A 72,089-nucleotide genomic window follows, 5' to 3' on the forward strand; every position below is an offset into this window, starting at 1 on the left:
AAACTTTCAGATCTGATAGATATTGCTCTGAACCTTATTGCAAATTTTTTTTAATGGTGACGTCACTTCTGGTTTTGAGATATTAACAATTCAACGATTTTTGGAGGGTCGCCTTGTCCACGAAGGTTCTCATAAACTTAAAAAGATATTGAGTTCAAAATTTCAGGAATGATAGATGAAAGATTGTAGATATGTAATAGGGCATTTATAATTTTTCAGCGCAAAAAGCGCCGAAGCTCGGTAGCGCTAAAAAAATAAGATAAAAAAGCGTTGTGTTTTTGCATGGTTTTCTTAGTTTATCTTTTATCCCGGAAATAATTTGTTTAGACATGTAGAACAGAAAAGATTTATGTTTAAAAGAGCTTTTACATGACATCAAGAAAAAGGAGATGGCCCCTCAAGTTAGGGACCTAGAGATCTTGAAAGTTATCGCTTTATAACTCAAACGTGGTTAAGATTTCGATATTGTTGTCGCTGCAAAAGTTGTTCATTATGATCTTATTAATGTCGTGACAATAATATTTTGTTCGGGTATTGCGTAATATGAGTGTAAAACGCTAGACTTGTTACCATGTATTAGTGTTTTATTTGGCAAATAAACGGGGTGTTTGTGCGTGTAACTGACATAAAGGGTACCAGTTTTCATACGGAGAGTGTTTAAACATTTAAATTATTTTCTAGTGAAACACATTATTGATAACAGAACTCATTCTTTGCAATGCCTTTGAGTCGCTTTTAAAATCTAGCTGGATTTGGAGCTGCGTATGTGAACACCCTTGCCCGCGGCCGAGGAAATAGGTCGCGGCTGGACTAGCGAGCGGTCTGCCGTTATCTAATACACAAGATTTGCGTCTTGCTGTAATGCACACACGTGTTTATTTATGTAGCTTCAAACACAAAAACTCCGATTTTAATAGTAAATAAAAAAGATTACACTTTTACCAACTACCATATAAAGTGAGTAAATAAAAAAGATTACACTTTTACCAACTACCATATAAAGTGAGTAAATAAAAAAGATTACACTTTTACCTACTACCATATAAAGTGTACCAGGTTACATGCGGAAAGTGTTTACACAGTTTAATTCTATTCTAGGGAAACACATTATGGATAAAAGAATTGCTTCTATGCAATCCATTTGAGTCGCATTTAAGATCTAGCTGGATTTCGAGCTGCATGTAATGTATGTAAACAATTATAATTATCCGATCCCTTGCCCCGGTCGAGGAAATAGGTCGCGGCTGGACTTAAAAGCGAGCGGTTTACCGTTATCCAATACACTAGATTTGCGCCTTGTTGTAATGCACACATGGCTTTATTCATGTAGATGCAAAAACACAAAGAATTCCGATTTTAACGATATTAAAGAGTTAAAGAAAAACGATTAAACCATTACATACGAAGTAATGCTGTTTTTGTATCGTAATTGAAAAAAAATAAATAGTATGACTGTCATTGAAATAAGGCGTTCTTTGTGATTTTGTCTTTGTCATGAAATAGTATTATTGTTGGAAAATGAAATTCAGTTATCAGACTGCAAACATGTCAAACCCACCACATTGGGTGTACATTTACATAGCACGGGCCGAGGAGATGCCGCGCTAGTGGACAACCGATTTGCTGTAGTCTCGGACACATGCTTCTCGTGTATATACGTTATCACACAATTGAATGTTCATTCATTCTTTGTTAAATTATTTTTATTTTCAATTATATTGGTTAACGATGCATCAAACCATTGATTTAAATCAAAGTGCGTAAAGTAAAAACAAATGCGATCAATGAATATAACACAATGTTTTACAGTCGTACTAGTTGAAATGTAAATACATTCACCTGTGTCTATTTCTGACATTTTGCTGCTGAGAATTTAATGCATTACATTACCTACTTCAACAAAATATAGGCGATATTCACAAAATGGTTATTCCAACACACACATCGTAAGTATCTGTAATATGTGAAAATTCATTTGGCTAACAAAATATAAGAATTTTTTTATGAGAGAGAGAGAGAGAGAGAGAGAGAGAGAGAGAGAGAGAGAGAGAGAGAGAGCAAAAGTTGAAATATATTTAAAAGCGTTCGAGATAAGGCAATGTTACATGCTTGCGGTAGGTGCGGGCACGATAAAACTAACCATTTTTAAATAAGTTTTTTTTTTGTATTCAGGCCGTAAAAGACTAAGGGTCACACTATTCGTTTAACCTTTTTTCAATGGTAGTCTGATTCATAAAAAAGAATATTCATTGCTGATTTTATTCTTTTATTAATTAGATTTTATTGTTTGTTATTGAAATTTTATTCTGAAAGAATATACGGGGTTTTAAAAAGTTTATGTACATTCGATGGGTAAAAGTTTTGATTGGATTCGGACAGTTTAAGATCGAGTAGAGGACAATCACATGATTAAAAATACTTCTTAGTAGATAAGGGAAATTTTCAAATCAAATGGGCTTTACATATTCATGCACACTCTAATATTTAATACATAAATTATATATACTTTAATAAAACGTCTGTATGCTTTATTATGTATTTTCTGTCTGATTAGGACTGTTCTTTCCTAAAAGAAGCGCTCGGCGATCGCGTAAAGAACGTTCTGTAAAATACAACACCTGATTGGAGTACATGATTATATGTATTTTACAAAAGCGAAATTGTAGAGGTTATGGAGTCAATAAGCAAATCAAATTTGCCAATTAAGCAATAGCAGTTATCTAATGCCTATGATTGATCATTTTACAAGGTAAGTTAAATACATGTAAATAGGAATTTTAAAGCACTGCTCGTTCCCTTATTAAGAGCTTCCGTTTCCGACATTCTTTTCTTTTATTAACGATTTTTGTGCACGCATTTTCTCGGAAATGGCTCAAATTTTGTTACACGGCCCCGATAAGTAGACCCCTAAAATTTCTTTCTCATATATATCTATCAAGAGCGGTCAAAAATTTCAAACACTGGTTGCATTAATAACATTTAAGTTATTTTGTGCAAATTATATGCGCATGAAATGACAATTTTCCTGTAACGTAACAAAAATTACACATTATGAAATCTAAAACTTTCTTAATTTATCATTGAAATTAATATTTTTAGACGACCCATGCAGTAAGTTTCTCTAGCCGAGTATTTCGTTTAACAGCGCATCGATTGAACATGTCAGCTTGGTTTGCAACAAAAGTGTGAAACGCCCATGATCTTTGACAGATTTGGCTAAAAGGAGTTTGAAAGTTATGGCTACAAAATACAAGTGCGATTATATTTTGCAGGAGAAAAAAATAATAAATCTACGTTGCCATAAATACAAAATTTTATCATGAGAATATTTTAACATTTAGATCCGCCGAATATTTCCATTTCTCCTCATTGTTTGGTGCCTGATTTGAAATTATAACGTTTTGAGTTATAATGAGGGGATGACAAACGATATCGGCAGTCTTACTCCCGCAGTTTTCTGAATCACGGCCTGAAAAAAAAATGGGGTGATCTTATAATCTAATTATGGGGGAAAATGCGTATTTATTTATAACAAGACTTAACGGTATAAACTGAAATAAGTTGCTACTTTGCATCTATATTCACAGTTGTTTAAATCAATAGCAACGACAGAAAAATTGGTCGATAATTAAGAATTAAGTATTTCGCAGTAGGCTGATCGATCGATAAGTGGCCGGACTACGGGAGATAACTCTTACTAATTATAAGCAGTCGGGGTTTTTTCATCGCGGCGGTGTACAGAATAGACAGGATCCGGATTGCACGGAAAATGTCAAGGGGCTGAATAATGTCGCCGGATTGGACAGCATGCCGGAATACACAATATCCTGATCCAACGAGTTTCAACATGTACATTATTTTTCATTGAAATATGGCTTAATTGACCGGGAAGACTACTGCAACGTATATTAAATTGCACACATACTTAGCATAGCGTACAATTGTTTTAATGAAAATTGGACCAAGCAGCTTTAACATTTAGATTTACATGTGTAGGACACTTTATTAGTCATATGCATAATCCTGTGCATGAATTATTTTCAATACCTTTTAACTCTCCAAAATGATCTCCAATTCCATTCACAACTGTTGTCATTCAAAATCACGTTAAACAAAATTTTAAAAAACTCAAACTCTCTCTCGATCTCAACTGCTATATATCCACGGAATCTATTGATTTTATCATGTGTTACGTAATTAGGTTTCTAGGGCTCTAACGTCCAAAATTTGATCACCCATATATCATTTGATATTTGATCTTTCATTCGATATCAAAAAAGAGGGCTTGCCTCTCACAGTAGGGGACCAGAGGGCTCTTAAGTCTTTACTGAGAGATATTTTTTTAAAGATCATAAAAGCAGATATGTTATCGTATAGTTATGTATCCAAGCAATGTAATGATTTTACCATGCAGTACATAATTAGAGGTTTTCAGAGGTCAAATGTCCGAAAAAATTAATTACCCATATATCAGAAAGAAAAAATCGTTGGAAATGCAGTATAGAAGCAAAGATGCTCAAAATGATGCACAAAACAATATTCAACCTTAAATAATGTCGTTAAACAGCCCTTATAAGGAGATAATGGATCGGTCCCAAAAACTTTCTTTCACATATATCTCAGGAACGGTAATGAATTTCTAAACACTTGTTGAACAAAATGTGTTTAAAATTAGACGACCTTTCATTTGATATTAAGAAAAAGGGACTGTCTCTCTAAATTTGGGATCAAGATGGGCATATAGTCTCTTATCTATATAGTCATTTACTGAGTCATGTTTTGTAAAAGGTCATTAAAGCAAAATTAGGTATACGTTTATATATCCTAACAATATAATGATTTTCTCTTGCGCTGCCTAGCGAGGGATTTTAGGGGCCAGAGGTAAAAAAGTTTAATCTTTTCTATCTCAATTGGAAGAAATGCTAGTATTTAATAAAGCAACTTAAGGGAACTTATAAAAACTTTACAGGAAAGCATTAGTGCCCAACTCCTGTTTCCAGATCATGTTTTGTCATCGAAAATTGGAGTCGATGACGTCATATCACCTTCTAAAAATCGGACGGAAGACCTCCTCGTTGCTCGCAACGAGATCGTGTCTAGTTAGGGTCTTCCGTTTCCAACGGAAGACCCTCTTGTTATTCTTCGGTTTCTTTTTATTTATTATTAGGGTCTTCCGTTTTCCAACGGAAGACCCTTTTGTTTTTCTTCGGTTTCTTTTTAGGGTCTTCCGTTTCCAACGGAAGACCCTCTTGTTATTCTATTGTTTCTTTTTATTATTATTAGGGTTTTCCGTTTTTCAACGGAAAACCCTTCTGTTATTCTACTGTTTCTTATTATTATTTTTTTTTTTCCCGCAAATTTTGTGCACGAGATTTCTCGAACATTTTTTGTCTGATTGCTATGAAACTTTCAGGGTATGTAGATGATATTAATATCTCTAGACGTTTTTTTCAAATTTTTAAAATTCACTTCCGGTTATGAGTTATTGCCCTTTAATTGAAAATTGGGGGGTCTTTTGTCCAGAGTTGATCTCGGGAACTACAGATGATAGATGCATGAAATTTGGCGAAATTGTCGGTAACATTTTATAGTTTTGCTGGCATGAAAATTTTGGTAATTTCTTTGTTAGTTTTTGAGCTATTTGTCGCCACAGTTTAAGATTTTTTCGGGGCTGAAATTTTGTTGCTTTTTGTATTATAACCTTTAAACTAAAAAATATTTTGTTAATACATATAGAACAAAAGTTGTTTAGAATAACGAGAGCTTTCATTTAAAATTAAGAAAAAAGGGCTGGCCCCTATAATTAGGGGTCAGCAGCTCATACACGTATTTTTCTGATAGCAAAAATCGTTATCATTTTATGAAAAAAAATTAATTCAGTTATTGTTAATATATTAAATAATGTCATTTGGTATCAAATTAAACAAGTTCTGTGCTATATTTTTTTTCAAATTTCATAAAACAAATATGTGAGAATCGTACATGAACGAGTTAATATGTCTACATTGACACACAAGCGAACAAATGCCACATTAAGGCCCAGGCATTTACTGTATGACGTTGTGTTGCGTCTTAGATAAATTGTTGTGATACAATTTCATTTTTTTCATCTATATCATTTATGAATTCAATGAACACACATTATTTAAACGTTCTATGTGCAACTATTTGTCGGGGCGCCCCTGTTTGTAACCCCCGCGCGCGCGCCGAATGTAAACAGTAACGAACGGCATTGTAGAAAAGAGAGAGCCGTAATGCAGAAGAGAAGTTGTGTATTCTTTCGGTGTACACATGCATTTTCAATTTACTGTGAAACATATGAACATGCACAGGGAACAATACTACATATTTGTTGAAGGAGGATATTTTTCTCGTGTGAATCGTTTACGAGGAAATTCTGACAGCCACACTTCTGTCGACGATCAGCCGTTGATAAGCTACGAGTAGCCTAATAAAGGAGAAAATATGGACATTAAAGTGTGTGATTTATGTGGATGTTACTGAAGAAGGTGAGGCTTTTACTCCTTTTAAAGTTTCTTGTTAACTGGTTAAAATTTAGTATATAGTATAGATGTACATGTAAGTACGTGCACACTGTTAGATGTTTTTGTTATGGTGTGGGTGTTTGTTTACTAACGTGTAATTTTTACATGTTTCATGGATGTTTAGACTCGCTCGAGGTTCATGGGGGACTGGAAAGGGTAACTGAATTTATCTATTTAAAAAAATAACAGATTGTGAATTTTCAACTCAAAATTCAAAGCAGGGTCTAATTATAGAAACATGTCATATATTCTTGTGCAGAAGACTCCAAATGTAGTCATGAATACCCTGTAGACATAACTTCAAGTAAATAAAATTGTATACTTCAGACTTCAGAGTTAAAACATGACTTTAATATCTTTATGATGCCAATCATTGTATCATTAAAGAGGTTTAGCAGACCAACGGGTACCCGGTACATGTACTTGTACATGTAGGTTACAAGTTAGAACTATGCCTACCATTCTACCAGTTCACATAATTTTTCTTGTTAAGTTTAGCAGTTATGATGTGTACTTAAATTGTCCTTGTTAATGTTTTAAATGTAATTTTTTATTCTCTTTTTTTAATCTGACTACTGGCAGTACTGGCGTGCGAGCAGTTCTCGACGAGGACCATTTCTCGCTGGTGCACTGTTACATCATATTTTCGTATATAATTTTATGTGTTGATAAAATGACGTAACAATGCACTGGTGAGAAATGGTACTCGGCGAGAACTGATCGCACGCCAATATTGATTAATTACAGACAAAAACTGAAGGTTGCGAGTGTTATTTTTTATTGAACAACATTGTTTAAAATAATTCTTTATATATGTGACGATCAGACCCGTTTGAATACCAGTGCCAGATAGCTCAGTTGGTAAGCACCTGACTAGAGATTCAGGGGGCCCAGGTTCAAATCCCGGTTTGGTCCTTCATTATTTCTCCCATCCTGTTACAATATTGGTGTTGTGACCAACCCCTGGAACTAACAGGTTAACTCGATCCTGCAAGGGATGATCTTCGAGGGTGAAGATCATTTAAGGGGGAGGAATGTGACGGTCAGACTGGTTTGAATACCGGTGCCAGATACATGTAGCTCAGTTGGTAGAGCACTTGACTAGAGATTCAGAGGGCCAGGTTCGAATCCCACTTTGTTCCGTCGTTATTTCTCCCATCTTTTACATATACATGTATATCAGATATATGACAGATGATTAAGGTCATCACATGTTTTGCAAGATGCAATAAGTGTTAAAAACCTTTACTTTACAACAGAATACATTTAAGTGAATATTTATGTTTCTTGTTATTATTTGGTGTGGTTTTCTTGACAGTGTCGCATAAACAATTTACCCGCTCCTAAAACACAAACTTTATTTTTGTGGATTCAGCTTACCGCTGATTGGCTGCTGTTGCAGCAGACAAATAAGTTAGCACGCACAAAACACAATGAACTTATCAGAGAATGAGTTGAGTTTATTTAAACTGTAGGAATTTGGGTATTTTTTTTTTTAAATGTATACTTGTGACAAAACATATATGTGGTACATACAGCTGTAGCTTTATGAAGAAAATTTTGGTTAGACCATATATACCTATCATGCAAGTAAATGATATTTACAAAAAACTTGCAATTTATGGCGCACGAAATATACGCTAGTTTTATAAAGATTGACATACATGTAATGTACCACATTCTTTGAAAAAGAATCTTTTAAAAATTCTTCATTAAGTTTACTCATACATGTTTTATGCTTATTACATGTAGTATTGTTTTTAAAACATGTAATTTATAAGAAAATAAACAAAAACCCACGCTAAATTTATTTGCAAAAAAAAAAAACACAGTAGAATTGATAAAAAATGGTATACCAGAAGCTAATACCAGTACATGTACTTTGACGCTGTTTGGTGGGTAATATTCGTTTGTAATTTACGAATTGAAATATTGACTGTTGCACTACAAGTACGGTAATAAACTCTCTCTCTCTCTCAAACTCTCTCTCTTTCTCAATTTGATAAGTATTTATACCTATGAAAATTTTTTAATATTATATTATGACTTGATATGCAAATTTTTGATCTTGTACTGCCTAAATGTTATGTCATGTATTGGGATATGTCATACTTATTACACTGCATGGTCAGTGTATTTTTTACAGAAATAATGTAAACACAGCTATTACTAGTACATGTATGTAAACACAGCTAATTATTTTTTTTATTTATTTCAGCTCAAAACAGACTCTTGTTACCACATGGCTTTTACCGGTACCTGTTGATTCTTGTGTGTCAGCTCCTGAGATTAACCTGTCACCTCTATCCACATGCATATTCCTTGTGTTCTACAGACTATTTACCGGTAATTCAAATTAAATCCGATAATGCATGAATAATAATGGAACTTGAAGAAAGCATCATGCCATGTTGTGGTTTGTGTTTGATAAGAAATTATGAAAACAAAATTAAGGCTGTTTAAAGAAATTCATAATTGCTGTGAAAATTTGTTTTTCAATAAAAGCATACAATTATGTTTCCTTTATTTTTTATTTCATAAAGATATTTAGATGTGTTTACATAATTGAACCCCCCCCCCCTCTATTTAATTGTCTGCATTAAGATTACATGTAGGATATGTAAATGTACATTTGACTTTGAAATAACATCTGCTATGATAATTACTTTTGAAATGAACAAGAAACAACCTATTTCTACCTTTCTAAGGTATATATGCATAAAAAAGTAGAAAAACATGTCAAATTTGAACATTTTTCATTGAAATCAACTCTGTCTCCAGCTACCTGGGTGTGTTTGAATTTAATTCTTATTTAAGGCAGATGTCTAACTTGTAGGTTGTAACTTACTGTTTTAGCATGGTTAGAAGGAGACTAGAAATCAGAATAGATTAGATATTCACTAAATATGATTGTTAGCTTACTTTTTTCATGAAAACAAGAAATCATAAGCAGGACAGCTGTCTATTTGTTAATTAAAATGGTACAAATCATACAATAAACAAATAAAGATCAAATTTTAGAATCATTGATGATTGTTTTCAAATATGTGTGAGAAATTACTCAAGGAAATTGCCACACGTTTCATAAAATTAGGTAAAACATTTCAAACCATGAATTTTTATGAAAATCAAAAGATTGGGGGGTGGGGGGTATACATGTAAGGGTATTTCTAAGTGATGTGAAGCTTTTATCATGATTATATCATGTAGGCATATGTTGTATTGAATAAGGTTTCTTTTTAAAGTTGGTTGAACAAAAGTTGACCTCTAAAAGGTCAGGTAAAGATGTTTTACTATGGAGAACCCTGTAAATCTGTGTTTACTAAAGGAAATTGGAAATGGTGGGTTCACTTAAATGGCCATATTTTTATTAAACCTCAATGGAATTGGCAATATGTGGTATTCTTTTTCTCAGAATTGCATTAGCTTTCTTATTCTAAGACAAACCGTCTTTTCATAAAAATGTTAGTGTACTAACTTAAAGGTACAAGGAACAGTTTCGGATAAAGTACCGTCAATATTTTTGTAAAATTGAGAGTGACTGTACTTGAAGGTTTATCATTGTTGCGTAGATTCATGAAATGAATTTTAATGATTATCAATAGTTAGAGGGATGTCTCTTGTTGGAATTGGTAAGCAATATTAAGGCCCCTAATTTTAAGTACATGAGAAGCAGAAATAAATTGTGAAACTTGCGGCTATGACAGATGTGTTGACTTTACAGTGAAATTGAAGGTTACAAACGGGAGGTTATATAACATGAAATGTAGGTGGATGGGATATTATATGCCTATTTAGTATTTACTGGGTATGAGGACAATAGCAAGTTTATTGTCCCCCAAGACAGCAACTATTTAATGAGGCAAAGCCAAGGGAAATAGTTGCTGTGGAATGGGACAATAAACTTGCTATTGTCCGAATAGTCAGTTAATTGGTATTTCATTATGCAGAAGAAAACTTTATTTGTCAGCGATGCAGAATTTCTTGATGATAAACAAATTAGAGTTAAATCAAACTTTGTATTTAATGCGGCGATCTTATTAGGTCAGAGGTGTTCCGAGTTTAAGGTGATATGGGACACTTCCATGTTGTGACGTATTGTTTATCGAAATAAACAATAAAATAAAGTTAAATTATATAAGTACATGTAGTTTCTTTTCAAAAATGGTCACCTAACTCCTTAGCACAGTGGGTTAGAGGGTTTACTAGGAACCTGTAAGTCATGAGTTTGAATCCCGCTGGGGTTTTTACAATTTTTACCTTTTCAAATATTTTTAAAAGCTATTTTTTGGTTAAATATTGTAAAATTTGAAAATTCCAAACCGGTGAAAAGTTTTCAATTATATAGTACTTTAATCCACATTAATATCGACAGATGTCCCATACCACCTTAAAAAGGAGGGAAATCAAATTCTGCTGATGAATGGTTTTGATGACTATTCACCATGGGCAGATAGCATGGATACTATTTTAAATTAGATAAAAAGGCATGTTTATGCGGGCGCCTTCTAGTGATCAATTTGACCGTCTGTCCATCCGAGATGGCTTGACAGGAGCATAGCTTCTCTCCCCTTGGCCCAATCTGGCTCATACCTCATCCACAGGGTTCCTTTGGTTGAAGGATGTGCAGTGACCTTGAACCATGTTTTTAGGTATAAGGTTAAGGTCATAACAGAATTATATATATAAAATCCTTGTCTGGGGCATATCTTTTTTCCCTTTGGTCCAATCTGGCTAATACTCACAGAGTGTCTCTATGGTTAAACGATGTGCAGTGACCTTGCATGAAATTTCTAGGTAACGGGTGAAGATCATATCGGATCATGCAAAAATCCTTTTTTGAGAGCATATATAATTTCTACTAACCCCTATTTGGCGCAGACTTCACATAAGCAGAGCTTTTGAGTAAAGGGTGAAAGGGTGTGTAGTGACCTTGAACCTATTTTCAGTGAAAAGAAACTGCGCAGGACGGTTAAGGCAACATTTTGCTTTTAAACAGCAGTAAAAGGAGGTCGTTTTGCTTTTGTCTATTCATTTCTGCATAATGAATAGTTCTAAACTATTTTGGGTGTTATTGTAAAGATATGGGTCTCCTTTACTTGACCATGTCTAAATTTGTCGGTCACGTGACTTTTTAGGGTCACGTGGGCGTCTTTTAGACAAAAATCGTCAATGCTAAAATGAGACAAAAAGTTCAAGGGCAAGGCAAAGAAATTTAAGAGTAAGTAATATGGCAACATATTCAAAATTATCCATACATCATAGAAATCAATGCTCATTCAGTTGTAAAGTTTACTAGTTATGTAAATTTCTTTAAAAACTGGCTACTTGTTCCTAAAATAGTGCATTTTTGTATATTTTCATTACAATTACAAATTAAACCTTCATCTCTCAACAAATGAGCATCAGTTTTTATAAAGAACTCGTAAAAGGGAAGAAAATCATACCAAGTTTAATAATATCTATAGCCGTCTTGCACTTGAACTTTTGCATTTAATTTCTCAATCTAGAAGTCCTCTCAAATCAATACACATTTCAAACGCACAAGTGATCCCAAAAGGGGAGGTAACTCTTTGAGCAATAACTCTTTTGATATAGGCGCGATGTCATTTTATCACATAATCCGAATTAATTTTAAGATATGTTTCAACAGTACATTATGTAAATGGTTATTTAAACATAGTGCTTCTGTTTTATTTATGTTAAAAAAGACAAGATGGTTACGATGAATCGTCCGCATTTCCTCTGTTGTATCATGGATGTAAACAAAAAACCGTTGTGTATCAGTTCTCTTGGTTAACCGCATTCGCGGAGTTATTGGTTTCTTAATATTTTTTTAGTAATGGGAGAAAAATATATGAGCTAATTGTACACAATTATTTGAGGGATTAGATGTCAACAGAGACAAATGAAGCCCCTGATATAAATAAACTAACTATAAATTGTTCTCATAATATATATTAAAAAATAAGATATGGAGTATTTTTTTCATTATATATGTGCAGCCTTTGCCCAATGATTGCATATTCTATAGCACTGCTTGGGTCTGTTAATATTATTCTGGGGAGGGGGTTTAAAGGGGTAACTTTATTCTGTTTGCCAGGGGCCAGGTACCATGGTGTTTTACTATGTAAATTGTGAATTAAATTAGAATTTGCCACGGGGACTATACATGTAGATCTGCCCATGTATGAGGCCTTTTCCCACCCCCCATAAGCAATCAACAGTATTCACCTTTGCATTACACATGTTACACTTGTAATTTTAACACTCATTAAAATTGACTTTTATTTTAAGGAGAGGGGGGAGGGTTAGCATATCTATTCATTCACAAAATAAATTCTAAACGCTCATTTCTCATTACCGAGAAAGGAAAGAGAGTGTGTAAATCCTGCAACAAGGCGATCAAAAGCCATTTTTGGTTCACATCAATATATTGAATTTAAATAAGTCTGAATTCTCCTATGTGAGAGGCTCTCTCTCCCGCCCATTTACATACCATCCCCTTTCCACTTCTCAAACAAAGTTATATAATATAGAAACAATTATATTTGGTTCATTTATTTTATTAATTCAAGAAGATAATGGGACTTTCTGAAAAAAAATTCTGTGACAACATTTAAACCTGACATATGCATGCAAACTCAAAATTGCAATTTCTTTTTATGATGTCAATGTGTTTATTGTATAAATTCTTAGTTCTGGTCCTCTTCTCTCTTCAAAAACACAGTCTTCCTGTTTCTAAAGTTCAGGTTTTTCTTTCCATCATTTCATCTTGTATATGACACCAGGATAAGGGTGCGGTAAATAATCACCAATAAGAACATCATTTATGTAAATCTCAAGACAAAGCAGGTACCAGCTAAAATAAAAATTATATATATTTCAGTAAGTTTAACTTGTTATCAAAATGGTTGAAAGACTGAAATGGAGGATTTTCTACAATTTGATAGTCAATGGAATTTATTTATCTTAATAAACATTTCATTATGTTTAGATGTGCATTTAATTTTGCACAAATTCAAATACAACTTTTCAGTTTGATCGATTTGAAATTTTTCGCATCCTCACCCCTGATATGTGCATGATATTAGTTTAATTGCACCCCTTTATTTTACCCCGCCTGACCTTAAAAATGCACACCTCTCTCTCTCTCTCTCTCTCTCTCTCACACACAACTGATTTGATTGATTGATATTATATAATGCTGGTGCAGTCAGTGTGAATTAAAACATACCATGTATTGTTGATTTGTTGATGAGCAATATTAAAAATTGTAGATTTATAAATAACATAGGTTTAAATCAATCATTTTAAAACATTAAATGAAACCATTCGAACTTGAAAATACTTTTTCTAATTGAATTGTCTCATAGAATAATCAGATTGGTCATTATTTCAATGATAAATTATTGAACTTATACATGTATGTTATTTACTTACATTTTCTTCCAGCCTTTTTTTTCAAATCAGTGTGACACTTTTCAAATTACTCTGCAAATAACAAAATATAATTATGAGAAGTCATACAATTTAATTTACATGCATATATAAGGACATGTCAACAGTTATTTGAACATTTTTGTGAAAGGTCTACATATATTATGCATGGATGGGTAAAATGACCAACACTTCAAATTTTATTTGAAAGTTACATATGCACATTCTACACAAACAGTACCATATATGACCATGAATGTAGATTCCTCATTTAGAGAAAATCAGATGGAGACATGCAGTCATTTGTTTATTATTATTTGGGTTTTTTTTTATTACCAATAGTACAGCATCATAAGTATGAACCCAGGTGACAAGATTTCAAACAGTGTTATGGTAGTAATATACTGAGTTCTAAAAACAAACTATATAGTAATAATTAAGAATTAATGTGCATAAACATCTTAATATATCAACTGGATGAATGTGTAAACAATATAAATGAACTGTCATGGAAGAATTTTGAACACAGTAGAAAGGTGTTATTGATCAGCTGTTCATCAATTTCCAGAAAATGAAATCAGCATCTTTTAGCCTGCACTGTACTGATTTTCAGAAAATCAAATCAGCTGTTTTCACACAGTCTTTGTATTGTTTACTTACAAATTGAAATAAAAACAAACAGCTGTGTAAAGCTAAATATTGTCAGTACAAGTACTATGAACTGATTCGTGTCGATTGGTGAAAATGATCAACATTTTAACGGACTGGCAATAAAGCTACATGTACAATGTACTTTGTATAGGCCTAAATGTAAACAATGCAGTCTCTCCTCATGTTTTGAACAAAACAACATATTAAGTCGATCAGAAATGCATCAACAGTATAAAATCACAATAAAATAGTTATTGAGCTATCTGGTATATTACAAATACACTGTATATCTAATCTACATACCTGATAAATCATCAAAAAATCGCCATCATCGGGAATACCAGCTACACGTGTTTACATCGTCTGACGAGCGCTTTTGGGACGCAGATTCACACCCATACGACAGATGCGTTATGGAAATTTTTCGTATATTCTGATTGTTGTAAACTTTTAAAAACACACATGAGTGATTCGTAGGTATAATTTGCTTATGAAGTATTAAATCAGCCGTATTTTATGCTTAAACTGCTGTTTTCGGTATATATTCTATATATGGTAATACAGAGGCGGGGCGTATATTATGACGTCATAACTCATTATCCCTTCATTAGCATATCAAAACGATGTGTTGCCTTATCTGTCCTGCGTGTGAAGGTCATACCAGAATTATATTTTTAAAAATCCTTGTCCGGAGTATATCTTCTCTCCCTTTGCTCCAATCAGCCTCATACTTCACCCACATGATGCCTTTGTTCAAAATATATGCAATGACCTCGAATGATATTTGTAGATGAAGAGTCAAGGTCATCAGATCACGCAAAAATCCATATTTTAAGAGCATAGATATACTCTCCTTTTAGCCCCTATTTGGCTAATATTTTACCTTTACAGAGTTTATTGGTTAATGGAGTGCAGTGACCTTGAACCAAGTCTGTCAATGTGAAGGTCATAGCAGATCTTTCTAAAATTAGTTTTAGACAGTAGATTATTTTCCAAATATGCTTAATCTTGGTCAGATTGAACAAAAATGCATGTATGTTAGGGGGAATGAAATTGAATTAAAAGTTCTATGCCAGCTGGAAAAATTTCAAGTTATAGGTCAAGGTCAAAGCAGAATTCTCTGAAATAACATAAGCGGGGCCCTTTGAAATGTTCACCATTTCAATGTTGTCTGGTTCATAGTAATTTTACATAGAAAATATTCACAGAAGAACAGTAAAGTAAACTTTACTTCGATAAGTTTTGACAATTAATGACGCAACGAGCACACAGTACGAAAGGTCAACCTTTTGAAAAGCAGTGAAGAGGAAAAGTTGCTCAGAATTATGTTTTAAACAAAATTGATTTTTTACATAAATTTTAATTTTGCATTCTGGGTTAAGAAAAAAGATGTTAGTTCAAGGTAAAGTAAACTTGTACCTAAAATGAAGTCAAATTTGTTAAGTCGTACTTAAACACATTGTTTTTTTGTTAAGTCGTTCTTGAAATGGTTAAGGGTTTTTGGTTAAGTCGTACTTAAAAACATTCGGATCATGTTAAGTTGTACCAAGAATCATTCGATTTTTTTTATCTTTTTGTACTTAGGTTTCTTTGTTACTAGATTAAGAACTCTGCTTCTTAGACGTACTTCTAGCGTTGCTTTCGACATTAGCGGAAAACCCACTCGTTGCTTTGCAACGAGCTTTGCTCTAGTTATTATTCTTTTTCTTTTCTTCTGACTCCTTTTTTGCTTCATAACTCAAAAGGTTTTAAACCGAATTTGATGAAATTTTCAGAGATTTTTGCAAGTTGGCGTCCCTCAAAAATGTTAAAGTTTTAAAGGGAACGTCAACTCCGTTTTGACGTGACGTCATTTTTAAAAATTTTAAAAAGTCATTTTGTCCCGGACTTTTCTCAAAAACGCTTTAAGATAGAGGCTTGAAATTTAAAATGGCTATGATTTGGTCGATTTACCTCTGTAATAAGGCCGGAAATGAAAATCTGTCACTTCCGGTCGAAACTGGAAATGAAACAAAATTTTCGAAAAAATGAATTTTCTGATCAAATCAAAAATGAATATGTGTATTGTAGAGCTTATTAGGCTGAATCTAACACTGAAAGCCGTATTAAAATCGGACGATGCATTACAGAGATATCGGGGTTTAAAAATTGATTTTTCCGGAAATTTTGATTCCGCGTCCTTGGTTTAAAAAATAGCGCAATGTTCAAAGTAAAATTAACTCATACCTAAAATAATTGTTAAGTCGTACAGTAACACATTCGGATTTTTTTTGTTAAGTCGTTCTTGAAAGCGGAAAGGTTTTTGTTAAGTCGTACTTAAAATCATTCGTATTTTGTTAAGTCGTACCAGGAATATTTCGAATTTTTTATCTTTTTATTTTAGTTACTCTTGTTATTGGTTTAAGAGCTCTGCTTCTTACAGGAACTTCCAGCTTTACTTCCGACATTAACGGAAGACCCACTCGTTGCTTTGCAACGAGCTTTGCTCTAGTTATTATTATTATACTTTTTCTTTTTTTTCTGACTCCTTTTTTGCTTCATAACTCAAAAAGTTTTCAACCGATTTCAATGAAACTTCCAGAGATTTTAGCAAGTTATCGTCCCTCAAAGATGTTAAAGTTTTAAAGACAACGTCACTTCCGTTTTGACGTTACGTCATTTTTAAAATTTAAAAAAAGTCATTTTGTCCGGGACTTTTCTCAAAAACGCTTTAAGATAGAGGCTTGAAATTTTCAATGCTTATGATTTGGTCGATTTACCTCTGTAATAAAGCTATATAATAAAAATCTGTCACTTCCGGTCGAAACTGGAAGCGAATCAATTTTTTTGAAAAATTGAATTTTTTGATCAAACAAAAAACGTATACGTATTTTGTAGAACTTTTTAAGCTGAATCTAATGCTGAAAACTGTTTAAAATTCGGAGGATGCATTACAGAGATATCGGGGTTTAAAAACTGATTTTCCCGGAAATTTTGATGCCGCGTTCTTGGTTTCAAAAATAGTGCAAAATTCACACTGAAAGTAACTTCTACTGTAACAATTCGTACTGATCATTAAACTTTATAAAAAAACATAAAATTATATGCATATTGTATAGTTTGCAAAGCTTAATACAAAACTTAAATTCGTTTTAAAATCGGATACTGCATTGCAGAGATATCGGGGTTTAAATATTGATTTTTCCGGAAATGTTGATTCCTCGTTATTGGTTTAAAAAATAGTGCAAACTTCCCACTGAAAGTAACTCCCGCTGAAAAGATTTCGTACAGGTCATAAAACCGAACTCGTTTTTTATATAGTTAATCAGAGTGTTTATCGAAACGATTTCCTTACTTCGATCGATAATTACGTTGTTAGTTTTTATTAGTCTTATTAGTTTTAATTGAAATAATTATCGTACGATTCCCCATGTCAAGTCGCCATGTTTTGACCGCGAACAACAGCTGATAGCGGTGTGTTAGAAGAATGGCCTGCAAGACCGCGATAATGGAAATTTCAGCTCAACTAACGTATGACAGATTATAAAGGTATGTTTCAATACAGGATATGTCGTATTGACTTTTTCTTTTCAAAGTGTTTGAGCACTTTTCAATCTAATCCGACATTCCTATGACTCTAACCTCCGCTTTTGACGTGCGTAACAATATAAAAGCGGGCATTTGAGTCTGAGAAATCTCGGGATATTATCTGTCCAATGTATTTTCACGTGTATGTTTTGCACACTATTCTTTTGAATTTCTATTTATTATAATGTATATGTATGTCTTATTTTGTATTGAACAACACACCACACACTGTAAAACAGTGCAATTAAAAGGGGTGAGGGTCCAAAGGCACACGAGAGTAGAATGTTGTAATTAGAGTGCATGTTTGCACGATGATAACTTTACCCTAAATATTTGAATATAGCAGATCTTTACCATATCACCTCCACTTAATGAATGAATTAAAGAACTCAGACAGGCTTGTGCTTAATTAAATAAATATATTTGACATGGTAAATATTCAGTCTAATTAAAATTAGAAGTTTTATCTGACTCGCTGTTATATATGATTATCGCCTGTGAAAGAGCATGTAAAACAGAGTGCAAGATGAAAAGAACTTTAAGTTCAGATTTTAGGTTAATGTTCCCTGATATCTATAAAACATTCTTCTTAAGATTTGATTATTTCACAGAACATTGTAAATTCTTTGAGATTAGTGTATCTTTTATATATATTGAATTTTATTGATTCATTTTAGGTAAACTTTACATGCAGAACACATCTACATTGTAAACAATTTTTACAGTAAGACAAATGTATGTAATAATTTTTACTACATGTGCCTCAGATCTCTCTCTCTCTCTCTCTCTCTCTCTCTCTCTCTCTCTCTCTCTCTCATGCTTTTAATCTTGGCAAAGCATCACAGAGCAACATCATTTTGTGCATATCTCTATCTAGGAAAAGAAATCAACAATGCTTTAAAGTTCAAAATGATCATGTATTATCGTGCAATCCCTCATTTTTTCATTGTGCAACTAAAATTCAAAGCTTTGTAAAATTGTTTATGGAATTTTATACATGCTAAACATAATATTGTTTTTAAAACCTGTCATTAATAAGAAAAGAGAAAAAAATCCTCGCTAAATTTATTTGCAAAAAAACCCCAGTAGAATTCATTTAATAAAAAATGGTATAGCAGAAAATTATACTTTGAGGCTGTTCGGATGAAATACTGTAAGTCGTTTTAATTCCACCGTGTTAAAATTTCATGATTTTTACTAAAGTTTCAATTGCGATGGTTTTAATTTCACGCTGCTTAAAAATTCAATTGATCAGAATAGAAGCATTTAAATTTCATAATATTTAGTTAAAGTGTTCAAACTAATGTTTCTTAGGAAAATCAAAAAATAGGGGGAGGGTATACATGTAAGGGTATTTCTATGTGATGTAATGCTTTTGTCATGATAATATCATGTATATGTATGTAGTTTTGAATAAGGTTTCTTATTTAGGGAGGTTGAACAACAGTTGACCTCTAAAAGATTAGGTAAAGATGCTTTATTTATGGAGAGCCCTATAAATCTGTGTTAAATAGAAGAAAGTGGAAATGCTGGGTTCACTTAAATGGCCATATTTTTCTTAATCCTTAATGGAATTGGCAAAATGAGGTATACTTTTTCTCAGAATAGCATAAGCTTTGTAAGTTTAAGACAAGATGACTTTTCAGAGAATGTTAGTTTAAGTTTCAAGACTACATGGTATTTTCAGATTTCTCATTTAACTGTAATTTTGAGTGGATTTTGTACCAAAAGTAGTCTATTTTGGGAAAATGGATGATTTTGTTGGTTATGTATGTCATTACATGATTTATTAGCTATAATATACAAGGGAATTAATTCCCTTTTAAATGTGTAGAATGACCACCACTAGAGTAAATTGGCTTAGAAAGTAGGTATTTCCTATCCTGATGACAATTAATAGGCTTAAGTTAATTACCGAGATAAGAATTAATACTGCACAGTAAAAGAGTTTTGATCAATTGAATTATTTAAATTATAAATTTGCAGCAATTTTGCTGTCTGATTTCATGAAATAACATTAAGCAATCTGACTTATATAACTCAATTTTTTTAAAACAGCATATTTTTCTTTCAAATAAAATTCACATGTAGACAAATGCAGTTATCAAAGTATACAATATGTCAAAAAACTCAAGTTTTTGCTCCTTCCTATCCAAAAGTGATATTTTAGATATATTTACAGAATTCAAAAAGCTACCCTCTCTTTCCAATTGTCTCCATTACCATTACATGTTGGATATGTAAATGTACATTTGACCTTGAAATAACATCTGCTATAATAAATACTCTCGAAATGATCAATAAACAACAAATTTTTACCCTTTTATTGTATATATGCATCAAAAATGTAGGAAGACATGTAAAATTTGAACATTTATCATGGAATTCTGATTCTTCCCCAGGTACCCGATTGTGTTTGAATTTCATTTTAATTAAGAGCAGACATCACACTTGTAGGTCTTACTATTTTAGCAAAGTTAAAAGGAGACTAGAAACCAGAATAGATAAGATATTCACTAAAAATGATTATAAGCTTACTGTTTCATGAAAACAAGAAATCACATGTATGGCGGCATGTCTTTTTGTGAAAAAAAAATGTTACATTTCATCCATTTATCAAGAAAAGATCAATTTTCAATATCAGTGATGGTTGTTTTTAAATATGTGTGAGAAATGACTCAAGGGAATTGCCACAAGTTTCATAATATTAGGTTAAAGTGTTCAAACTAATGCTTCTTAGGAAAATCAAAAAATAGGGGGAGGGTATACATGTAAGGGTATTTATATGTGATGTGATGCTTTTGTCATGATAATATCATGTATATGTATGTAGTTTTGAATAAGGTTTCTTATTTAGGGAGGTTGAACAACAGTTGGCCTCTATAAAATTAGGTAAAAGATCTTTATTTATGGAGAGCCCTATGAATCTGTGTTAAATAGATGAAAGTGGAAATGCTGGGTTCACTTAAATGGCCATATTTTTCTTCATCCTTAATGGAATTGGCAAAATGAGGTATACTTTTTCTCAGAATAGCATAAGCTTTGTAAGTTTAAGACAAGATGACTTTTCAGAGAATGTTAGTGTAAGTTAAAGATAGCAAGGGACAGTTTCGGATAAAGTACCCGTCAATATTTTTGTAAAATTGAGAGTTGCTGTACTTGAAGGCTTATGAGTGTTGCTAAAATTCATGAAATGCATCTAATGATTATCATTAGTTAGAGGGATGTCTCTTGTTGAAATTGATATTCAATATGTAGGCCCCATATGTTAGGTACATGAGATTCAGAAGTAAAATGCGAAATTCTAGTTACAGGGTTCCGAAGACACACGTCCCCAGGCTACAATGAAATGTATCAAAAAAACTGTCCAGTGCCATCTAATGTCACGTATCGGGATATGTCATACTAATTACACTGCATTGTCAGTGTATTTTTTTTTTCAGAAATACTATGCATATGTTAATGTAAACACAGCTATTATAAGTACTAGTACATGTATTAACACAGCTTATTGATTTTTTTAATTTCAGCTATTGGTGGCCACATGGTTTTTACCTGTTGATTCTTTTCAGCTCTTGAGGTTAATCTGTCACCTCTACCAACATGCATATTCCTTAATGTGTTCTACAGACTATTTACCAGTAATTCAAATTAAATTGGATAATTCATGAACAGTTACTGTAATGGAACTTTAAGAAAGCATCATGCCTTGTTGTGGTTTGTGTTTGATAAGAAATTATAACAAACAAAATTATGGCTGTTTAAAGTAATTTACAATTGTTAGCTGTGAAAAATTGTTTTTCAATAAAAGTATGCAATTATGTCGCCTTTATTTTGTTTTTAGCTCACCTGAGCTAAAGGCTCAAGTGAGCTTTTCTGATCACAATTTGTCTGTTGTCTGTCGTTGTTGTTGTTGTAAACTTTTCACATTTCCATCTTCTTCACAAAAACCACTAGGCAGATTTCAACCAAATTTTGACAAAGCACCACTAGGTGAAGGGGATTCCAGTTTGTTCAAATGAAGGGCAACGCCCTCTTTGAAGGGGATATAATTGAGAATTATTGAAAATTTGTTGGTATTTTTCAAAAATCTTCTTCTCAAAAACTATTCGGCCTGAAAAGCTTAAACTTGTGTGGAGGCATCCTCAGGTAGTGTAGATTCAAGTTTGTTCAAATCATGGTCCCCGGGTGTAGGGAGGGGCCACAAGAGGAGGTTCAAGTTTTACATAGGAATATAGAGAGAAAATCTTTAAAAATCTTCTTCTCAAAAACTATTAGGCCAGAAAAGCTCAAATTAAAGTGGAAGCATCCTCAGGTAGTGTAGATTCAAGTTTGTTCAAATCATAGTCCCTGGTGGTATGGAAGGGCCACAATGGGGGAATGGATTTTTACATAGGAATATATAGAGTAAATCTATAAAAATCTTTATCTCTGAAACTAATCAGCCAGATGATTCTTTATAATTGTTAAGACTTTGGCCTCAGGACAGTTCTTTGGCCTCACAAGAAGGTTCAAAGTTTGATGTAGGTTTATATCCCATATATAAACTATCGTTAAGGATCTTTTTGAGAACTGCAATACTCAACATGTGATATGACTATAAAATCATCCTGTTAGAAAAGGGACTCATGATTATGAACATAAGAATATCCAGGGGGAAAATAGATTTTTTTTATACAGGATCTACATGTATTATTGTACATTGTCCAGATAATTTGTATTGTGACTCCATTAAGCTGATTTTATCATACCTATTGTTCCTCAGGTGAGCGATGTGGCCCATTTGCCTCTTGTTTTAGTTTTTCATGTTTTTCAATATTAAAAATTAAACATATGTAACTTACGGTAATTTTCATGATGAGTACAAAACTAAAATCCGTTTTAAATCGGACGAGGCATAACAGATATCGGGGTTTAAAAATTGATTTTTCGGAAATTTTGATTCTGCGTTTTTGGTTTCAAAATTAGCGTCAAGTTCAAAGTTAAAGTAACTCGTACCAAAAATAAATCGATTTTTGTTAAGTACTTTGACACCTTCGGAATTTTTTTGGTTAAGTCGTTCTTAGAATCTTTAAGGTTTGTGTTAATTAGTACATAGTATTATTCGTATTTTGTTAAGTCGTACCAAGAATTACTTTATTTTTTTTATCTTTTAGTTTAAGTTGCTCTTGTTATTGATTTAAACACTGCTTCTTGCAGGAACATCAAGCTTTACTCTTGACATTAACGGAAGACCCACTCGTTGCTTTGCAACGAGCTTTGCTCTAGTTATTATTCTTTTTCTTTTCTTCTGACTCCTTTTTTGCCTCATAACTCAAAAGGTTTTTAACCAATTTTGATGAAATTTTCAGAGATTTTTGCAAGTTGGCGTCCCTCAAAAATGTAAAAGTTTTAAAGAGAACGTCACCTCCGTTTTGACGTGACGTCATTTTTAAAAATTTCAAAAAGTCATTTTGTCCCGGACTTTTCTCAAAAACGCTTTAAGATAGAGGCTTGAAATTTTGAATGGTTATGATTTGATCGATTTACCTTTGTAATAAGGCTGGAAATGAAAATCTATCACTTCCGGTCGAAACCGGAAGTAAAACAAATTTTTCGAAAAAATGAATTTTCTGATTTAATCAAAAATGTATATACGTTTTGTAGAGCTTATTTAGCTGAATCTAACACTGAAAGCCGTTTTAAAATTGGACGATGCATTACAGAGATATCGGGGTTTAAAAATTGATTTTTCCGGAAATTTTGATTCCGCGTCCTTGGTTTAAAAAATAGCGTAATGTTCAAAGTAAAATTAACTCGTACCAAAAATAATTGTTAAGTCGTACAGTAACACATTCGGATTTTTTTTTGTTAAGTCGTTCTTGAAATCGGAAAGGTTTTTGTTAAGTCGTACCTAAAATCATTCGTATTTTGTTAAGTCGTACCAGGAATAATTCGATTTTTTTATCTTTTTATTTTAGTTACTCTTGTTATTGGTTTAAGAGCTCTGCTTCTTACAGGAACTTCCAGCTTTACTTCCGACATTAACGGAAGACCCACTCGTTGCTTTGCAACGAGCTTTGCTCTAGTTATTCTTTTTTTTCTTTTTCTGACTTTTTTAAAGCGCAATTTCTCAAAAACTATACAACCGATATGCACAAAATTTTCAGGACTGATAAAGCATGATCGGTGCTACATATAATTAAATTTTCAAATGATGACGTCACTTCCGGTTTCAGATATTGACGATTTTGTAAATTTTTAAGGGTCATTTTGTCCACGCATCTCCTCCAAAACTAATCAAGAGAGAAGCTTGAAATTTTCAGGGATTGTAGATGAATGTATGTAGATGTACCCCCATGCTTCCAATTATGAAAATTGCTCAAGACTTCGAAGCTCGCCTGAACCTGAAAATTAGCACCAATTTCTTTCACGAAATTTTCGCACATTTTCTGTAATATCTTTTGATGTATAAATATTTTGTTAAAACATATTATGCAAAAGATGGTTATTTTTGCAAGACCTTTAATTTGATATCAAGAAAAAGGGGCTGGCCCCTCAAATAAGGGGCCACGAGCGCTCTAAACTCTTTTTACAATAACTCTTTACTGAACAATATTTTGTTATTAATTATAGAAGCAAAAATGTTCACTGTACAGCTGTTTATCTATTCAGTACCATACCTAAGTCATATGTTACGTAATTAGGGGTTTCAAGGGGCCGAAGTTGAAAAATTTTATCATTATTATCAGAAAAAGGTGAAATATTTTGAATAGCACTGTACAACAAAAGTTGTTTAAAATAATGTTCTCAACAATACGAAAACTAAAATGTTGTTGTTGGTGGCCCCAGTAAGGAGTTTAAGGGTTGGCCCCTAAAACACATTTATACAGATATCTTGAGAAAGGCTAACAATTCCTGAACACTTGGTGAACAAAATATGTTTATATTTGCAAGACCTTTAATTTGATATCAAGAATAAGGGGTTGGCCCCTCATATTAGGGGCCAAGGGGACTCTAAAGTATTTTTATAATAACTCTTTACTGAAAAATATTTTGTTATTATTTATAGAAGCACAAATGCTCATTGTACAGCTGTTTATCTATAAATTATCATACCTAAGTCATATATTACGTAATTAGGGGTTTCAAGGGGCCAGAATTCAAAATTTTGATCATTAATATCTGAAAAAGGAGAAATATTTTGAAAAGCAATGTATAACAGAAGTTGTTAAAAATAATGTTCTTAACAATATGATACCAAACATTTTGTTGTTAGTGGCCCCGGTTAGGGTTAAAGGGTCAGCCCCTAAAACACAGTTGTTAAGATATTTCGAGAAAGGTTTACAATTCGTGAACACTTGTAGAACAAAATTTGTTTATATTAGCGGTACCTTTTATTTGATAACAAGAAAAAGGGGCTGACCCCTCAAATTAGGGGCCAGAAGGGCTACTAAGTGTTTTTATAATAACTCTTTTCTGACCAATAATTTGATAATAATCATAAAGCAACAAAGGAGCTTTTATTAAGCTTAATTTAAAACTGAAATCCGTTTTTAGATCGGACGATGCATCATAGAGATATCGGGGTTTAAAAATTGATTTTTCCGGAAATTTTGTTTCCGCGTCTTTGGTTTAAAAAATAGCGTAATGTTCAAAGTAAAATTATCTCGTACCAAAAATAATTGTTAAGTCGTACTTGAACACATTCCGAATTTTTTTGTTAAGTCGTTCTTGAAATCGGAAAGGTTTTTGTTAATTCGTACTTAAAATCATTCGGATTTTGTTAAGTCGAACCAGGAATCATTCGATTTTTTCATCTTTTTATTTTAGTTACTGTGTTATTGGTTTAAGAGCTCTGCTTCTTACAGGACCCCCAGCTTTACTTCCGGCATTAACGGAAGGCCCACTCGTTGCTTTGCAACGAGCTTTGCTCTAGTTATTATTATACTTTTTCTTTTTTTTCTGACTTCTTTCCGGCTTCATAACTCAAAAAGTTTTTGACCGATTTTTATGAAACTTTCAGAGATAATGTGAAATTATAATGGCTCAAAGATATTAAAGTTTCTATAGCAACATCACTTCCGTTTTTACGTTACGTCATTTTTAAAAATTTCAAAAAGTCATTTTGTCCGCGGCTTTTTTAAAAAACGATTCAAGATAGAAAGTTGAATTTTTTTGAGCTAATATATTGATCGTTTTGCCTCTGTAATAAGGCTGGAAATGAAAATCCGTCACTTCCGGTCGAAACCGGAAGTAAATCAATTTTTTCGAAAATTTGAATTTTTTGATCGATTAAAAAACGTATATGTATTTTGTAGAGCTTATTAGGTTGAATCTAACACTGAAAACCGTTTTTAAATCGGATGATTCATTACAGAGATATTGGGGTTTAAAAATTGATTTTTCCGGAAATTTTGATTCCACGTTATTGGTTTAAAAAATAGCATAAAGTTAAAAGTTAAATTAACTCGTACCAAAAATAATTGTTAAGTCGTACTTGAACACATTCGGATTTTTTTGTTAAGTCGTTCTTGAAATCGAAAAGGTTTTTGTTAATTCGTACTTAAAATAAGTCGTACCAGGAATAATTCGATTTTTTTCATCTTTTTATTTAATTTACTCTTGTTATTGGTTTAAGTGCTCTGCTTCTTACAGGAACTTCAAGCTTTGCTTCCTACATTAACGGAAGACCCACTCGTTGCTTTGCAACGAGCTTTGCTCTAGTTAGGGTTTTCCGTTTTTCAACGGAAAACCCTTCTGTTATTCTACTGTTTCTTATTATTATTTTTTTTTTTTTATCCGCAAATTTTGTGTAGGCCATTTCTCGTACATTTGTTGTCTGATTGTTATGAAACTTTCAGGGTATGTAGACAATGTTAAGGTCTAGGGACTTTTTTTCAAATTTTTAAAATTCACTTCCGGTTATGAGTTATTGCCCTTTAATTGAAAATTGGGGGGTCTTTTGTCCAGAGTTGATCTCGGGAACTACAGATGATAGATGCATGAAATTTGGCGAAATTGTCGGTAACATTTTATAGTTTTGCTGGCATGAAAATTTTGGTAATTTCTTTATTAGTTTTTGAGCTATTTGTCGCCAAAGTTTAAGATTTTTTCGGGGCTGAAACTTTGTTGCTTTTTGTATTATAACCTTTAAACTAAAAATATTTTGTTAATACATATAGAACAAAAGTTGTTTAGAATAACGAGAGCTTTCATTTAAAATTAAGAAAAAAGGGCTGGCCCCTATAATTAGAGGTCAGCAGCTCATACACGTATTTTTCTGATAGCAAAAATCGTTATCATTTTATGAAAAAAAATTAATTCAGTTATTGTTAATAAATTAAATAATGTCATTTGGTATCAAATTAAACAAGTTCTGTGCTATATTTTTTTTCAAATTTCATAAAACAAATATGTGAGAATCGTACATGAACGAGTTAATATGTCTACATAGACACACAAGCGAACAAATGCCACATTAAGGCCCAGGCATTTACTGCATTACGTTGTGCTGCGTCTTAGATAAATTTTTGTGATTCAATTTCATTTTTTTCATCTATATCATTTATGAATTCAATGAACACACATTATTTAAACGTTCTATGTGCAACTATTTGTCGGGGCGCCCCTGTTTGTAACCCCCGCGCGCGCGCCGAATGTAAACAGTAACGAACGGCATGATTGTAGAAAAGAGAGAGCCGTAATGCAGAAGAGAAGTTGTGTATTCTTTCGCTGTACACATGCATTTTCAATTTGCTGTGAAACATATGAACATGCACAGGGAACAATACTACATATTTGTTTAAGGAGGATATTTTTCTCGTGTGAATCGTTTACGAGGAAATTCTGACAGCCACACTTCTGTCGACGATCAGCCGTTGATAAGCTACGAGTAATAAAGGAGAAAAGATGGACATTAAAGTGTGTGATTTATGTGGATGTTACTGAAGAAGGTGAGGCTTTTACTCCTTTTAAAGTTTCTTGTTAACTGGTTAAAATTTAGTATATAGTATAGATGTACATGTAAGTACGTGCACACTGTTAGATGTTTTTGTTATGGTGTGGGTGTTTGTTTACTAACGTGTAATTTTTACATGTTTCATGGATGTTTAGACTCGCTCGAGGTTCATGGGGGACTGGAAAGGGTAACTGAATTTATCTATTTAAAAAAATAACAGATTGTGAATTTTCAACTCAAAATTCAAAGCAGGGTCTAATTAGAAACACATCATATATTCTTGTGCAGAAGACTCCAAATGTAGTCATGAATACCCTGTAGACATAACTTCAAGTAAATAAAATTGTATACTTCAGACTTCAGAGTTAAAACATGACTTTAATATCTTTATGATGCCGATCATTGTATCATTAAAGAGGTTTAGCAGACCAACGGGTACCCGGTACATGTACTTGTACATGTAGGTTACAAGTTAGAACTATGCCTACCATTCTACCAGTTCAAATAATTTTTCTTGTTTAGCAGTGATGTGTACTTAAATTGTCCTTGTTAATGTAATTTTTTATTCTCTTTTTTTAATCTGACTATACTGGCAGTACTGGCGTGCGAGCAGTTCTCGCCGAGGACCATTTCTTGCTGGTGCACTGTTACATCATATTTTCGTATATAATTTTATGTGTTGATAAAATGACGTAACAATGCACTGGTGAGAAATGGTACTCGGCGAGAACTGATCGCACGCCAATATTGATTAATTACAGACACAAACTGAAGGTTGCGAGTGTTATTTTTTATTGAACAACATTGTTTAAAATAATTCTTTATATATGTGACGATCAGACCGGTTTGAATACCAGTGCCAGATAGCTCAGTTGGTAGAGCACCTGACTAGAGATTCAGGGGGCCCAGGTTCAAATCCCGGTTTCGTCCTTCATTATTTCTCCCATCCTCTTACAATATTGGTGTTGTGACCAACCCCTGGAACTAACAGGTTAACTCGATCCTGCCAGGGATGATCTTCGAGGGTGAAGATCATTTAAGGGGGAGGAATGTGATGGTCAGACTGGTTTGAATACCGGTGCCAGATACATGTAGCTCAGTTGGTAGAGCACTTGACTAGAGATTCAGAGGGCCAGGTTCGAATCCCACTTTGTTCCGTCGTTATTTCTCCCATCTTTTACATATACATGTATATCAGATATATGACAGATGATTAAGGTCATCACATGTTTTGCAAGATGCAATAAGTGTTAAAAACCTTTACTTTACAACAGAATACATTTAAGTGAATATTTATGTTTCTTGTTATTATTTGGTGTGGTTTTCTTGACAGTGTCGCATAAACAATTTACCCGCTCCTAAAACACAAACTTTCTTTTTGTGGATTCAGCTTACCGCTGATTGGCTGCTGTTGCAGCAGACAAATAAGATATGCACGCACAAAACACAATGAACTTATCAGAGAATGAGTTGAGTTTATTGAAACTGTTGGAATTTGGGTATTTTTTTAAAAAAATGTATACTTGTGACAAAACATATATGTGGTACATACAGCTGTAGCTTTATGAAGAAAATTTTGGTTAGACCATATATACCTATCATGCAAGTAAATGATATTTACAAAAAACTTGCAATTTATGGCGCACGAAATATACGCTAGTTTTATAAAGATTGACATACATGTAATGTACCACATTCTTTGAAAAATAATCTATTAAAAATTCTTCATTAAGTTTACTCATACATGTTTTATGCTTATTACACGTAGTATTGTTTTTAAAACATGTAATTTATAAGAAAATAAACAAAAACCCTCGCTAAATTTATTTGCCAAAAAAAAAAAACACAGTAGAATTGATAAAAAATGGTATACCAGAAGCTAATACCAGTACATGTACTTTGACGCTGTTCGGTGGGTAATATTCGTTTGTAATTTACGAATTGAAATATTGACTGTTGCACTACAAGTACGGTAAAAAACTCTCTCTTTCTCTCAAACTCTCTCTCTTTCTCAATTTGATAAGTGTTTATACCTATGAAAATTTTTTAATATTATATTATGACTTGATATGCAAATTTTGCCTAAATGTTATGTCATGTATTGGGATATGTCATACTTATTACACTGCATGGTCAGTGTATTTTTTACAGAAATACTATGCATATGTTAATGTAAACACAGCTATTACTAGTACATGTATGTAAACACAGCTAATTATTTTTTTTATTTATTTCAGCTCAAAACAGACTCTTGTTACCACATGGCTTTTACCGGTACCTGTTGATTCTTATGGGTCAGCTCCTGAGATTAACCTGTCACCTCTATCCACATACATATTCCTTGTGTTCTACAGACTATTTACCGGTAATTCAAATTAAATCCGATAATGCATGAACAATAATCGAACTTGAAGAAAGCATCATGCCATGTTGTGGTTTGTGTTTGATAAGAAATTATGAAAACAAAATTAAGGCTGTTTAAAGAAATTCATAATTGCTGTGAAAATTTGTTTTTCAATAAAAGTATACAATTATGTTTCCTTTATTTTTTATTTCATAAAGATATTTAGATGTGTTTACATAATTGAACCCCCCCCCTCTATTTAATTGTCTGCATTAAGATTACATGTAGGATATGTAAATGTACATTTGACTTTGAAATAACATCTGCTATGATAATTACTTTTGAAATGAACAAGAAACAACCTATTTCTACCTTTCTAAGGTATATATGCATAAAAAAGTAGAAAAACATGTCAAATTTGAACATTTTTCATTGAAATCAACTCTGTCTCCAGCTACCTGGGTGTGTTTGAATTTAATTCTAATTTAAGGCAGATGTCTAACTTGTAGGTTGTAACTTACTGTTTTAGCATGGTTAGAAGAAGACTAGAAATCAGAATAGATTAGATATTCACTAAATATGATTGTTAGCTTACTTTTTTCATGAAAACAAGAAATCACAAGCAGGACAGCTGTCTATTTGTTAATTGAAATGGTACAAATCATACAATAAACAAATAAAGATCAAATTTTAGAATCATTGATGATTGTTTTCAAATATGTGTGAGAAATGACTCAAGGAAATTGCCACACGTTTCATAAAATTAGGTAAAACATTAGGGTTGGATACCGTTAAGGATGAAACGGTACGATACCATACCGGTATTTTTGAAATGATACATTATTTTTAACGATACGGTACTAGACCTCAATAAACGAGAATGATAATTATTTTTTTCAATAAATGTGTTTTTGCTCTTTCAGTGTTATAATTTATAAAGATAGTATAATATGTTTACAATAACATATGAGTTTACAAACTATGTTTATGCTTCAATCTTTTAATAAAAGATTAACAGACAAATAAATTGAATCTGATTCTCAAATGTTCAGTAAAGTTCCTTGTGTTTTCCCCTTTTCCCAGGCAAAATAACTGGCAATTGTTGCAAACACCACCATCTGATTTCCTACTGAAATGAGACTAAATAGCCGAGCGGTTTACCCGGTTGTCAGCCATTGTTTGGTTGCACTAATTGACGAAACATCAGAAAATAGAACGGAAATAAATAGAAAACTTTTGCGCTATTTTGTCTTTTTAATTTACATTTATTATCAGAATAAAATTAAACACTATCATTGTAAATGTATTTTAGTTTTTTTTTTTAAATGTATGTACTGATTTATTAAAGTATTGGAAGTCGAATTAAGGATCGCACTAGAATGGGAAAGTGCATATTTCGCTAATTAGCCTATCCTTTTCATTCGTGGAGAAAGTCTGTTATCGTTTTTTAAAATCATTTTAATTGTATAAAAAGGTTTCAAAGATACAAAAATACCGTTATTAGTACCGATATTAAATGAAACGGTATTTTACCGGTATTTTTAAAGCAAGTATTCGGTACGGTATTGGTACCGTGTACCGGTATCCAACCCTATAAAACATTTCAAACCATGACTTTTTATGAAAATCAAAAGATTGGGGGGTGGGGGTATACATGTAAGGGTATTTCTAAGTGATGTAAAGTTTTTATCATGATTATATCATGTAGGCATATGTTGTATTGAATAAGGTTTCTTTTTAAAGGTGGTTGAACAAAAGTTGACCTCTAAAAGGTCAGATAAAGATGTTTTACTATGGAGAACCCTGTAAATCTGTGTTTACTAAAGGAAATTGGAAATGGTGGGTTCACTTAAATGGCCATATTTTTATTAAACCTCAATGGAATTGGCAATATGTGGTATTCTTTTTCTCAGAATTGCATTAGCTTTCTTATTCTAAGACAAACCGTCTTTTCATAAAAATGTTAGTGTACTAAGTTAAATTTAAGATACAAGGAACAGTTTCGGATAAAGTACCGTCAATATTTTTGTAAAATTGAGAGTGACTGTACTTGAAGGTTTATCATTGTTGCGTAGATTCATGAAATGAATTTTAATGATTATCAATAGTTAGAGGGATGTCTCCTGTTGGAATTGGTAAGCAATATTAAGGTCCCTAATTTTAAGTACATGAGAAGCAGAAATAAATTGTGAAACTTGCGGCTATGACAGATATGTTGACTTTACAGTGAAATTGAAGGTTACAAAAGGGAGGTTATATAACATGAAATGTAGGTGGATGGGATATTATATGCCTATTTAGTATTTACTGGGTATGAGGACAATAGCAAGTTTATTGTCCCCCAAGACAGCAACTATTTAATGAGGCAAAGCCAAGGGAAATAGTTGCTGTGGAGTGGGACAATAAACTTGCTATTGTCCGAATAGTCAGTTAATTGGTATTTCATTATACAGAAGAAAACTTTATTTGTCAGCGATGCAGAATTTCTTGATGATAAACAAATTAGAGTTAAATCAAACTTTGTATTTAATGCGGCGATCTTATTAGGTCAGAGGTGTTCCAAGTTTAAGGTGATATGGGACACTTCCATGTTGTGACGTATTGTTTATCGAAATAAACAATAAAATAAAGTGTAATTATATAAGTACATGTAGTTTCTTTTCAAAAATGGTCACCTAACTCCTTAGCACAGTGGGTTAGAGGGTTTAGAGGAACCTGTAAGTCATGAGTTCGAATCCCGCTGGGGTTTTTACAATTTTTACCTTTTCAAATATTTTTAAAAGCTATTTTTTGGATAAATATTGTAAAATTTGAAAATTCTAAACCGGTGAAAAGTTTTCAATTATATAGTACTTTAATCCACATTAATATCGACAGATGTCCCATACCACCTTAAAAAGGAGGGAAATCAAATTCTGCTGATGAATGGTTTTGATGACTATTCACCATGGGCAGATAGCATGGATACTATTTTAAATTAGATAAAAAGGCATGTTTATGCGGGCGCCTTCTAGTGATCAATTTGTCCGTCTGTCCATCCGAGATGGCTTGACAGGAGCATAGCTTCTCTCCCCTTGGCCCAATCTGGCTCATACTCACAGAGTGTCTCTATGGTTAAACGATGTGCAGTGACCTTGCATGAAATTTCTAGGTAACGGGTGAAGATCATATCGGATCATGCAAAAATCCTTTTTTGAGAGCATATATAATTTCTACTAACCCCTATTTGGCGCAGACTTCACATAAGCAGAGCTTCTGAGTAAAGGGTGAAAGGGTGTGTAGTGACCTTGAACCTATTTTCAGTGAAAAGAAACTGTGAAGGTCATACCAGAATTATATTTTTAAAAATCCTTGTCCGGAGTATATCTTCTCTCCCTTTGCTCCAATCAGCCTCATACTTCACCCACATGATGCCTTTGTTCAAAATATATGCAATGACCTCGAATGATATTTGTAGATGAAGAGTCAAGGTCATCAGATCACACAAAAATCCATATTTTAAGAGCATAGATATACTCTCCTTTTAGCCCCTATTTGGCTAATATTTTACCTTTACAGAGTTTATTGGTTAATGGCGTGCAGTGACCTTGAACCAAGTCTGTCAATGTGAAGGTCATAGCAGATCTTTCTAAAATTAGTTTTAGACAGTAGATTATTTTCCAAATATGCTTAATCTTGGTCAGATTGAACAAAAATGCATGTATGTTAGGGGGAATGAAATTGAATTAAAAGTTCTATGCAAGCTGGAAAAATTTCAAGTTATAGGTCAAGGTCAAAGCAGAATTCTCTGAAATAACATAAGCGGGGCCCTTTGAAATGTTCACCATTTCAATGTTGTCTGGTTCATAGTAATTTTACATAGAAAATATTCACAGAAGAACAGTAAAGTAAACTTTACTTCGATAAGTTTTGACAATTAATGACGCAACGAGCACACAGTACGAAAGGTCAACCTTTTGAAAAGCAGTGAAGAGGAAAAGTTGCTCAGAATTATGTTTTAAACAAAATTCATTTTTTACGTAAATTTTAATTTTGCATTCTGGGTTAAGAAAAAAGATGTTAGTTCAAGGTAAAGTAAACTTGTACCTAAAATGAAGTCAAATTTGTTAAGTCGTACTTAAACACATTGTTTTTTTTTGTTAAGTCGTTCTTGAAATGGTTAAGAGTTTTTGGTTAAGTCGTACTTAAAAACATTCGGATCATGTTAAGTTGTACCAAGAATCATTCGATTTTTTTTATCTTTTTGTACTTAGGTTTCTTTGTTACTAGATTAAGAACTCTGCTTCTTAGACGTACTTCTAGCGTTGCTTTCGACATTAGCGGAAAACCCACTCGTTGCTTTGCAACGAGCTTTGCTCTAGTTAGGGTTTTCCGTTTTTCAACGGAAAACCCTTCTGTTATTCTACTGTTTCTTATTAGGGTTTTCCGTTTTTCAACGGAAAACCCTTCTGTTATTCTACTGTTTCTTATTATTATTTTTTTTTTTTATCCGCAAATTTTGTGTAGGCCATTTCTCGTACATTTGTTGTCTGATTGTTATGAAACTTTCAGGGTATGTAGACAATGTTAATATCTCGAGACGTTTTTTTCAAATTTTTAAAATTCACTTCCGGTTATGAGTTATTGCCCTTTAATTGAAAATTGGGGGGTCTTTTGTCCAGAGTTGATCTCGGGAACTACAAAAAGATAGTTGCATGAAATTTAGCAGGATTGTTGGTTACATTTTATAGTTTTGCTGGCATGAAAATTTTGGCAAAATGTTTTTAAGTTTTTAAGCTATTTGCCGGTAAAGTTTAAAGTTTTGGGGGGTCTCAAATTTTGTTGCTTTTTGTATAATAACCTTTAAACTAAAAATAATTTGTTAATACATATAGAACAAAAGTTGTTTAGAATAACGAGAGCTTTCATTTAAAATTAAGAAAAAAGGGCTGGCCCCTGTAATTAAGGGTCAGCAGCTCATACACGTATTTTTCTAATAGCAAAAATCGTTATCATTTTATGAAAAAAAATTAATTCAGTTATTGTTAATATATTAAATAATGTCATTTGGTATCAAATTTAAAAAGTTCTGTGCCCTATTTTCTTCAAAAAAAAAAATAAAACAAATATGTGTGAATCGTAACGTTACATGAACGAGTTAATTTGTCTACATAGACACACAAGCGAACAAATGCCACTTTAAGGCCCAGGCATTTACTGCATTACGTTGTGTTGCGTCTTAGATAAATAGTTGTGATTCAATTTCATTTTTTTCATCTATATCATTGATGAATTCAATGAACACACATTATTTTAACGTTGTGCAACTATTTGTCGGGGCGCCCCTGTTTGTAACCCCCGCGCGCGCGCCGAATGTAAACAGTAACGAACGGCATTGTACAGCTGTTGTAGAAAAGAGAGAGCCGTAATGCAGAAGAGAAGTTGTGTATTCTTTCGGTGTACACATGCATTTTCAATTTACTGTGAAACATATGAACATGCACAGGGAACAATACTACATATCTGTTTAAGGAGGATATTTTTCTCGTGTGAATCGTTTACGAGGAAATTCTGACAGCCACACTTCTGTCGACGATCAGCCGTTGATAAGCTACGAGTAATAAAGGAGAAAAGATGGACATGAAAGTGTGTGATTTATGTGGATGTTACTGAAGAAGGTGAGGCTTTTACTCCTTTTAAAGTTTCTTGTTAACTGCTTAGAATTTAGTCTATAGTATAGATGTACATGTAAGTACGTGCACACTGTTAGATGTTTTTGTTATGGTGTGGGTGTTTGTTTACTAACGTGTAATTTTTACATGTTTCATGGATGTTAGACTCGCTCGAGGTTCATGGGGGACTGGAAAGGGTAACTGAATTTATCTATTTAAAAAAAATAACAGATTGTGAATTTTCAACTCAAAATTCAAAGCAGGGTCTAATTAGAAACATATCATATATTCTTGTGCAGAAGACTCCAAATGTAGTCATGAATACCCTGTAGACATAACTTGTAAATAAACAATAAACAAGTAAATAAAATTGTATACTTCAGACTTCAGGGTTCAAACATGACTTTAATATATTTATGATGCTGATCATTGTATCATTAGAGAGGTTTAGCAGAGCAACGGGTACCCGGTACATGTACTTGTACATGTAGGTTACAACTTAGAACTATGCGTACCATTCTACCAGTTCACATAATTTTTCTTGTTTAGCAGTTATGATGTGTACTTAAATTGTCCTTGTTAATGTTTTAAATGTAATTTTTTATTGTCTTTTTTTAATCTGACTACTGGCAGTACTGGCGTGCGAGCAGTTCTCGCCGAGGACCATTTCTCGCTGGTGCACTGTTACATCATATTTTCGTATATAATTTTATGTGTTGATAAAATGACGTAACAATGCACTGGTGAGAAATGGTACTCGGCGAGAACTGATCGCACGCCAATATTGATTAATTACAGACAACAACTGAAGGTTGCGAGTGTTATTTTTTATTGAACAACATTGTTTAAAATAATTCTTTATATATGTGACGATCAGACCGGTTTGAATACCAGTGCCAGATGGTAGTTGGTAGAGCACCTGACTAGAGATTCAGGGGGCCCAGGTTCAAATCCCGGTTTGGTCCTTCATTATTTCTCCCATCCTGTTACAATATTGGTGTTGTGACCAACCCCTGGAACTTAAACAGGTTAACTCGATCCTGCCAGGGGTGATCTTCGAGGGTGAAGATCATTTAAGGGGGGAGAAATGTGATGGTCAGACTGGTTTGAATACCGGTGCCAGATACGTGTAGCTCAGTTGGTAGAGCACTTGACTAGAGATTCAGAGGGCCAGGTTCGAATCCCAGTTTGTTCCGTCGTTATTTCTTCCATCTTTTACATATACATGTATATCAGATATATGACAGATGATTAAGGGTCATCACATGTTTTGCAAGATGCAATAAGTGTTAAAAACCTTTACTTTACAACACAATACATTTAAGTGAATATTTATGTTTCTATATTGTTATTATTTGGTGTGGTTTTCTTGACAGTGTCGCATAAACAATTTACCCGCTCCTAAAACACAAACTTTCTTTTTGTGGATTCAGCTTACTGCTGATTGGCTGCTGTTGCAGCAGCCAAATAAGATATGCACGCACAAAACACAATGAACTTATCAGAGAATGAGTTGAGTTTATTTCAACTGTTGAAATTTGGGTATTTTTTTTTAAATGTATACTTGTGACAAAACATATATGTGGTACATACAGCTGTAGCTTTATGAAGAAAATTTTGGTTAGACCATATATACCTATCATGCAAGTAAATGATATTTACAAAAAACTTGCAATTTATGGCGCACGAAATATAGGCTAGTTTTATAAAGATTGACATACATGTAATGTACCACATTCTTTGAAAAATAATCTATTAAAAATTCTTCATTAAGTTTACTCATACATGTTTTATGCTTATTACACATAGTATTGTTTTTAAAACATGTAATTTATAAGAAAATAAACAAAAACCCTCGCTAAATTTATTTGCCAAAAAAAAAAACACAGTAGAATTGATAAAAAATGGTATACCAGAAGCTAATACCAGTACATGTACTTTGACGCTGTTCGGTGGGTAATATTCGATTGTAATTTACGAATTGAAATATTGACTGTTGCACTACAAGTACAGTAATAAACTCTCTCTCTCTCTCTCTCTCTCAAACTCTCTCTCTTTCAATTTGATAAGTGTTTATACCTATGACAATTTTTTAATATTATATTATGACTTGATATGCAAATTTTTGATCTTGTACTGCCTAAATGTTATGTCATGTATTGGGATATGTCATACGTATTACACTGCATGGTCAGTGTATTTTTTACAGAAATACTATGCATATGTTAATTAATGTAAACACAGCTATTAGGTACTAGTACATGTAGTACATGTATGTAAACACAGCTAATTATTTTTTGTTTTATTTCAGCTCAAAACAGACTCTTGTTCCCACATGGCTTTTTCTGGTACCTGTTGATTCTTGTGGGTCAGCTCCTGAGATTAACCTGTCACCTCTATTCACATGCATATTCCTTGTGTTCTACAGACTATTTACCGGTAATTCAAATTAAATCCGATAATGCATGAACAATAATGGAACTTGAAGAAAGCATCATGCCATGTTGTGGTTTGTGTTTGATAAGAAATTATGAAAACAAAATTAAGGCTGTTTAAAGACATTCATAATTGCTGTGTTTTTCAATAAAAGTATGCAATTATGTTTCCTTTATTTTTTATTTCATAAAGATATTAAGATGTGTTTACATAATTGAAAAATCCCCCCCCCCCCCTTTATTTAATTGTCTGCATTAAGATTACATGTAGGATATGTAAATGTACATTTGACTTTGAAATAACATCTGCTATGATAATTACTTTTGAAATGAACAAGAAACAACATATTTCTACCTTTCTAAGGTATATACATGTGCAGAAAAAAAGTAGAAAAACATGTCAAATTTGAACATTTTTCATTGAAATCAACTCTGTCTCCAGCTACCTGGGTGTGTTTAAATTTAATTCTAATTTAAGGCAGATGTCTAACTTGTAGGTTGTAACTTACTGTTTTAGCATGGTTAGAAGGAGACTAGAAATCAGAATAGATTAGATATTCACTAAATATGATTGTTAGCTTACTTTTTTCATGAAAACAAGAAATCACAAGCAGAACAGCAGTCTATTTGTTAATTAAAATGGTACAAATCATACAATAAACAAATAAAGATCAAATTTTAGAATCATTGATGATTGTTTTCTAATATGTGTTAGAAATTACTCAGGGAAATTGCCACTTGTTTCATAAAATTTGGTAAAACATTTCAAACCATGACTTTTTATGAAAATCAAAAGATTGGGGTGGGGGGTATACATGTAAGGGTATTTCTAAGTGATGTGAAGCTTTTATCATGATTATATCATGTAGGCGTATGTTGTATTGAATAAGGTTAATTTCTTTTTAAAGGTGGTTGAACAAAAGTTGACCTCTAAAAGGTCAGGTAAAGATGTTTTACTATGGAGAACCCTGTAAATCTGTGTTTACTAAAGGAAATTGGAAATGGTGGGTTCACTTAAATGGCCATATTTTTATTAAACCTCAATGGAATTGGTAATATGTGGTATTCTTTTTCTCAGACTGCATTAGCTTTCTTATTCTAAGACAAACCGTCTTTTCATAAAACTGTTAGTGTACTAAGTTAAAGGTACACAGAACAGTTTCGGATAAAGTACCGTCAATATTTTTGTAAAATTGAGAGTGACTGTACTTGAAGGTTTATCATTGTTGCGTAGATTCATGAAATGAATTTTAATGATTATCAATAGTTAGAGGGATGTCTCTTGTTGGAATTAGTAAGCAATATTAAGGCCCCTAATTTTAAGTACACGAGAAGCAGAAATAAATTGTGAAACTTGCGGCTATGACAGATATGTTGACTTTACAGTGAAATTGAAGGTTACAAATGGGAGGTTATATAACATGAAATGTAGGTGGATGGGATATTATATGCCTATTTAGTATTTACTGTGTATGAGGACAATAGCAAGTTTATTGTCCCCAAAGACAGCAACTATTTAATGAGGCAAAGCCAAGGGAAATAGTTGCTGTGGAGTGGGACAATAAACTTGCTATTGTCCGAATAGTCAGTTAATTGGTATTTCATTATACAGAAGAAAACTTTATTTGTCAGCGATGCAGAAATTCTTGATGATAAACAAATTAGAGTTAAATCAAACTTTGTATTTAATGCGGCGATCTTATTAGGTCAGAGGTGTTCCAAGTTTAAGGTGATATTGGACACTTCCATGTTGTGACGTATTGTTTATCGAAATAAACAATAAAATAAAGTGTAATTATATAAGTACATGTAGTTTCTTTTCAAAAATGGTCACCTAACTCCTTAGCACGGTGGGTTAGATGGCTTACTAGGGACCTGTAAGTCATGAGTTCGAATCCCGCTGGGGTTTTTACAATTTTTACCTTTTCAAATATTTTTAAAAGCTATTTTTTGGATAAATATTGTAAAATTTGAAAATTCTAAACCGGTGAAAAATTTTCAATTATATAGTACTTTAATCCACATTAATATCGACAGATGTCCCATACCACCTTCAAAAGGAGGGAAATCAAATTCTGTTGAAGAATGGTTTTGATGACTATTCACCATGGGCAGATAGCATGGATACTACTTTAAATTAGATAAAAAGGCATGTTTATGCGGGCGCCTTCTAGTGATCAATTTGTCCGTCTGTCCATCCGAGATGGCTTGACAGGAGCATAGCTTCTCTCCCCTTGGCCCAATCTGGCTCATACCTCATCCACAGGGTTCCTTTGGTTGAAGGATGTGCAGTGACCTTGAACCATGTTTTTAGGTATAAGGTTAAGGTCATAGCAGGATTATATATATAAAATCCTTGTCTGGGGCATATCTTTTTTCCCTTTGGTCCAATCTGGCTAATACTCACAGAGTGTCTCTATGGTTAAACGATGTGCAGTGACCTTGCATGAAATTTCTAGGTAACGGGTGAAGATCATATCGGATCATGCAAAAATCCTTTTTTAAGAGCATATATAATTTCTACTAACCCCTATTTGGCTCAGACTTCACATAAGCAGAGCCTTTGAGTAAAGGGTGAAAGGGTGTGTAGTGACCTTGAACCTATTTTCAGTGAAAAGAAACTGTGAAGGTCATAGCAGAATTATAGTTTTAAAAATCCTTGTCCGGAGTATATCTTCTCTCCCTTTGCTCCATTCAGCCTCATACTTCACCCACATGATGCCTTTGATCAAAATATATGCAATGACCTCGAATGATATTTGTAGATGAAGAGTCAAGGTCATATCAGTTCACACAAAAATCCATATTTTAAGAGCATAGATACACTTTCCTTTTAGCCCCTATTTGGCTAATATTTTACCTTTACAGAGTTTATTGGTTAATGGCGTGCAGTGACCTTTAACCAAGTATGTCAATGTGAAGGTCATAGCAGATCTTTTTAAAATTAGTTTTAGACAGTAGATTATTTTCCAAATATGCTTAATCTTGGTCAGATTGAACAAAAATGCATGTATGTTAGGGGGAATGAAATTGAATTAAAAGTTCTATGCCAGCTGGAAAAATTTCAAGTTATAGGTCAAGGTCAAAGCAGAATTCTCTGAAATAACATAAGCGGGGCCCTTTGAAATGTTCACCATTTCAATGTTGTCTGGTTCATAGTAATTTTGCATAGAAAATATTCACAGAGGTACAGTAAAGTAAACTTTACATCGATAAGTTTCTGACAATTAATGACGCAACGAGCACACAGTACGAAAGGTCAACCCTTTGAAAAGCAGTGAAGAGGAAAAGTTGCTCAGAATTATGTTTTAAACAAAATTCATTTTTTACGTAAATTTAAATTTTGCATTCTGGGAAGAAAAAAGATGTTAGTTCAAGGTAAAGTAAACTTGTACCTAAAATGAAGTCAAATTTGTTAAGTCGTACTTAAACACATTTTTTTTTTGTTAAGTCGTTCTTGAAATGGTTAAGGGTTTTTGGTTAAGTCGTACTTAAAAACATTCGGATTATGTTAAGTTGTACCAAGAATCATTCGATTTTTTTTTTTATCTTTTTGTACTTAGGTTTCTTTGTTACTAGATTAAGAACTCTGCTTCTTAGACGTACTTCTAGCGTTGCTTTCGACATTAGCGGAAAACCCACTCGTTGCTTTGCAACGAGCTTTGCTCTAGTTATTTTTTTTTTTTCCCGCAAATTTTGTGCACGAGATTTCTCGAACATTTTTTGTCTGATTGCTATGAAACTTTCAGGGTATGTAGATGATATTAATATCTCTAGATGTTTTTTTTCAAATTTTTAAAATTCACTTCCGGTTATGAGTTATTGCCCTTTAATTGAAAATTGAGGGGTCTTTTGTCCAGAGTTGATCTCGGGAACTACAGATGATAGATGCATGAAATTTGACGAAATTGTCGGTAACATTTTATAGTTTTGCTGGCATGAAAATTTTGGTAATTTCTTTGTTAGTTTTTGAGCTATTTGTCGCCAAAGTTTAAGATTTTTTCGGGGCTGAAATTTTGTTGCTTTTTGTATTATAACCTTTAAACTAAAAATATTTTGTTAATACATATAGAACAAAAGTTGTTTAGAATAACGAGAGCTTTCATTTAAAATTAAGAAAAAAGGGCTGGCCCCTATAATTAGGGGTCAGCAGCTTATACACGTATTTTTCTGATAGCAAAAATCGTTATCATTTTATGAAAAAAAATTAATTCAGTTATTGTTAATATATTAAATAATGTCATTTGGCATCAAATTAAACAAGTTCTGTGCTATATTTTTTTTTCAAATTTCATAAAACAAATATGTGAGAATCGTACATGAACGAGTTAATATGTCTACATAGACAAATGCCACTTTAAGGCCCAGGCATTTACTGCATTACGTTGTGTTGCGTCTTAGATAAATTGTTGTGATTCAATTTCATTTTTTTTTTCATCTATATCATTTATGAATTCAATGAACACACATTATTTAAACGTTCTATGTGCAACTATTTGTCGGGGCGCCCCTGTTTGTAACCCCCGCGCGCGCGCCGAATGTAAACAGTAACGAACGGCATTGTACAGCTGTTGTAGAAAAGAGAGAGCCGTAATGCAGAAGAGAAGTTGTGTATTCTTTCGGTGTACACATGCATTTTCAATTTACTGTGAAACATATGAACATGCACAGGGAACAATACTACATATCTGTTTAAGGAGGACATTTTTCTCGTGTGAATCGTTTACGAGGAAATTCTGACAGCCACACTTCTGTCGACGATCAGCCGTTGATAAGCTACGAGTAATAAAGGAGAAAAGATGGACATTAAAGTGTGTGATTTATGTGGATGTTACTGAAGAAGGTGAGGCTTTTACTCCTTTTAAAGTTTCTTGTTAACTGGTTAAAATTTAGTATATAGTATAGATGTACATGTAAGTACGTGCACACAGTTATAGATGTTTTTGTTATGGTGTGGGTGTTTGTTTACTAACGTGTAATTTTTACATGTTTCATGGATGTTTAGACTCGCTCGAGGTTCATGGGGGACTGGAAAGGGTAACTGAATTTATCTATTTAAAAAAATAACAGATTGTGAATTTTCAACTCAAAATTCAAAGCAGGGTCTAATTAGAAACATATCATATATTCTTGTGCAGAAGACTCCAAATGTAGTCATGAATACCCTGTAGACATAACTTCAAGTAAATAAAATTGTATACTTCAGACTTCAGAGTTAAAACATGACTTTAATATCTTTATGATGCCGATCATTGTATCATTAAAGAGGTTTAGCAGACCAACGGGTACCCGGTACATGTACTTGTACATGTAGGTTACAAGTTAGAACTATGCCTACCATTCTACCAGTTCACACAATTTTTCTTGTTTAGCAGTTATGATGTCCTTGTTAATGTTTTAAATGTAATTTTTAATCTGACTACTGGCAGTACTGGCGTGCGAGCAGTTCTCGCCGAGGACCATTTCTCGCTGGTGCACTGTTACATCATATTTTCGTATATAATTTTATGTGTTGATAAAATGACAATGCACTGGTGAGAAATGGTACTCGGCGAGAACTGATCGCACGCCAATATTGATTAATTACAGACAAAAACTGAAGGTTGCGAGTGTTATTTTTTATTGAACAACATTGTTTAAAATAATTCTTTATATATGTGACGATCAGACCGGTTTGAATACCAGTGCCAGATAGCTCAGTTGGAAGAGCACCTGACTAGAGATTCAGAGGGCCCAGGTTCAAATCCTGGTTTGGTCCTTCATTATTTCTCCCATCCTGTTACAATATTGGTGTTGTGACCAACCCCTGGAACTAACAGGTTAACTCGATCCTGCCATGGATGATCTTAGAGGGTGAAGATCATTTAAGGGGGAGGAATGTGACGGTCAGACTGGTTTGAATACCGGTGCCAGATACATGTAGCTCAGTTGGTAGAGCACTTGACTAGAGATTCAGAGGGCCAGGTTCGAATCCCACTTTGTTCCGTCGTTATTTCTCCCATCTTTTACATATACATGTATATCACATATATGACAGATGATTAAGGTCATCACATGTTTTGCAAGATGCAATAAGTGTTAAAAACCTTTACTTTACAACAGAATACATTTAAGTGAATATTTATGTTTCTTGTTATTATTTGGTGTGGTTTTCTTGACAGTGTGGCATAAACAATTTACCCGCTCCTAAAACACAAACTTTCTTTTTGTGGATTCAGCTTACCGCTGATTGGCTGCTGTTGCAGCAGACAAATAAGATATGCACACACAAAACACAATGAACTTATCAGAGAATGAGTTGAGTTTATTTACACTGTTGGAATTTGGGTATTTTTTTAAAAAATGTATACTTGTGACAAAACATATATGTGGTACATACAGCTGTAGCTTTATGAAGAAAATTTTGGTTAGACCATATATACCTATCATGCAAATAAATGATATTTACAAAAAACTTGCAATTTATGGCGCACGAAATATACGCTAGTTTTATAAAGATTGACATACATGTAATGTACCACATTCTGTGAAAAATAATCTATTAAAAATTCTTCATTAAGTTTACTCATACATGTTTTATGCTTATTACACGTAGTATTGTTTTTAAAACATGTAATTTATAAGAAAATAAACAAAAACCCTCGCTAAATTTATTTGCCAAAAAAAAAAAACACAGTAGAATTGATAAAAAATGGTATACCAGAAGCTAATACCAGTACATGTACTTTGACGCTGTTCGGTGGGTAATATTCGTTTGTAATTTACGAATTGAAATATTGACTGTTGCAATACAAGTACGGTAATAAACTCTCTCTCTCTCTCTCTCAAACTCTCTCTCTTTCTCAATTTGATAAGTGTTTATACCTATGAAAATTTTTTAATATTATATTATGACTTGATATGCAAATTTTTGATCTTGTACTGCCTAAATGTTATGTCATGTATTGGGATATGTCATACTTATTACACTGCATGGTCAGTGTATTTTTTACAGAAATACTATGCATATGTTTAGTAGTACATGTATGTAAACACAGCTAATTATTTTTTTATTTATTTCAGCTCAAATCAGAGTCTTGTTACCACATGGCTTTTACCGGTACCTGTTGATTCTTGTGGGTCAGCTCCTGAGATTAACCTGTCACCTCTATCCACATGCATATTCCTTGTGTTCTACAGACTATTTACCGGTAATTCAAATTAAATCCGATAATGCATGAACAATAATGGAACTTGAAGAAAGCATCATGCCATGTTGTGGTTTGTGTTTGATAAGAAATTATGAAAACAAAATTAAGGCTGTTTAAAGAAATTCATAATTGCTGTGAAAATTTGTTTTTCAATAAAAGTATACAATTATGTTTCCTTTATTTTTTATTTCAAAAAGATATTTAGATATGTTTACATAATTGAAACCCCCCCCCCCTCTATTTAATTGTCTGCATTAAGATTACATGTAGGATATGTAAATGTACATTTGACTTTGAAATAACATCTGCTATGATAATTACTTTTGAAATGAACAAGAAACAACCTATTTCTACCTTTCTAAGGTATATATGCATAAAAAAGTAGAAAAACATGTCAAATTTGAACATTTTTCATTGAAATCAACTCTGTCTCCAGCTACCTGGGTGTGTTTGAATTTAATTCTAATTTAAGGCAGATGTCTAACTTGTAGGTTGTAACTCACTGTTTTAGCATGGTTAGAAGGAGACTAGAAATCAGAATAGATTAGATATTCACTAAATATGATTGTTAGCTTACTTTTTTCATGAAAACAAGAAATCACAAGCAGGACAGCTGTCTATTTGTTAATTAAAATGGTACAAATCATACAATAAACAAATAAAGATCAAATTTTAGAATCATTGATGATTGTTTTCAAATATGTGTGAGAAATGACTCAAGGAAATTGCCACACGTTTCATAAAATTAGGTAAAACATTTCAAACCATGACTTTTTATGAAAATCAAAAGATTGGGGGGTGGGGGGTATACATGTAAGGGTATTTCTAAGTGATGTGAAGCTTTTATCATGATTATATCATGTAGGCATATGTTGTATTGAATAAGGTTTCTTTTTAAAGGTGGTTGAACAAAAGTTGACCTCTAAAAGGTCAGGTAAAGATGTTTTACTATGGAGAACCCTGTAAATCTGTGTTTACTAAAGGAAATTGGAAATGGTGGGTTCACTTAAATGGCCATATTTTTATTAAACCTCAATGGAATTGGCAATATGTGGTATTCTTTTTCTCAGAATTGCATTAGCTTTCTTATTCTAAGACAAACCGTCTTTTCATAAAAATGTTAGTGTACTAAGTTAAAGGTACAAGGAACAGTTTCGGATAAAGTACCGTCAATATTTTTATAAAATTGAGAGTGACTGTACTTGAAGGTTTATCATTGTTGCATAGATTCATGAAATGAATTTTAATGATTATCAATAGTTAGAGGGATGTGTCTTGTTGGAATTGGTAAGCAATATTAAGGCCCCTAATTTGAAGTACATGAGAAGCAGAAATAAATTGTGAAACTTGCGGCTATGACAGATATGTTGACTTTACAGTGAAATTGAAGGTTACAAACGGAAGGTTATATAACATGAAATGTAGGTGGATGGGATATTATATGCCTATTTAGTATTTACTGGGTATGAGGACAATAGCAAGTTTATTGTCCCCCAAGACAGCAACTATTTAATGAGGCAAAGCCAAGGGAAATAGTTGCTGTGGAATGGGACAATAAACTTGCTATTGTCCGAATAGTCAGTTAATTGGTATTTCATTATACAGAAGAAAACTTTATTTGTCAGCGATGCAGAATTTCTTGATGATAAACAAATTAGAGTTAAATCAAACTTTGTATTTAATGCGGCGATCTTATTAAGTCAGAGGTGTTCCGAGTTTAAGGTGATATGAGACACTTCCATGTTGTAACGTATTGTTTATCGAAATAAACAATAAAATAAAGTGTAATTATATAAGTACATGTAGTTTCTTTTCAAAAATGGTCACCTAACTCCTTAGCACAGTGGGTTAGAGGGTTTACTAGGAACCTGTAAGTCATGAGTTCGAATCCCGCTGGGGTTTTTACAATTTTTACCTTTTCAAACATTTTTAAAAGCTATTTTTTGGTTAAATATTGTAAAATTTGAAAATTCTAAACCGGTGAAAAGTTTTCAATTATATAGTACTTTAATCCACATTAATATCGACAGATGTCCCATACCACCTTAAAAAGGAGGGAAATCAAATTCTGCTGATGAATGGTTTTGATGACTATTCACCATGGGCATATAGCATGGATACTATTTTAAATTAGATAAAAAGGCATGTTTATGCGGGCGCCTTCTAGTGATCAATTTGTCCGTCTGTCCATCCGAGATGGCTTGACAGGAGCATAGCTTCTCTCCCCTTGGCCCAATCTGGCTCATACCTCATCCACAGGGTTCCTTTGGTTGAAGGATGTGCAGTGACCTTGAACCATGTTTTTAGGTATAAGGTTAAGGTCATAGCAGAATTATATATATAAAATCCTTGTCTGGGGCATATCTTTTTTCCCTTTGGTCCAATCTGGCTAATACTCACAGAGTGTCTCTATGGTTAAACGATGTGCAGTGACCTTGCATGAAATTTCTAGGTAACGGGTGAAGATCATATCGGATCATGCAAAAATCCTTTTTTGAGAGCATATATAATTTCTACTAACCCCTATTTGTCTCAGACTTCACATAAGCAGAGCTTTTGAGTAAAGGGTGAAATGGTGTGTAGTGACCTTGAACCTATTTTCAGTGAAAAGAAACTGTGAAGGTCATACCAGAATTATATTTTTAAAAATCCTTGTCCGGAGTATATCTTCTCTCCCTTTGCTCCATTCAGCCTCATACTTCACCCACATGATGCCTTTGTTCAAAATATATGCAATGACCTCGAATGATATTTGTAGATGAAGAGTCAAGGTCATATCAGATCACACAAAAATCCATATTTTAAGAGCATAGATATACTCTCTTTTTAGCCCCTATTTGGTTAATATTTTACCTTTACAGAGTTTATTGGTTAATGGTGTGCAGTGACCTTGAACCAAGTCTGTCAATGTGAAGGTCATAGCAGATCTTTTTAAAATTAGTTTTAGATAGTAGATTATTTTCCAAATATGCTTAATCTTGGTCAGATTGAACAAAAATGTATGTATGTTAGGGGGAATGAAATTGAATTAAAAGTTCTATGCCAGCTGGAAAAATATCAAGTTATAGGTCAAGGTCAAAGCAGAATTCTCTGAAATAACATAAGCGGGGCCCTTTGAAATGTTCACCATTTCAATGTTGTCTAGTTCATAGTAATTTTACATAGAAAATATTCACAGAAGTACAGTAAAGTAAACTTTACGTCGATAAGTTTCTGACAATTAATGACGCAACGAGCACACAGTACGAAAGGTCAACCTTTTGAAAAGCAGTGAAGAGGAAGAATGCTCAGAATTATGTTTTAAACAAAATTGATTTTTTTACATAAATTTTAATTTTGCATTCTGGGTAAAGAAAAAAGATGTTAGTTCGAGGTAAAGTAAACTTGTACCTAAAATGAAGTCAAATTTGTTAAGTCGTACTTAAACACATTGTTTTTTTTTTGTTAAGTCGTTCTTGAAATGGTTAAGGGTTTTTGGTTAAGTCGTACTTAAAAACATTCGGATCATGTTAAGTTGTACCAAGAATCATTCGATTTTTTTTCTTTTTGTACTTAGGTTTCTTTGTTACTAGATTAAGAACTCTGCTTCTTAGACGTACTTCTAGCGTTGCTTTCGACATTAGCGGAAAACCCACTCGTTGCTTTGCAACGAGCTTTGCTCTAGTTAGGGTTTTCCGTTTTTCAACGGAAAACCCGTCTGTTATTCTACTGTTTCTTATTATTATTTTTTTTTTTCCCGCAAATTTTGTGCACGAGATTTCTCGAACATTTTTTGTCTGATTGCTATGAAACTTTCAGGGTATGTAGATGATATTAATATCTCTAGACGTTTTTTTCAAATTTTTAAAATTCACTTCCGGTTATGAGTTATTGCCCTTTAATTGAAAATTGGGGGGTCTTTTGTCCAGAGTTGATCTCAGGAACTACAGATGATAGATGCATGAAATTTGGCGAAATTGTCGGTAACATTTTATAATTTTGCTGGCATGAAAATTTTGGTAATTTCTTTGTTAGTTTTTGAGCTATTTGTCGCCAAAGTTTAAGATTTTTTCGGGGCTGAAATTTTGTTGCTTTTTGTATTATAACCTTTAAACTAAAAATATTTTGTTAATACATATAGAACAAAAGTTGTTAAGAATAACGAGAGCTTTCATTTAAAATTAAGAAAAAAGGGCTGGCCCCTATAATTAGGGGTCAGCAGCTCATACACGTATTTTTCTGATAGCAAAAATCGTTATCATTTTATGAAAAAAAATTAATTTAGTTATTGTTAATATATTAAATAATGTCATTTGGTATCAAATTAAACAAGTTCTGTCCTATATTTTTTTTCAAATTTCATAAAACAAATATGTGAGAATCGTACATGAACGAGTTAATATGTCTACATAGACACACAAGCGAACAAATGCCACATTAAGGCCCAGGCATTTACTGCATTACGTTGTGTTGCGTCTTAGATAAATTGTTGTGATTCAATTTCATTTTTTTCATCTATATCATTTATGAATTCAATGAACACACATTATTTAAACGTTCTATGTGCAACTATTTGTCGGGGCGCCCCTGTTTGTGACCCCCGCGCGCGCGCGCCGAATGTAAACAGTAACGAACGGCATTGTAGAAAAGAGAGCCGTAATGCAGAAGAGAAGTTGTGTATTCTTTCGGTGTACACATGCATTTTCAATTTGCTGTGAAACATATGAACATGCACAGGGAACAATACTACATATTTGTTTAAGGAGGATATTTTTCTCGTGTGAATCGTTTACGAGGAAATTCTGACAGCCACACTTCTGTCGACGATCAGCCGTTGATAAGCTACGAGTAATAAAGGAGAAAAGATGGACATTAAAGTGTGTGATTTATGTGGATGTTACTGAAGAAGGTGAGGCTTTTACTCCTTTTAAAGTTTCTTGTTAACTGGTTAAAATTTAGTATATAGTATAGATGTACATGTAAGTACGTGCACACTGTTAGATGTTTTTGTTATGGTGTGGGTGTTTGTTTACTAACGTGTAATTTTTACATGTTTCATGGATGTTTAGACTCGCTCGAGGTTCATGGGGGACTGGAAAGGGTAACTGAATTTATCTATTTAAAAAAATAACAGATTGTGAATTTTCAACTCAAAATTCAAAGCAGGGTCTAATTAGAAACATATCATATATTCTTGTGCAGAGGACTCCAAATGTAGTCATGAATACCCTGTAGACATAACTTCAAGTAAATAAAATTGTATACTTCAGACTTCAGAGTTAAAACATGACTTTAATATCTTTATGATCCCGATCATTGTATCATAAAAGAGGTATAGCAGACCAACGGGTACCCGGTACATGTACTTGTACATGTAGGTTACAAGTTAGAACTATGCCTACCATTCTACCAGTTCACATAATTTTTCTTGTTTAGCAGTTATGATGTGTACTTAAATTGTCCTTGTTAATGTTTTAAATGTAATTTTTTATTCTCTTTTTTTAATCTGACTACTGGCAGTTCTGGCGTGCGAGCAGTTCTCGCCGAGGACCATTTCTCGCTGGTGCACTGTTACATCATATTTTCGTATATAATTTTATGTGTTGATAAAATGACGTAACAATGCACTGGTGAGAAATGGTACTCGGCGAGAACTGATCGCACGCCAATATTGATTAATTACAGACAAAAACTGAAGGTTGCGAGTGTTATTTTTAATTGAACAACATTGTTTAAAATAATTCTTTATATATGTGACGATCAGACCGGTTTGAATACCAGTGCCAGATAGCTCAGTTGGTAGAGCACCTGACTAGAGATTCAGGGGGCCCAGGTTCAAATCCCTTCATTATTTCTCCCATCCTGTTACAATATTGGTGTTGTGACCAACCCCTGGAACTAACAGGTTAACTCGATCCTGCCAGGGATGATCTTCGAGGGTGAAGATCATTTAACGGGGAGGAATGTGACGGTCAGACTGGTTTGAATACCGGTGCCAGATACATGTAGCTCAGTTGGTATAGCACTTGACTAGAGATTCAGAGGGCCAGGTTCGAATCCCACTTTGTTCCGTCGTTATTTCTCCCATCTTTTACATATACATGTATATCAGATATATGACAGATGATTAAGGTCATCACATGTTTTGCAAGATGCAATAAGTGTTAAAAACCTTTACTTTACAACAGAATACATTTAAGTGAATATTTATGTTTCTTGTTATTATTTGGTGTGGTTTTCTTGACAGTGTCGCATAAACAATTTACCCGCTCCTAAAACACAAACTTTCTTTTTGTGGATTCAGCTTACCGCTGATTGGCTGCTGTTGCAGCAGACAAATAAGATATGCACGCACAAAACACAATGAACTTATCAGAGAATGAGTTGAGTTTATTTAAACTGTTGGAATTTGGGTATTTTTTTTAAAAATGTATACTTGTGACAAAACATATATGTGGTACATACAGCTGTAGCTTTATGAAGAAAATTTTGGTTAGACCATATATACCTATCATGCAAGTAAATGATATTTACAAAAAACTTGCAATTTATGGCGCACGAAATATACGCTAGTTTTATAAAGATTGACATACATGTAATGTACCACATTCTTTGAAAAATAATCTATTAAAAATTCTTCATTAAGTTTACTCATACATGTTTTATGCTTATTACACGTAGTATTGTTTTTAAAACATGTAATTTATAAGAAAATAAACAAAAACCCTCGCTAAATTTATTTGCAAACAAAAAATACACAGTAGAATTGATAAAAAATGGTATACCAGAAGCTAATACCAGTACATGTACTTTGACGCTGTTCGGTGGGTAATATTCGTTTGTAATTTACGAATTGAAATATTGACTGTTGCACTACAAGTACGGTAATAAACTCTCTCTCTCTCAAACTCTCTCTCTTTCTCAATTTGATAAGTGTTTATACCTATGAAAATTTTTTAATATTATATTATGACTTGATATGCAAATTTTTGATCTTGTACTGCCTAAATGTTATGTCATGTATTGGGATATGTCATACTTATTACACTGCATGGTCAGTGTATTTTTTACAGAAATACTATGCATATGTTAATGTAAACACAGCTATTACTAGTACATGTATGTAAACACAGCTAATTATTTTTTTTATTTATTTCAGCTCAAAACAGACTCTTGTTACCACATGGCTTTTACCGGTACCTGTTGATTCTTGTGGGTCAGCTCCTGAGATTAACCTGTCACCTCTATCCACATGCATATTCCTTGTGTTCTACAGACTATTTACTGGTAATTCAAGTTTAATCCGATAATGCATGAACAATAATGGAACTTGAAGAAAGCATCATGCCATGTTGTGGTTTGTGTTTGATAAGAAATTATGAAAACAAAATTAAGGCTGTTTAAAGAAATTCATAATTGCTGTGAAAATTTGTTTTTCAATAAAAGTATACAATTATGTTTCCTTTATTTTTTATTTCATAAAGATATTTAGATATGTTTACATAATTGAAACCCTCCCCCCCCCCCCCCCCCCCTCTATTTAATTGTCTGCATTAAGATTACATGTAGGATATGTAAATGTACATTTGACTTTGAAATAACATCTGCTATGATAATTACTTTTGAAATGAACAAGAAACAACCTATTTCTACCTTTCTAAGGTATATATGCATAAAAAAGTAGAAAAACATGTCAAATGTGAACATTTTTCATTGAAATCAACTCTGTCTCCAGCTACCTGGGTGTGTTTGAATTTAATTCTAATTTAAGGCAGATGTCTAACTTGTAGGTTGTAACTTACTGTTTTAGCATGGTTAGAAGAAGACTAGAAATCAGAATAGATTAGATATTCACTATATATATATAAATATGATTGTTAGCTTACTTTTTCCATGAAAACAAGAAATCAGAAGCAGGACAGCTGTCTATTTGTTAATTAAAATGGTACAAATCATACAATAAACAAATAAAGATCACATTTTAGAATCATTGATGATTGTTTTCAAATATGTGTGAGAAATGACTCAAGGAAATTGCCACATGTTTCATAAAATTAGGTAAAACATTTCAAACCATGACTTTTTATGAAAATCAAAAGATTGGGGGGTGGGGGGTATACATGTAAGGGTATTTTTAAGTGATGTGAAGCTTTTATCATGATTATATCATGTAGGCATATGTTGTATTGAATAAGGTTTCTTTTTAAAGGTGGTTGAACAAAAGTTGACCTCTAAAAGGTCAGATAAAGATGTTTTACTATGGAGAACCCTGTAAATCTGTGTTTACTAAAGGAAATTGGAAATGGTGGGTTCACTTAAATGGCCATATTTTTATTAAACCTCAATGGAATTGGCAATATGTGGTATTATTTTTCTCAGAATTGCATTAGCTTTCTTATTCTAAGACAAACCGTCTTTTCATAAAAATGTTAGTGTACTAAGTTAAAGATACAAGGAACAGTTTCGGATAAAGTACCGTCAATATTTTTGTAAAATTGAGAGTGACTGTACTTGAAGGTTTATCATTGTTGCGTAGATTCATGAAATGAATTTTAATGATTACCAATAGTTAGAGGGATGTCTCTTGTTGGAATTGGTAAGCAATATTAAGGCCCCTAATTTTAAGTACATGAGAAGCAGAAATAAATTGTGAAACTTGCGGCTATGATAGATATGTTGACTTTACAGTGAAATTGAAGGTTACAAACGGGAGGTTATATAACATGAAATGTAGGTGGATGGGATATTATATGCCTATTAAGTATTTACTGGGTATGAGGACAATAGCAAGTTTATTGTCCCCCAAGACAGCAAATATTTAATGAGGCAAAGCCAAGGGAAATAGTAGCTGTTGAATGGGACAATAAACTTGCTATTGTCCGAATAGTCAGTTAATTGGTATTTCATTATACAGAAGAAAACTTTATTTGTCAGCGATGCAGAATTTCTTGATGATAAACAAATTAGAGTTAAATCAAACTTTGTATTTAATGCGGCGATCTTATTAGGTCAGAGGTGTTCCGAGTTTAAGGTGATATGGGACACTTCCATGTTGTGACGTATTGTTTATCGAAATAAACAATAAAATAAAGTGTAATTATATAAGTACATGTAGTTTCTTCTCAAAAATGGTCACCTAACTCCTTAGCACAGTGGGTTAGAGGGTTTACTAGGAACCTGTAAGTCATGAGTTCGAATCCCGCTGGGGTTTTTACAATTTTTACCTTTTCAAATATTTTTAAAAGCTATTTTTTGGTTAAATATTGTAAAATTTGAAAATTCTAAACCAGTGAAAAGTTTTCAATTATATAGTACTTTAATCCACATTAATATCGACAGATGTCCCATACCACCTTAAAAAGGAGGGAAATCAAATTCTGCTAATGAATGGTTTTGATGACTATTCACCATGGGCAGATAGCATGGATACTATTTTAAATAAAAAGGCATGTTTATGCAGGCGCCTTCTAGTGATCAATTTGTCGGTCTGTCCATCCGAGATGGCTTGACAGGAGCATAGCTTCTCTCCCCTTGGCCCAATCTGGCTCATACCTCATCCACAGGGTTCCTTTGGTTGAAGGATGTGCAGTGACCTTGAACCATGTTTTTAGGTATAAGGTTAAGGTCATAGCAGAATTATATATATAAAATCCTTGTCTTTTTTCCCTTTGGTCCAATCTGGCTAATACTCACAGAGTGTCTCTATGGTTAAACGATGTGCAGTGACCTTGCATGAAATTTCTAGGTAACGGGTGAAGATCATATCGGATCATGCAAAAATCCTTTTTTGAGAGCATATATAATTTCTACTAACCCCTATTTGGCTCAGACTTCACATAAGCAGAGCTTTTGAGTAAAGGGTGAAAGGGTGTGTAGTGACCTTGAACCTATTTTCAGTGAAAAGAAACTGTGAAGGTCATATCAGAATTATATTTTTAAAAATCCTTGTCCGGAGTATATCTTCTCTCCCTTTGCTCCATTCAGCCTCATACTTTACCCACATGATGCCTTTGTTCAAAATATATGCAATGACCTCGAATGATATTTGTAGATGAAGAGTCAAGGTCATATCAGATCACACAAAAATCCATATTTTAAGAGCATAGATATACTCTCCTTTTAGCCCCTATTTGGCTAATATTTTACCTTTACAGAGTTTATTGGTTAATGGCGTGCAGTGACCTTGAACCAAGTCTGTCAATGTGAAGGTCATAGCAGATCTTTTTAAAATTAGTTTTAAATAGTAGATTATTTTCCAAATATGCTTAATCTTGGTCAGATTGAACAAAAATGCATGTATGTTAGGGGGAATGAAATTGAATTAAAAGTTCTATGCCAGCTGGAAAAATTTCAAGTTATAGGTCAAGGTCAAAGCAGAATTCTCTGAAATAACATAAGCGGGGCCCTTTGAAATGTTCACCATTTCAATGTTGTCTGGTTCATAGTAATTTTACATAGAAAATATTCACAGAAGTACAGTAAAGTAAACTTAACATCGATAAGTTTCTGACAATTAATGACGCAACGAGCACACAGTACGAAAGGTCAACCTTTTGAAAAGCAGTGAAGAGGAAAAGTTGCTCAGAATTATGTTTTAAACAAAATTGATTTTTTACATAAATTTTAATTTTGCATTCTGGGTTAAGAAAAAAGATGTTAGTTCAAGGTAAAGTAAACTTGTACCTAAAATGAAGTCAAATTTGTTAAGTCGTACTTAAACACATTGGTTTTTTTTTGTTAAGTCGTTCTTGAAATGGTTAAGGGTTTTTGGTTAAGTCGTACTTAAAAACATTCGGATCATGTTAAGTTGTACCAAGAATCATTCGATTTTTTTTATCTTTTTGTACTTAGGTTTCTTTGTTACTAGATTAAGAACTCTGCTTCTTAGACGTACTTCTAGCGTTGCTTTCGACATTAGCGGAAAACCCACTCGTTGCTTTGCAACGAGCTTTGCTCTAGTTATTATTCTTTTTTTTTCTTACCGATTTTGTGCAGACGATTTCTCGGAGATGGCTTGGTCGATTTCGCTCAAATTTTCAATATAAACGTGTTTTTATCTAAACCTGATATATAATTTTTATTTTTTGAAAATACACTTCCGGTCGGAAGTTATCGTCCGTTTACGATTTTAAAAAGTCAATTTTGTCTGTCGGGTTTCTCAAAAACGAGCAAAGATATAGAGCTGAAATTTTCAGAGATGATAGATCTACCGTTTTTCTAATGTACCTCGGTCAAGAGAATGTCCGCCGTCACTTCTGGTCGTCACCGGAAGGAAATTTGAAAAATTGAATTTTTCGACTTTTTTATTTTTTAATATTTTTTTTTGAAATTTTTACACCTTATAGTGACCCTTTTACTGATTAAGAATATGTAATTAGTTTTAAAATCGATCAAGGCATTCTCGAGAAATTAAGCGTCAAAGTTCTGAAGCGGAGTCCGAGTAGCTCAGTCGTTATAGTCGTGGACATGGCCCAGGCGACCCGGGTTCAAGCCTCGAGTGCCGCAAATTTTTTTTCTCTTTTTTTCGCTTAGATCTACGATTTTATCTTTGAATTGATAAGTTTAATCTTATCTATTCAAAAATTGGACGGAAGACCCACTCGTTGCTCGCAACGAGATCGAATCTAGTTATTAGGGTTTTCCGTTTTTCAACGGAAAACCCTTCTGTTATTCTACTGTTTCTTATTAGGGTTTTCCGTTTTTCAACGGAAAACCCTTCTGTTATTCTACTGTTTCTTATTATTATTTTTTTTTTTTATCCGCAAATTTTGTGTAGGCCATTTCTCGTACATTTGTTGTCTGATTGTTATGAAACTTTCAGGGTATGTAGACAATGTTAAGGTCTAGGGACGTTTTTTTCAAATTTTTAAAATTCACTTCCGGTTATGAGTTATTGCCCTTTAATTGAAAATTGGGGGGTCTTTTGTCCAGAGTTGATCTCGGGAACTACAGATGATAGATGCATGAAATTTGGCGAAATTGTCGGTAACATTTCATAGTTTTGCTGGCATGAAAATTTTGGTAATTTCTTTGTTAGTTTTTGAGCTATTTGTCGCCAAAGTTTAAGATTTTTTCGGGGCTGAAATTTTGTTGCTTTTTGTATTATAACCTTTAAACTAAAAATATTTTGTTAATACATATAGAACAAAAGTTGTTTAGAATAACGAGAGCTTTCATTTAAAATTAAGAAAAAAGGGCTGGCCCCTATAATTAGGGGTCAGCAGCTCATACACGTATTTTTCTGATAGCAAAAATCGTTATCATTTTATGAAAAAAAATTAATTCAGTTATTGTTAATAAATTAAATAATGTCATTTGGTATCAAATTAAACAAGTTCTGTGCTATATTTTTTTTCAAATTTCATAAAACAAATATGTGAGAATCGTACATGAACGAGTTAATATGTCTACATAGACACACAAGCGAACAAATGCCACATTAAGGCCCAGGCATTTACTGCATTACGTTGTGCTGCGTCTTAGATAAATTGTTGTGATTCAATTTCATTTTTTTCATCTATATCATTTATGAATTCAATGAACACACATTATTTAAACGTTCTATGTGCAACTATTTGTCGGGGCGCCCCTGTTTGTAACCCCAGCGCGCGCGCCGAATGTAAACAGTAACGAACGGCATTGTAGAAAAGAGAGAGCCGTAATGCAGAAGAGAAGTTGTGTATTCTTTCGGTGTACACATGCATTTTCAATTTGCTGTGAAACATATGAACATGCACAGGGAACAATACTACATATTTGTTTAAGGAGGATATTTTTCTCGTGTGAATCGTTTACGAGGAAATTCTGACAGCCACACTTCTGTCGACGATCAGCCGTTGATAAGCTACGAGTAATAAAGGAGAAAAGATGGACATTAAAGTGTGTGATTTATGTGGATGTTACTGAAGAAGGTGAGGCTTTTACTCCTTTTAAAGTTTCTTGTTAACTGGTTAAAATTTAGTATATAGTATAGATGTACATGTAAGTACGTGCACACTGTTATATGTTTTTGTTATGGTGTGGGTGTTTGTTTACTAACGTGTAATTTTTACATGTTTCATGGATGTTTAGACTCGCTCGAGGTTCATGGGGGACTGGAAAGGGTAACTGAATTTATCTATTTAAAAAAATAACAGATTGTGAATTTTCAACTCAAAATTCAAAGCAGGGTCTAATTAGAAACACATCATATATTCTTGTGCAGAAGACTCCAAATGTAGTCATGAATACCCTGTAGACATAACTTCAAGTAAATAAAATTGTATACTTCAGACTTCAGAGTTAAAACATGACTTTAATATCTTTATGATGCCGATCATTGTATCATTAAAGAGGTTTAGCAGACCAACGGGTACCCGGTACATGTACTTGTACATGTAGGTTACAAGTTAGAACTATGCCTACCATTCTACCAGTTCACATAATTTTTCTTGTTTAGCAGTTATGATGTGTACTTAAATTGTCCTTGTTAATGTTTTAAATGTAATTTTTTATTCTCTTTTTTTAATCTGACTATACTGGCAGTACTGGCGTGCGAGCAGTTCTCGCCGAGGACCATTTCTCGCTGGTGCACTGTTACATCATATTTTCGTATATAATTTTATGTGTTGATAAAATGACGTAACAATGCACTGGTGAGAAATGGTACTCGGCGAGAACTGATCGCACGCCAATATTGATTAATTACAGACAAAAACTGAAGGTTGCGAGTGTTATTTTTTATTGAACAACATTGTTTAAAATAATTCTTTATATATGTGACCACTGTCGTGTATCCGCGCCGGTAGTGACGTGTTTGGATAAAGTGAAAGTGGTGGTTCCGTTTGCTTCTTGATAAGTTTTCGTGTTATTTAAGGTTTACATTGTCAACTTTTACAGGAAAAAGATCGTCAGATCTATTCAAAAGTGTATAAAATCTTAAAAGTTCTACGAAGTTTAGGTTAAAATTATGTAAATAAGCAGTTCATGTCGATTAATTGTGAACAACGGAACAGGTTTGGATGACCTTGTTTTTCAAAATAGGAACGGTTTGGATACGCATCTGATACGGTTTGGATGTAATTAATTTGTGAGTGTAAACAGTTCCTTTAATTATCCCATCGCGAAGGGGATATAGCATCACTACTATGCGATATACATGCCCTCACTGAAAAGCATGCTTTCAATATAATGGATATCGTCATGTGATAGACATATGAAGTCACATTGTTTAAAAAAATAAACATACACGTTAAAGACTTGTGCATTTAAGCCAACAAAACTTAATATACCGTAATTTGAATTTCAATTTTACACACGCTCCAAATAACTTTGGCTTATAATTGGCTTATAAAAATTGAATACAGATTGCTTTACAGATATGTTAAGTCTAATGTATAATCATTCCATCGATATTATTTTCGAAACATTCAGCCTTACCAAAATCTTTACCGACACAAAAAAACATGTGTTCACGACAGTTTCAATTGTTATGCTTCTATGTCGTTATCGGCTTTAAACGTGAAAACGTCAAAAAATCAAAAGAGATCAGTCAAATACAGAATTATACCAACTTTAAAAATTTTAAAGTCTGTAAAATCATCTAATGATACAAATATTTTTTTTTCTCTTTTAAAATTGAAACGATATAATATATCGATACACTGCACAGAACAAACCGTGATAACGTGGATTTTTAATTATTGGTATCCTGATATGGGTTTCATGAAAATGAAAAAAAATTTCTCTTTTGATACAGAGTATTTAACTTATCAAACATCATACTTGTCTATTTTTTTTAATTAAAAATTTAAACGTTCCCAAACAACTTTTTAGTTTTGCAACAGCATAACAACTGCGCTTTGGCAAATTTCTAACTATGAAATTTTTATCATTATACTTTCATGTTGAATACTAACGCGGGTTTTGTACTTTTTCTGCAGTAATGCCACCTTCATTTCCCGCATGAGTCACCAAAACCTCTTGATATACATAGATACATATTTATTGTTTTGATTTTCTGGTGAGAATTATGATTGAATAAATGTACATATAAAATGGCGATGTTTACTTAGGTCTCGTCATCACTTGAATTTCTTGGACCAACTATTTCTAACAACAGAGTAAATATATGACTTGGCAGACATCTATGGTACTTTGTTTTATATCAGTAATCACTGGGAGTGAAATAATTGTAGAACTTTCTTTGTCTAGCGATGTACAGGCTTGGTATTGAATGTAAACGAGGCTCACTTTCATAATATTATTACCAAGCACGTTCTCCGTTCAACTTACTTCACGATTATAAATATCATTTCAGAATAACTAAAAAACACATCATATAGTCGCTTGCCATAAAAGTAGTAGATAGTTGTCTGTTAAGGTGTTTATATGATGTATTGCTTTTCAGGTTAAAGGTGAAAAACTTTTTTTTTACATTTTATTGTGTTCCTCATGTTTTAACTCATATTTTCTTTATAATTTAAAATTAAAGAAAGTATTCTTTTGAAATGTTAGTAAAAAAAACCTTGATATAACTATATTTACATTTTTCAATGTTTTTTTCATTTGATAAGTTAACACTAAGTATCAATTTGTTCATATTCAGTCCAATAAATTCAAATGACGTTTGCTTATTAGAATATTTAAAAGTACAATTGCTGTGAATTAAATTAATATAAGTAATAAGGAATCATTCTTTCAATATTGTGAGGTGTAATTTCGTTTCGAGCTTTATTGGGTTTGACCACGCCCCGATCAAAATAATCAACACATGATATTCGATCAAAGAATGATTCCTTATTCGTTAAATAATCAATTTCTGATCAATTATACACTAAATATACCATTTTATCAGAGGAAAAAAAAACATGCTTGTCTAAAGAAATAAACTTAGTCTTCCAGTTTTAGTTCCCTTCGAACATGTGGAAGTATTTTGGTTTCATAACGTTTATAAAAATGTCGGACAGGAAAGAAAAATTCATCGTCTGTATATTAAGTTCTTTTCACCTGACTTAAAATACATCTTTTGCATGCTGTGTAATTTGAATGACCCACTATTTTTTAAAAAGATGTATCTTCGGTTGCACACCGATAAAATGCAAAGTGCTCTCTTTATGTCTAAAATATCAAAAATGCTATAACTTTAAATTATTCAAACCGTACCATTTGCACAATTTATAATTTAGCATCCAAACCGGAATAATTTATTTATCCAAACCGTACTACTTCTTTAGCAGGTGCATGAAGTTATTGCTATTTTTATACATATTAATGTATTAAAAAGACATCGGTTTGATTTTATTTGGTTAATGTAATGTTTTAAATTAATTTTGGCCGCTTCAGATTTTTAGTATGTGTTATATTATCTGCGTAATCTAGAAATAGTTCTTGGTTTTAGCATTAAAATGACACGTTAACGATTGATTTTTCTACAAATAAGTCGTTTTTATTAACGATGAACGAAAATAACGCACACTCTTTTCAACGGCAAAACCTTCAGAAAAATATGAATGACTAATACGATATTTTAATTAATATTTACCCCGTTGTCGATAGAAAAAAGGACACAACACTCATTGTTTTTGCAATGGATACGCCATTTTCACGTTATCCAAACATGTCACTACCGGCGCGGATACACGACAGTGGTGACGATCAGACCGGTTTGAATACCATTGCCAGATAGCTCAGTTGGTAGAGCACCTGACTAGAGATTCAGGGGGCCCAGGTTCAAATCCCGGTTTCGTCCTTCATTATTTCTCCCATCCTCTTACGTACAATATTGGTGTTGTGACCAACCCCTGGAACTAACAGGTTAACTTGATCCTGCCAGGGATGATCTTCGAGGGTGAAGATCATTTAAGGGGGAGGAATGTGATGGTCAGACTGGTTTGAATACCGGTGCCAGATACATGTAGCTCAGTTGGTATAGCACTTGACTAGAGATTCAGAGGGCCAGGTTCGAATCCCACTTTGTTCCGTCGTTATTTCTCCCATCTTTTACATATACATGTATATCAGATATATGACAGATGATTAAGGTCATCACATGTTTTGCAAGATGCAATAAGTGTTAAAAACCTTTACTTTACAACAGAATACATTTAAGTGAATATTTATGTTTCTTGTTATTATTTGGTGTGGTTTTCTTGACAGTGTCGCATAAACAATTTACCCGCTCCTAAAACACAAACTTTCTTTTTGTGGATTCAGCTTACCGCTGATTGGCTGCTGTTGCAGCAGACAAATAAGATATGCACGCACAAAACACAATGAACTTATCAGAGAATGAGTTGAGTTTATTTAAACTGTTGGAATTTGGGTATTTTTTTTTTAAAATGTATACTTGTGACAAAACATATATGTGGTACATACAGCTGTAGCTTTATGAAGAAAATTTTGGTTAGACCATATATACCTTTCATGCAAGTAAATGATATTTACAAAAAACTTGCAATTTATGGCGCACGAAATATACGCTAGTTTTATAAAGATTTACATACATGTACCACATTCTTTGAAAAATAATCTATTAAAAATTCTTCATTAAGTTTACTCGTACATGTTTTATGCTTATTACACGTAGTATTGTTTTTAAACATGTAATTTATAAGAAAATAAACAAAAACCCTCGCTAAATTTATTTGCAAAAAAAAAAACACAGTAGAATTGATAAAAAATGGTATACCAGAAGCTAATACCAGTACATGTACTTTGACGCTGTTCGGTGGGTAATATTCGTTTGTAATTTACGAATTGAAATATTGACTGTTGCACTACAAGTACGGTAATAAACTCTCTCTCTCTCTCAAACTCTCTCTCTTTCTCAATTTGATAAGTGTTTATACCTATGAACATTTTTTAATATTATATTATGACTTGATATGCAAATTTTTGATCTTGTACTGCCTAAATGTTATGTCATGTATTGGGATATGTCATACTTATTACACTGCATGGTCAGAAATACTATGCATATGTTAATGTAAACACAGCTATTACTAGTACATGTATGTAAACACAGCTAATTATTTTTTTATTTATTTCAGCTCAAAACAGACTCTTGTTACCACATGGCTTTTACCGGTACCTGTTGATTCTTGTGGGTCAGCTCCTGAGATTAACCTGTCACCTCTATCCACATACATATTCCTTGTGTTCTACAGACTATTTACCGGTAATTCAAATTAAATCGGATAATGCATGAACAATAATGGAACTTAAAGAAAGCATCATGCCATGTTGTGGTTTGTGTTTGATAAGAAATTATGAAAACAAAATTAAGGCTGTTTAAAGAAATTCATAATTGCTGTGAAAATTTGTTTTTCAATAAAAGTATACAATTATGTTTCCTTTATTTTTTTATTTCATAAAGATATTTAGATGTGTTTACATAATTGAACCCCCCCCCCCTCTATTTAATTGTCTGCATTAAGATTACATGTAGGATATGTAAATGTACATTTGACTTTGAAATAACATCTGCTATGATAATTACTTTTGAAATGAACAAGAAACAACCTATTTCTACCTTTCTAATGTATATATGCATAAAAAAGTAGAAAAACATGTCAAATTTGAACATTTTTCATTGAAATCAACTCTGTCTCCAGCTACCTGGTTGTGTTTGAATTTAATTCTAATTTAAGGCAGATGTCTAACTTGTAGGTTGTAACTTACTGTTTTAGCATGGTTAGAAGAAGACTAGAAATCAGAATAGATTAGATATTCACTAAATATGATTGTAAGCTTACTTTTTTCATGAAAACAAGAAATCACAAGCAGGACAGCTGTCTATTTGTTAATTAAAATGGTACAAATCATACAATAAACAAATAAAGATCAAATTTTAGAATCATTGATGATTGTTTTCAAATATGTGTGAGAAATGACTCAAGGAAATTGCCACACGTTTCATAAAATTAGGTAAAACATTTCAAACCAGGACTTTTTATGAAAATCAAAAGATTGGGGGTTGGGGGGTATACATGTAAGGGTATTTCTAAGTGATGTGAAGCTTTTATCATGATTATATCATGTAGGCATATGTTGTATTGAATAAGGTTTCTTTTTAAAGGTGGTTGAACAAAAGTTGACCTCTAAAAGGTCAGGTAAAGATGTTTTACTATGGAGAACCCTGTAAATCTGTGTTTACTAAAGGAAATTGGAAATGGTGGGTTCACTTAAATGGCCATATTTTTATTAAACCTCATTGGAATTGGCAATATGTGGTATTCTTTTTCTCAGAATTGCATTAGCTTTCTTATTCTAAGACAAACCGTCTTTTCATAAAACTGTTAGTGTACTAAGTTAAAGATACAAGGAACAGTTTCGGATAAAGTACCGTCAATATTTTTGTAAAATTGAGAGTGACTGTACTTGAAGGTTTATCATTGTTGCGTAGATTCATGAAATGAATTTTAATGATTATCAATAGTTAGAGGGATGTCTCTTGTTGGAATTGGTATGCAATATTAAGGCCCCTAATTTTAAGTACATGAGAAGCATAAATAAATTGTGAAACTTGCGGCTATGACAGATATGTTGACTTTACAGTGAAATTGAAGGTTACAAACGGGAGGTTATATAACATGAAATGTAGGTGGATGGGATATTATATGCCTATTTAGTATTTACTGGGTATGAGGACAATAGCAAGTTTATTGCCCCCCAAGACAGCAACTATTTAATGAGGCAAAGCCAAGGGAAATAGTTGCTGTGGAATGGGACAATAAACTTGCTATTGTCCGAATAGTCAGTTAATTGGTATTTCATTATACAGAAGAAAACTTTATTTGTCAGGGATGCAGAATTTCTTGATGATAAACAAATTAGAGTTAAATCAAACTTTGTATTTAATGCGGCGATCTTATTAGGTCAGAGGTGTTCCGAGTTTAAGGTGATATGGGACACTTCCATGTTGTGACGTATTGTTTATCGAAATAAACAATAAAATAAAGTGTAATTATATAAGTACTAGTAGTTTTTTTTCAAAAATGGTCACCTAACTCCTTAGCACAGTGGGTTAGAGGGTTTACTAGGAACCTGTAAGTCATGAGTTCGAATCCCGCTGGGGTTTTTACAATTTTTACCTTTTCAAATATTTTTAAAAGCTATTTTTTGGTTAAATATTGTAAAATTTGAAAATTCTAAACCGGTGAAAAGTTTTCAATTATATAGTACTTTAATCCACATTAATATCGACAGATGTCCCATACCACCTTAAAAAGGAGGGAAATCAAATTCTGCTGATGAATGGTTTTGATGACTATTCACCATGGATACTATTTTAAATTAGATAAAAAGGCATGTTTATGCGGGCGCCTTCTAGTGATCAATTTGTCCGTCTGTCCATCCGAGATGGCTTGACAGGAGCATAGCTTCTCTCCCCTTGGCCCAATCTGGCTCATACCTCATCCACAGGGTTCCTTTGGTTGAAGGATGTGCAGTGACCTTGAACCATGTTTTTAGGTATAAGGTTAAGGTCATAGCAGAATTATATATATAAAATCCTTGTCTGGGGCATATCTTTTTTCCCTTTGGTCCAATCTGGCTAATACTCACAGAGTGTCTCTATGGTTAAACGATGTGCAGTGACCTTGCATGAAATTTCTAGGCAACGGGTGAAGATCATATCGGATCATGCAAAAATCCTTTTTTGAGAGCATATATAATTTCTACTAACCCCTATTTGGCTCAGACTTCACATAAGCAGAGCTTTTGAGTAAAGGGTGAAAGGGTGTGTAGTGACCTTCAACCTATTTTCAGTGAAAAGAAACTGTGAAGGTCATACCAGAATTATATTTTTAAAAATCCTTGTCCGGAGTATATCTTCTCTCCCTTTGCTCCATTCAGCCTCGTACTTCACCCACATGATGCCTTTGTTCAAAATATATGCAATGACCTCGAATGATATTTGTAGATGAAGAGTCAAGGTCATATCAGATCACACAAAAATCCATATTTTAAGAGCATAGATATACTCTCCTTTTAGCCCCTATTTGGCTAATATTTTACCTTTACAGAGTTTATTGGTTAATGGCGTGCAGTGACCTTGAACCAAGTCTGTCAATGTGAAGGTCATAGCAGATCTTTTTAAAATTAGTTTTAAATAGTAGATTATTTTCCAAATATGCTTAATCTTGGTCAGATTGAACAAAAATGCATGTATGTTAGGGGGAATGAAATTGAATTAAAAGTTCTATGCCAGCTGGAAAAATTTCAAGTTATAGGTCAAGGTCAAAGCAGAATTCTCTGAAATAACATAAGCGGGGCCCTTTGAAATGTTCACCATTTCAATGTTGTCTGGTTCATAGTAATTTTACATAGAAAATATTCACAGAAGTACAGTAAAGTAAACTTTACATCGATAAGTTTCTGACAATTAATGACGCAACGAGCACACAGTACGAAAGGTCAACCTTTTGAAAAGCAGTGAAGAGGAAAAGTTGCTCAGTATTATGTTTTAAACAAAATTGATTTTTTACATAAATTTTAATTTTGCATTCTGGGTTAAGAAAAAAGATGTTAGTTGAAGGTAAAGTAAACTTGTACCTAAAATGAAGTCAAATTTGTTAAGTCATACTTAAAAACATTGTTTTTTTTTTGTTAAGTCGTTCTTGAAATGGTTAAGGGTTTTTGGTTAAGTCGTACTTAAAAACATTCGGATCATGTTAAGTTGTACCAAGAATCATTCGATTTTTTTTTATCTTTTTGTACTTAGGTTTCTTTGTTACTAGATTAAGAACTCTGCTTCTTAGACGTACTTCTAGCGTTGCTTTCGACATCAGCGGAAAACCCACTCGTTGCTTTGCAACGAGCTTTGCTCTAGTTATTATTATTTTTTTTCCCCGCAAATTTTGTGCACGAGATTTCTCGAATATTTTTTGTCTGATTGCTATGAAACTTTCAGGGTATGTAGATGATATTAATATCTCTAGATGTTTTTTTCAAATTTTTAAAATTCACTTCCGGTTATGAGTTATTGCCCTTTAATTGAAAATTGGGGGGTCTTTTGTCCAGAGTTGATCTCGGGAACTACAGATGATAGATGCATGAAATTTGGCAAAATTGTCGGTAACATTTTATAGTTTTGCTGGCATGAAAATTTTGGTAATTTCTTTGTTAGTTTTTGAGCTATTTGTCACCAAAGTTTAAGATTTTTTCGGGGTTGAAATTTTGTTGCTTTTTGTATTTTAACCTTTAAACTAAAAATATTTTGTTAATACATATAGAACAAAAGTTGTTTAGAATAACGAGAGCTTTCATTTAAAATCAAGAAAAAAGGGCTGGCCCCTATAATTAGGGGTCAGCAGCTCATACACGTATTTTTCTGATAGCAAAAATCGTTATCATTTTATGAAAAAAAATTAATTCAGTTATTTTTAATATATTAAATAATGTCATTTGGTATCAAATTAAACAAGTTCTGTGCTATATTTTTTTTCAAATTTCATAAAACAAATATGTGAGAATCGTACATGAACAAGTTAATATGTCTACATAGACACATAAGCGAACAAATGCCACATTAAGGCCCAGGCATTTACTGCATTACGTTGTGTTGCGTCTTAGATAAATTGTTGTGATACAATTTCATTTTTTTCATTTATATCATTTATGAATTCAATGAACACACATTATTTAAACGTTCTATGCATGCGCGGATCCAGAAAATTTTTCCAGGGGGGGGGGGGGGGGGTCCGAAGGATAATTGTGTTTGCCGGGGGGGGTCCGAGGCATATTTTCGCGATAATTTTACTATGTAAATTTAATAAATTTTCATTTTCCAGGGGGGGTCGGGACCCCCCCCCCCCCCCGACCCCCCTCTAGATCCGCGCATGCTATGTGCAACTATCTGTCGGGGCGCCCCTGTTTGTAACCCCCGCGCGCGCGCCGAATGTAAACAGTAACGAACGGCATTGTTGTAGAAAAGAGAGAGCCGTAATGCAGAAGAGAAGTTGTGTATTCTTTCGGTGTACACATGCATTTTCAATTTACTGTGAAACATATGAACATGCACAGGGAACAATACTACATATTTGTTTAAGGAGGATATTTTTCTCGTGTGAATTGTTTACGAGGAAATTCTGACAGCCACACTTCTGTCGACGATCAGCCGTTGATAAGCTACGAGTAATAAACATGATAGAGGAGAAAAGATGGACATTAAAGTGTGTGATTTATGTGGATGTTACTGAAGAAGGTGAGGCTTTTACTCCTTTAAAAGTTTCTTGTTAACTGGTTAAAATTTAGTATATAGTATAGATGTACATGTAAGTACGTGCACACTGTTAGATGTTTTTGTTATGGTGTGGGTGTTTGTTTACTAACGTGTAATTTTTACATGTTTCATGGATGTTTAGACTCGCTCGAGGTTCATGGGGGACTGGAAAGGGTAACTGAATTTATCTATTTAAAAGAATAACAGATTGTGAATTTTCAGCTCAAAATATAAAGCAGGGTCTAATTAGAAACATATCATATATTCTTGTGCAGAAGACTCCAAATGTAGTCATGAATACCCTGTAGACATAACTTCAAGTAAATAAAATTGTATACTTCAGACTTCAGAGTTAAAACATGACTTTAATAATGATGCCGATCATTGTATCATTAAAGAGGTTCAGCAGACCAACGGGTACCCGGTACATGTACTTGTACAAGTAGGTTACAAGTTAGAACTATGCCTACCATTCTACCAGTTCACATAATTTTTCTTGTTTAGTTTAGCAGTTATGATGTGTACTTAAATTGTCCTTGTTAATGTTTTAAATGTAATTTTTTATTCTCTTTTTTTAATCTGACTACTGGCAGTACTGGCGTGCGAGCAGTTCTCGCCGAGGACCATTCCTCGCTGGTGCACTGTTACATCATATTTTCGTATATAATTTTATGTGTTGATAAAATGACGTAACAATGCACTGGTGAGAAATGGTACTCGGCGAGAACTGATCGCACGCCAATATTGATTAATTACAGACAAAAACTGAAAGTTGCGAGAGTTATTTTTTATTGTTTAAAATAATTCTTTATATATGTGACGATCAGACCCGTTTAAATACCAGTGCCAGATAGCTCAGTTGGTAGAGCACCTGACTAGAGATTCAGGGGGCCCAGGTTCAAATCCGGTTTGGTCCTTCATTATTTCTCCCATCCTGTTACAATATTGGTGTTGTGACCAACCCCTGGAACTAACAGGTTAACTCGATCCTGCCAGGGATGATCTTCGAGGGTGAAGATCATTTAAGGGGGAGGAATGTGATGGTCAGACTGGTTTGAATACCGGTGCCAGATAATGTAGCTCAGTTGGTAGAGCACTTGACTAGAGATTCAGAGGGCCAGGTTCGAATCCCACTTTGTTCCGTCGTTATTTCTCCCATCTTTTACATATACATGTATATCAGATATATGACAGATGATTAAGGTCATCACATGTTTTGCAAGATGCAATAAGTGTTAAAAACCTTTACTTTACAACAGAATACATTTAAGTGAATATTTATGTTTCTTGTTATTATTTGGTGTGGTTTTCTTGACAGTGTCGCATAAACAATTTACCCGCTCCTAAAACACAAACTTTCTTTTTGTGGATTCAGCTTACCGCTGATTGGCTGCTGTTGCAGCAGACAAATAAGATATGCACGCACAAAACACAATGAACTTATCAGAGAATGAGTTGAGTTTATTTAAACTGTTGGAATTTGGGTATTTTTTTAAAAAATGTATACTTGTGACAAAACATATATGTGGTACATACAGCTGTAGCTTTATGAAGAAAATTTTGGTTAGACCATATATACCTATCATGCAAGTAAATGATATTTACAAAAAACTTGCAATTTATGGCGCACGAAATATACGCTAGTTTTATAAAGATTGACATACATGTAATGTACCACATTCTTTGAAAAATAATCTATTACAAATTCTTCATTAAGTTTACTCATACATGTTTTATGCTTATTACACGTAGTATTGTTTTTAAAACATGTAATTTATAAGAAAATAAACAAAAACCCTCGCTAAATTTATTTGCAAAAAAAAAACACACAGTAGAATTGATAAAAAATTGTATACCAGAAGCTACATGTAATACCAGTACATGTACTTTGACGCTGTTCGGTGGGTAATATTCGTTTGTAATTTACGAATTGAAATATTGACTGTTGCACTACAAGTACGGTAATAAACTCTCTCTCTCTCTCAAACTCTCTCTCTTTCTCAATTTGATAAGTGTTTATACCTATGAAAATTTTTTAATATTATATTATGACTTGATATGCAAATTTTTGATCTTGTACTGCCTAAATGTTATGTCATGTATTGGGATATGTCATACTTATTACACTGCATGGTCAGTGTATTTTTTACAGAAATACTATGCATATGTTAATGTAAACACAGCTATTACTAGTACATGTATGTAAACACAGCTAATTATTTTTTTTATTTATTTCAGCTCAAAACAGACTCTTGTTACCACATGGCTTTTACCGGTACCTGTTGATTCTTATGGGTCAGCTCCTGCGATTAACCTGTCACCTCTATCCACATGCATATTCCTTGTGTTCTACAGACTATTTACCGGTAATTCAAATTAAATCCGATAATGCATGAACAATAATGGAACTTGAAGAAAGCATCATGCCATGTTGTGGTTTGTGTTTGATAAGAAATTATGAAAACAAAATTAAGGCTGTTTAAAGAAATTCATAATTGCTGTGAAAATTTGTTTTTCAATAAAAGTATACAATTATGTTTCCTTTATTTTTTATTTCATAAAGATATTTAGATGTGTTTACATAATTGAACCCCCCCCCCCCTCTATTTAATTGTCTGCATTATGATTACATGTAGGATATGTAAATGTACATTTGACTTTGAAATAACATCTGCTATGATAATTACTTTTGAAATGAACAAGAAACAACCTATTTCTACCTTTCTAAGGTATATATGCAGAAAAAAAGGTATAGCATGGTTAGAAGGAGACTAGAAATCAGAATAGATTAGATATTCACTAAATATGATTGTTAGCTTACTTTTTTCATGAAAACAAGAAATCACAAGCAGGACAGCTGTCTATTTGTTAATTAAAATGGTACAAATCATACAATAAACAAATAAAGATCAAATTTTAGAATCATTGATGATTGTTTTCAAATATGTGTGAGAAATTACTCAAGGAAACTGCCACACGTTTCATAAAATTAGGTAAAACATTTCAAACCATGACTTTTTATGAAAATCAAAAGATTGGGGGGTGGGGGGTATACATGTAAGGGTATTTCTAAGTGATGTGAAGCTTTTATCATGATTATATCATGTAGGCATATGTTGTATTGAATAAGGTTTCTTTTTAAAG

The 72,089-nt window shown here is 33.1% G+C and overlaps 4 long non-coding RNA genes across 4 annotated transcripts; 3 read left to right on the forward strand and 1 right to left on the reverse strand.

Moving 5' to 3' along the window:
* Nucleotides 1-6,065: 6,065 nt before the first annotated feature.
* Nucleotides 6,066-9,060, forward strand: LOC136271693 (uncharacterized). Its single transcript, XR_010709632.1, has 2 exons — nucleotides 6,066-6,509; nucleotides 8,764-9,060. It is a non-coding gene; the product is annotated as an uncharacterized lncRNA (long non-coding RNA).
* A 4,157-nt stretch (nucleotides 9,061-13,217) lies between these two features.
* On the reverse strand, nucleotides 13,218-15,291 carry LOC109617308 (uncharacterized). Its single transcript, XR_010709607.1, has 3 exons — nucleotides 14,940-15,291; nucleotides 13,989-14,039; nucleotides 13,218-13,407 (listed from the first exon to the last, which is right to left on the reverse strand). It is a non-coding gene; the product is annotated as an uncharacterized lncRNA (long non-coding RNA).
* A 1,725-nt stretch (nucleotides 15,292-17,016) lies between these two features.
* Nucleotides 17,017-22,026, forward strand: LOC136271954 (uncharacterized). Its single transcript, XR_010709878.1, has 2 exons — nucleotides 17,017-18,164; nucleotides 21,734-22,026. It is a non-coding gene; the product is annotated as an uncharacterized lncRNA (long non-coding RNA).
* A 20,904-nt stretch (nucleotides 22,027-42,930) lies between these two features.
* LOC136271560 (uncharacterized) lies at nucleotides 42,931-45,932 on the forward strand. The gene is made up of 2 exons (XR_010709475.1): nucleotides 42,931-43,416; nucleotides 45,636-45,932. It is a non-coding gene; the product is annotated as an uncharacterized lncRNA (long non-coding RNA).
* Nucleotides 45,933-72,089: the final 26,157 nt, after the last annotated feature.

The sequence above is a fragment of the Magallana gigas genome, chromosome 9, assembly GCF_963853765.1.
Source record: "Magallana gigas chromosome 9, xbMagGiga1.1, whole genome shotgun sequence".
NCBI lineage: Eukaryota > Metazoa > Mollusca > Bivalvia > Ostreida > Ostreidae > Magallana > Magallana gigas.